The 72,089-nt window shown below is 45.1% G+C and overlaps 1 long non-coding RNA gene across 1 annotated transcript; it reads right to left on the reverse strand.

Annotated features, from left to right (window-relative positions):
* Positions 1 to 23,617: 23,617 nt before the first annotated feature.
* Positions 23,618 to 40,427, reverse strand: LOC128313414 (uncharacterized). Its single transcript, XR_008294078.1, has 3 exons — positions 38,529 to 40,427; positions 37,322 to 37,399; positions 23,618 to 23,733 (listed from the first exon to the last, which is right to left on the reverse strand). It is a non-coding gene; the product is annotated as an uncharacterized LOC128313414 (long non-coding RNA).
* Between the last annotated feature and the right edge of the window lie 31,662 nt (positions 40,428 to 72,089).

Genomic DNA, 72,089 nt, shown 5'->3' on the forward strand with positions numbered 1-72,089 from the left:
CTCTCTGTTCCCTTGATCTATATGTTAGTTTTTATGCCAATACTGTACTGTTTTGATTACTATAGCTTTGCAATTTAGTTTGAAATAAAAAAGTGTGATGCCTTCTGATGGGGAAACAAAGGCAAGAGAAATGTAATGTAAATTAAATCTTACAGCCTGCAGCTGTAAGATACCTGAACCATGCAGAGCGTGACCTTCTTCAAGGGACTCATGGCTGCCTAAGTGCCTTAATGTTTACGTTTTCCTAAAGACTACAAGTAACAGCAGCTATCCCCTCAAGGTCCTGAAAGACTTGCTTTAAAGTTCCTTAGAAACTTAACTTTGTCTCTATCCCTCTCCCTTCAAAAATTTAAAGGTATATAATCAGTTGGGCTCTGCACCGCAGCACAGACCACTTGCAGTTCTCTCCCTCCCTCCATTCCTCCCCCTCACACACACACTGTCTCAAAATAAATACATCCACTTAAAAAAACAACAACACAAGATCAGTCACTCCTCATAATCCCAATGCACCTCTTTCTGCCCATGGATCCTGTCCTCTTGCTATAATCAAATCATCTTTTTGCACCAAAACTGTCTTAACAATTCCTTCCTAGCCATTCACTCTCGAACCCAAAACTTCCAAATGACATCAGGTAATCACATCCTATTTGTGTCCTTACATCAGGCTTCAAGTCTTTTCATCTGGACTCCAAGCCTCGGTGCAAACTTGGTTTTTTCTTCTTCTCTCCCTTTATTTTCATTTCAGGAGCTTTTTAGGGAATACAATCTTATTGGAACACTTTCATGGCAATTGCTCCGGCTGCAACCCTGTAGTCCGTGGCTACTTTATATGGAGGAGAAAGCCGGCCTTTCAGTTGGAAATCAGTACCCTGGCCCAGAAGGGGTATAAGACCTAAAATAAGACCCAGAAACTTGATGTGCTCTCTTTATCCCTATTCTTATACAGGGCTGTCTTTTGGGTACGGGACAACCACCTCAGTCACCAGCACAGCTGCCAATCTTAAGACTCCAGTGTGAGGTTCCCATCTCATTCGTCTAATGTGATCCCCTCCACATCTCTGGTCTAGCTGCTTCTGGATAAGAGACCTCCACTGGAAGCTGGCTGAAACCAGTACCCAACTGAATTAAAACTCAACCTGGACCTTTTTCTAGGGAAGTCAGCTGTAAAGACTACATGCGTTGAAATGTCACTTAGACCATGATGGATTTCTATCTTTACTATTTTTCATCAGTGTCCCTTACTGACTACTTCAGTTATAAAATTGGATAATTTCCCCTTGTAAAACTCTTCTGGTGTTTTCCATGGGTTACAAACAGTAGATTCTTCCTGGTACAGCAAGGTATTGCGGGCCACGCACTGGCATCTGTTTGTAGTCTAGAATACAGTGGGGAAGGGTGGGCAGTGGGGGGTATGCTGGCATCCTTTCTGTGGGTCTTTATGGCAGAATGGTGATCAATAGCACTGTCATTCGAGGGTTGCCTCTGGTGACGTTTGACACCTGGAACTTCTGCATGGGACTCGACCTGGGAGTCAGGGGGAGAGGGGATTTGGGGTAATGGATCTTCTCTAAGCTTCTTCAGTTTCCAAGGACTCTCCCTTAACATACCTTTTAACCCACTGAAATCAATTCAGATTGCAAGATTGATATGATCTATCAGTTATATCTCTTCTGCAAGAAACAGGACAAATGGACTGAAGTACCCTCTGTCCTGCCCTGAATAACCATAAATCAGGACCCCAGCCTAAGGGCCTCTTACCAAATGTGTTTGGCCACTAGCCAGGCTGATAAACTCCCTCCGATCATACTGGATGATAATTTTCTATACAAGCCCCCTCCAAATAAAGCCAGGTTGCTGAAGGAAACATAGGCCATCCATAATGAAGGGGACACTGATACTCTCACTGTTCCTCCTAATAGACTCAGGTTACTCTGGCTGTGTGTGGGGGTTTCTCCCTCATTCATTTCCAGGGCTGATGGCTATGATAATTGATTGGAGCCAACTGTGCATGAGGACGGGGACTTTAAGGGATATTCCCAAGTAGCTGCTGAAACTCCTTTTGTTTCGTGGAAGTTCCATCTTCTCTGGCCTGACATGGGGGCCTATTTCCACTTGGTGTGGAGAAAAACTCTGCTTCCACTCATCTGTTTGTGCTGACAGGCTTTAAGACCCAGAGACCTCTTTTCCTGCCCTGTGGGCTTTTATAGACCTCCACACTTCGAGGCTGCACCTCCCCTCTTCTGCCTTCCTCTCCCCTCCTCCTGTTTCTGCAGCACCTTGGGTGTGGCCTACATAACTGGCCCTTTCCATCCTCAGTGCCTCTGGCACCACGGGCTCCTCCTCCTACCCTTGTTGTCAAGGAGCTAAGAGCACCCCCTTGAACCTACACCTTACACTTCACATTTGCCCCACCAGTGTCCCAGGTAAAAACTGACAATGGGAAACAAGTTGTTTGGCTTTTAAGTAGATACAGGTGGAATCTATTTGATAGTTAAACTGAGTTAAGTTTGTTGGTTTCATTAAGACAGACACGTTTTTAGAGTTATCATTAAATATAAAACTTTTTATTCTACCTACCTTTACTAAAGGTCAAATAAGGTTGTGTGATCTCTTGCAATTTGTCAGCAAAGGGATGACTTAAAAAGATAATTTTTCTGTCTCAAAGTTTTCCTGAGTAATTTTTAAGATAGCTTTCAAAGTCTTTGGTAACCTGAAACGTTAGAGTTTTGTTTGGATGATATATTAGATTCAATTCATTGGGCATCTAGGCCTTTCCCAAATAGGATGGAGTGCTAAAGCAGTGATTACTAAATGTAGGTTTGTGTTTGTGGTGTCTTATTGTAGAGAGATTGAGAATACTTGGGTCTGTTGGTAAATATGCTATGTGCCTTATTAAAAAACTGTACTATGAAAAAAAAATTTTTTTAATTATACAATGTATTTATAGATTTCAGAAATCTAGTGTGACAGTTACACAATTGATTACTAGGTTTCTGTCTCACTGGAGAGTGTTTTCTAGGAGTCAAAACTCGGGTAAACGTAATTAAGACTGATGGAAATAAGGAGAGCGACTCTGTACATAGAAGAGCAGGAAAGAGTTAGTGGAGGAGCCAAGTTGATGGAACAGCATGGAAGCTTTTTGTGTGTCTTGCGTCCATGAAATAGACAGACCAACACTAAACCATCCTGCACACCTAGAAAACTGATCTGAGGATTAACACAACAATCTACACAACCTCAACCACAGAACTCAGCAGGTATGCAGCGCGGAGAGGTGAGCAGGGGGAAAGAGAAGCCACGGAAAAAGCACCCCTCCCCCAAAAGTAGCTGGAGAGAAAGTGGAAAAGTGGAAACAGCTGCACAGACTGAGCGAGAAAGGAGAAAGGAGAAAGGAGAAAGGAGAGGGTTTAAATTCCAGGGGCGCCTGGGTGGCTCAGTCGGTTAAGCTTCTGACTTCAGCTCAGGTCATGATCTCACGGTTTGTGAGTTCGAGCCCCGCGTTGGGCTCTGGGCTGACAGCTCAGAGCCTGGAGCCTGCTTCCGATTCTGTGTCTCCCTCTCTGTCTCTGCCACTCCCCTGCTCACACTCTGTCTCTCTCTCAAAAATAAACAATAAGCATTTAAAAAAATAAATAAATTCCATTAAGACTATAAGCAGGGGGAGTGCAGAGTCTGAAACTCCGCAGCTCCATACCCGGAGGTGCTCTGTTGAGAAGGGCGAATCCCCAGGAGCAGAGTGGAGTCTGGGGGTCTTCAGGCCATACGGGGAGAGGCACTTCCCCTGCTGGGAGGACACCTGATAGAGGCTGTGTGGGTCCCCCAAGGGCAAGGCCCCTGTGGACCCAGGAGGACAACCACATTCGCTGGTGCTGGAACAAGGTCGTTAAGGGTGAAGCCTGGTGCCAGATGTGTGTTGTGATTTTCCATAATCCCTGAAATGCTGCTGCTGCACTATCTCACGAACTTGCTCTGGGGCGGGCTGGCACCCGGTGGCAGTCTGTGGATATCGGCAGCAGCAGGGCCCCGCAAACATTCCTGGGTGAGGCCGACACTCAGCCATTGCTCGGTGAGACCCTCCTGCAGAGGGGCAGAATGAATCAAAGCCGCAGTCCCTCCAAAATAAGGGGTCAGGAAACACAGCTGCATCTGACACAAAACTCAGGAGGGAGGTACTGCCTGAGGCTAGGTCATGGACTGTATGAAAGTGGGGAGTGGACATGAAAGAGTGGACCTACGCCAGCCAACTCCATCTTGTTCTGTGTCCTCCACCTTGAGTGACTGTGTCCCCGACATGGTCCCTTTCCAGGAAAATCGCAGAAACCTCAGACCACGCCTCCTCCCCTTGGGTAACCTCCCGCTCACCCGTTCAAACTTCCCGATCAAAACACGCCCGGCAACCTGCGTAACGGGACTCCGACCCTTCCTCAGCCAATCGGCTGAGGCCACAGCCAATACCTCACCAACTGCCCCTAGACCCCTATAAAACCTTTGTGCTTTTGAAACTCGCTCTCTCTCTCCGGTATCTCACCGCTGTGTCGGTGCAGATAGGGGATTGAACTTGAGCTAGCTTGAATAAAGGCTCTTTGCTTTTGCATGGGACTTGGCTCCCTGGTGGTCTTTGGGGATCACGAATTCTGGGCATAACATTTGGGGGCTCGCCCGGGATCCCCAAGACCCCCGAGGGACCCCCGACCCGGAGAGCCTGACTGGCCACGGTTAGTGTCTGTTCGTTCCGTCTTTTCTGTGTGAGCTCATTTCTGAAATTCTGGTAGTGCCCAGCGTGGTCTAAGTGGACGCACTGGAGGACCACAGGCCGGGAGTTTCGGAAGACGTTCCGATCCTCCCTTCTGGAGGGACGTGGAATGCCCTCATCGGTTTTGGAGGGACATGGAATCCCCTCAAAGGTCTGAGACGAGGCAGGTCACTCCCGCCAGTCGGCGCGAGGCCGTCGTCTAGCTTTCAGTTTTGCTTCCATGGAGTTGGAAGACTTTCTAGGGGCCCTCTGTTTGTCTGTTTCTGTGTTTCTCTGTTTTGTTCTGTGGACTTACTGGACGGACAATATGGGACAGACTCAGACTACCCCTCTAACCATTATCACTTGGCAGGACCTTGTAGAAAACCCACCCTCTTGGCTTAAGCCCTTCCTAACCCCACTCCCTCCAGAGCCAAAACCCATTCTTGCTTTGCAGGGGACAGAGAAGAAGGAAAACAAGAAAAGTCTTACCCGCCTTTAACACCTCTCTACCCTGTCCTACAGGGGGGGACTGAAGAAGAATTCATTTTTCCTCCCCTGTATAACCCCCCTAGGATGCCGGAAGAACACCATCCTCCCCCTCCAGGGGAGGCAGATGCTGTTCCGAGAGTGGGAGGTGGAAATGCTCCAGTAGGAAGCCCGCCCTTTACCAGACAAAGGGCTCAGAGGGAGCAATCTGCCTCTGCTGCTGACTCCACTATTCTGCCCCTGCGAGCCACCAGACCCCCAGACATGGAGGGGAATCAGCCCCATCACTATTGGCCTTTCGCCACTAGTGACCTCTACAATTGGAAAGCTCAGAATCCTAAATTTTCTGAGAAACCGGCAGGGCTTATTGATTTATTAGATCTGTTCTTTTTACTCATCAGCCCACGTGGGACAGTTGCCAGCAGCTTTTGCAGGTCCTGTTCACGACTGAGGAAAGAGAAAGAATCCTCAATGAGGCCCGAAAACTAGTTCCGGGCGCAGACGGGAATCCCACCACCAACCAGGCTCAGATAAATGCCTCCTTCCCCTTAACTCGGCCCCAGTGGCAGAAGGTAAGGAGAGGCTCCGGGTCTACCGCCAGACTCTAATGGGGGGTCTCCGAATGGCTGCTAGAAAGCCAACCAATTTGGCCAAGGTAGGAAATGTACAACAGGGAAAAGATGAATCTCCGGCTGCCTTTTTAGAACGGATCATGGAGGCGTTCTGTACCTATACCAACCATGGATCCAGAGGCTCCGGAAAGCAAGGCAGCTGTTATCGTGGCTTTTGTAAACCAAGGCCATAGACATTAGGAAAAAATTACAGAAAATAGATAGACTAGGAGAAAAAAGTCTGCAGGACTTACTGGTGGTAGCTGAAAAGGTATATAATAAACGGGAGCCTCCTGAGGACAAGCAGGCTTGCGCCATGGCAGTTGCCAGCAGTAAGCAGACTCAAGACCTGGCCAGAATACTACTAGCTACCACTGCTGACTTCCCCGAGGAACGAGACCGCCGTCTCTGGCAGCTGGCAGACGACGCAAGAAAAGGTAAAGGAACCACCAAGGGGGGGGAAGCAGAGGCTGCAGAAAGATCAGTGCGCATACTGCAAGGAGATAGGGCATTGGGCCCGAGAGTGTCCAAAAAAGGCCGGTGGGAAGGGAAGCAAGACTGATCGAGTAAAAGTCCTAGAGCTAGACGAACTAAGTGATTAGGGGAGTCGGGGTTCAGACCTCTCCCCGAACCCAGGGTAACTCTTAAAGTGGTGGGGACTCCTGTTGACTTCCTCGTCGACACCAGAGCACAACATTCGGTCCTCTGCACCCCACAAGGAAAACTAGCCAGCAAGAAGTCCTGGGTACAAGGGGCAACTGGTATGAGCCAGTATTCATGGACTACCCGAAGAATGGTAGATTTGGGGATGGGCCGGGTATCCCACTCCTTTATGGTAATACCAGAATGCCCCTACCCGCTGTTAGGACGGGACTTACTGACCAAGATTGGAGCTCAGATAACTTTCAGACAAGGGGGGGCCTCAGGTCACCGATGGCAAGGGCCACCCCGTCCAGGTCCTGACCATGAAACTGGAGGATGAATACTACCGCCTCCACCAGGAGGCGCTCCCGAGAGAGGATACTATAGACAGATGGCTACAAGAATTCCCCTAGATTTGGGCAGAGACGGGAGGGATAGGACTAGCCGCTCACAGGACCCTGGTCCTGGTAGAGCTCAAGCCAGGAGAGAGTCCGGTAAGGATCAAACAATACCCCATGTCTCAGGAGGCCCAGAAAGGGATACAGCCACACATCCGGAGACTACAAAGCCTAGGGGTACTGGTTCCTTGCCAGTCTCCCTGGAACACCCCCCTACTGCCGGTAAAAAAGCCTCACACAAATGACTACCGACTGGTACAAGACCTCTGGGAAGTAAATAAGAGGGTCACGACATACACCCAACTGTTCCCAACTCATATACTCTCTTGAGCTCCTTGGCGCCCTCCAAGGTCTGGTATACTGTACTAGATTTAAAGGACGCCTTCTTCAGTCTGCTGCTGGCACCCCAGAGTCAACCCTTGTTCGCCTTCAAGTGGCATTATCCGGAGGAGGGCTACAGTGGGCAACTCACCTGGACATGGCTACCTCAGGGATTCAAAAATTCACCCACCATCTTCAACGAGGCACTACACAAGGACCTGGGTGAGTAGAGAAGGGAGCACCCTGGCCTCACCCTCCTACGGTACATAGATGACATCCTGATTGCTGCCGACACGGCCAAAGACTGTGAGTGAGGGACCCAGGACCTGCTGGCTATCCTGGGGGCCTTAGGGTACCGGGCGTCTGCGAAGAAGGCTCAGGATATGCAGGGAGAGGGTAAGTTACCTGGGATATATCCTGGAGGGCGGACAGCGGCGGTTATCAGATGCCAGAAAAGAAACTGTCCTAAAGATCCCTACTCCCACCTCCCAAAGAGAAGTGAGGGAATTCCTAGGATCAGCCGGCTACTGCCGCCTCTGGGTTCCAGGTTTTGCTGAGATTGCCAGGCCCCTATATGAAGCTACCAAAGAGGGGAAAACATTTAAATGAGCTGAAAAAGAAGAAACTGCCTTTAATCAGTTAAAAAAGGCCCTCCTAAGTGCCCCAGCCCTGGGCCTACCAGACATTACGAAGCCCTTCCACCTCTTTGTAGACGAACATAAGGGAATAGCAAAAGGGGTTCTAACTCAAGCCTTGGGCCCCTGGAACCGCCCAGTGGCTTACCTGTCCAAGAAACTAGACCCGGTGGCTGCCGGCTGGCCGCCATGCCTAAGAATTATTGCGGCGACAGCACTCCTAGTCAAGGACGCAGACAAACTGACCCTAGGACAGGAGATCTGGATCACGACCCCACACGCCATTGAAGGGGTCCTGAAACAGCCTCCTGATAGATGGATGAGCAACACACGTGTGACTTATTACCAGAGCCTCCTACTCAACCCTCCTCGAGTGCGGTTCCACCCCAGTGCAGCCCTCAATCCCGCAACCCTGCTGCCCGACCCTGACCTAGGTGCCCCACTACATGACTGTGCGGGAATCCTGGAACAAGTACACAGGTTCCGGACGGACCTGACCGACCAGCCCCTCCCCGATGCCGAGGCTACTTGGTTCACTGATGGCAGCAGCTTTGTGTGAGATGGACACAGGTATGCGGGTGCAGCGGTGGTCACCGAAACGGACACCGTATGGGCGGAGGCTCTACCGTCCGGAACGTCAGCCCAGTGAGCAGAGGTCATAGCCCTCACCAAGGCGCTGATGCTGGGAACTGGGAAACGGCTTAACATCTACACAGACAGCCGTTATGCGTTTGCCACAGCTCATATTCATGGGGCAATTTATCAGGAGAGGGGTTACTGACGGCAGAAGGACGGAGTATAAAAATAAGCAGGAGATACTTAACCTGCTTATGGCCTTATGGCTTCCTGCCAAGCTAGCCATTATCCACTGCCAAGGGCACCAGAAAGCTGATAACCCAGTAGCTAGAGGTAATCAAAAGGCTGACCAGGCAGCCAAGGCAGTAGCCCTTACTTCAGTCCCCACCATGACCATATAACTACTGGACCCAGGAGACCCAGTTTTACCAGACCAGCCCAAATACTCCCAGGAGGAGTTACAGTGGATAAAGAAACTCCCCATGGCCCAGGAGATAAAGGGATGGTGGTATACACCTAACAAGAAGCTCGTGCTGCCAGACCGGCTCGGAGTCTCAATATTAGAGCAAATGCATTGGTCTACTCACATGGGGGCCCGAAAATTAAAAGACTTAATCCGACATGCCAGAATCAAGATTCACCAACAGGACACCAAAATAGAGCAAGTTGTATCTGCCTGCAAGACCTGCCAACTCACCAACGCGAGAGCCACACCACATAAAAAAGGAACCAGGCTCAGAGGCACCAGGCCGGGAGCACAATGGGAAGTCGACTTCACTGAAGTCAAACTAGGAAAGTATGGTTATAAATATCTTTTAGTATTTACACACACCTTCTCTGGCTGGGTGGAGGCATACCCAACCAAGCACGAAACGGCTCAGATGGTGACTAAGAAGCTACTAGAAGACATCTTACCCAGGTATGGTTTTTCTGACATGATAGGATCAGACAATGGACCAGCTTTTATCTCACAGGTAACGCAGGCAGTAGCCAAGGCGGTGGGGGCAAACTGGAAATTACATTGTGCTTATAGGCCCCAGAGCTCAGGACAGGTAGAAAGAATGAATAGAACCCTAAAAGAGACCCTTACCAAATTAACCATGGAGACTGGCGGGGACTGGGTGACTCTCCTACCGTATGCCCTTTACTGGGTTAGGAACACTCCTTACACCTTGGGTTTTACTCCCTACAAGATCATGTTTGGCAGGCCACCCCCTATTATTCCCAACCTTTGAGCTGAACTTCTTACTGAGTTTAAAGATCAAGAACTTTTTCTTTCCTTGAGAGGGCTCCAGAGGGCGCACGAGGACATTTGGCCATGCCTCCGTACCATCTACGAGGCTGGCCCGACTCCAACACCTCATCAGTACAGGCCGGGAGACTGGGTCTACGTCAAGAGACACCACTGAGAGACCCTCGAGCTGTGCTGGAAGGGACCCTACATCGTGGTGCTGACAACCCCCACCGCTCTCAAAGTAGACATCATCATGACCTGGGTCCATCACACCCCCGTTCAGCCAGCAGACCCCTCCTCGATCCGGAAGGACTTCATCACGTGATGGGCTATCAATCGGGACCAACACAACCTGCACAAGCTCAAGCTACAGCGCATTCGACCCACCTAATATTGTAACTCTGTTAGCTCTGCTTGTCACTGCTCATGCTGCCGGGAGTCCCCATGCCCCCCAAAACATCACCTCACAGATCATAGACACCAGCTCGGGGACAATACTTAATCAGACCTCCCAGAGCCACCCCAGGGACACTTGGTTCCCAGAACTCTGCGTAGACCTCCAAACTCTGTTCCCCTTGTCACCATACACCCCCAGATTCCATGCGCAGAACCTTTACAAAATAGAAATGCAGCCAGTCCCATGATTGGGTCCGCAAGCTACATGACAAGGGGGGAATGAAAGAGCGGACCTACACTGGCCGACTCCATCTTGTTCTGTGTCCTCTACCTTGAGTGACTATGTCCCCGACATGGCCCCTTTCCGGGAAAATTGCAGAAACCTCAGACCACACCTCCTCCCCTTGAGTAAACTCCCATTCACCTGTACAAACTTCCCGATCAAAACACGCCTGGCGACCTGCGTAACGGGACTCCGACCCTTCCCCAGCCAATCGGCTGAGGCCACAGCCATTACCTCACCAACTGCCCCTAGACCCCTATAAAACCTTTGTGCTTTTGAAACTCGCTCTCTCTCTCTCCGGTATCTCACCACTGCGTCGGTGCAGGTAGGGGATTGAGCTCGAGCTAGCTGGAATAAAGGCTCTTTGCTTTTGCATGGGACTCAGCTCCCTGGTGGTCTTTGGGGATCACGAATTCTGGGCAAACAGACAGAGCTGAAGAGAAAGGACAGGTGTGTGATTGCTGATCAGTGAGAACAGAGTTCAGATGCTAAAGACTGGGTAGGTGGGTGGCGCCATTTTCACTGTTCCTGCACATGCGCATACGCACCTATAGGTGCCACAACAATCCATCCCAGTATGCTAGAAGCGCCATCTAGTGGAGAACAGAGTCATTACACCAAGCCCTGCCCAACTGGGCCAACCTAACTCTTCAGGAACACGTCTCTGCCTGCTTAGTTTATGGACTATAAAGCATTTCATAGTTTGACTTCTAGGGCAAAACAAAGTAATTTCAGTCGTATTTCAGTCTGTTTGCCGACCCATCTATTGAATTTTTCTTTATTTTTTTTAATTTTTTCTCTTTTTAGTTTCTTTTTCTTGAATACAGAAAGAGAAAAAATTCATTTTTATTTTCAATTTCTATTACAAATATTTTTGATTTTTTTCTACCATATTTTTTACTTTTGTTTAAATTTTTTCAAATTCTATTTTACTTCCATCATTTCATTTTAGTCTACTTCAGTGTATTCATTTTTTCAAATTTTCAAACGATTTCCTTTTTTTTTATTTCCCCTTTTTTCTCTAAGCTATCAAGCCCCTTTCAAAACCAAAACCAAAACACACCCAGGATCTAGCATCATTTATTCGATTTGTATGTGTGTTTATTTTTAATTTTTTTAATTTTAATGTTTTAAATTTTAATATTTTTTAGTTTTATTTTTACCTCATTAATCCCTTTTCTCCCTTCAAAATGATGAAATGAAGGAATTAACCCCAAAAGAAAGAGCAGGAAGAAATGACAGCCAGGGACTTAACCAACACAGATACAAGCAAGATGTCTGAACCAGAATTTAGAATGACGATAATAAGAATATTAGCTAGAGTCAAAAATAGATCAGAATCCCTTTCTGCGGAGATAAAAGAAGTAAAAGCTAGTCAAGATGAAATAAAAATGCTATAACTGAGCTGCAATCTCGATGGATGCCATGGTAGCAAGAATTGATGAGGCAGAACAGAGAATCAGCGATATAGAGGACAAACTTATGGAGAATAATGAAGCAGAAAAAAAGAGGAAGAGTAAGGCAAAAGAGCACGATTTAAGAATTAGAGAAATCAGTGACTCATTAAAAAGGAACAACATCAGAATCATAGGGGTTCTAGAAGAGGAAGAGAGAGAAATAGGGGTAGAACGATTATGTGAGCAAATCATAGCAGAAAACTTTGCTAATCTGGGGAAAGACACAGACATCAAAATCCAGGAAGCACAGAGAACTCCCATTAGATTCAACAAAAACTGACCATCAACAAGGCATATCATAGTCAAATTCACAAAATACTCAGTCAAGGAAAGAATCATGAAAGCAGCAAGGGAAAAAAGTCCTTAACCCACAAGGGAAGAGAGATCAGGTTTGCAAAAGACCTATCCACAGAAACTTGGCAGGCCAGAAAGGAGTGGCAAGATATATTCCATGTGCTGAATCAGAAAAATATGCAGCCAAGAATTCTTTATGCAGCAAGGCTGTCATTCAAAATAGAAGGAGAGATAAAAAGTTCCCAGACAAACAAAAATTAACGGAGTTTGTGACCACTAAACCAGTCCTGCAAGAAATTTTAAGGGGGACTCTGAGGGGAAAAAAGATGAAATAAATACATACACATATACATACATACATACATACATACATACATACATACATACATACATACCAAAAGCAACAAACACTAGAAAGGATCAGAGAACACCACCAGAACTCCAATTCTACAAGCAACATAATGGTAATACATTCACATCTTTCAGTACTCATGCTAAACGTCAATGGACTAAATGATCCAACCAAAAGACACAGGGTAACAGAATGGATAAGAAAACAAGATCCATCCATATGCTGTTTACAAGATACCTTCAGATTGAAAGTAAGGGGATGGGGAACCATCTATCATGCTAAAGAATGAATGGGCTAACCAAGAAGTTAAAAAATTCATGGAAGCCAATGAAAATGATAACACCACAACCCAAAACCTCTAGGATGCAAGAAAGGTGGTCATAAGAGGAAAGTATATAGCAATCCAGGCCTTCCTAAAAAAGGAAGAAAAATCTCAGATATACAACCTAACCTTACACCTTAAAGAGCTGGAAAAAGAATAGCAAATAAAACCCAAAACCTGCAGAATACAGGAAATAATAAAGATTAGAGAAGAAATTATTCCTATCAAAACCAAAACAAAACAAAACAAAACAAAACAGTAGAACAGATCAATGAAACCAGAAGCTGGTTCTTTGAAAGAATTCACAAAATTGATAAACCACTAGCCAGTTGGATGGAAAAAAAAAAAAAGGAAAGGAACTAAATAAAAAAATCAATAATGAAAAAGGAGAGATCACAACCAACACAGCAGAAATAAAAACAATAATAAGAGAGTATTATGAGCAATTAAATGCCAATAAAATGGGCAATCTGGAAGGAATGGACAATTTTCTAGAAACATATACACTACCAAAACTGAAACAGGAAGAAACAGAAAATTTTAACAGACCCATAACCAGTAAAGAAATCGAATTAGTAATCAAAAATCTCCCAAAAAACAAGAGTCCAGGGCTGGATGGCTTTCCAAGGGAATTCCACCAAACATTTAAGGAAGACTTAACACCTACTGTCTTGAAGCTGTTCCAAAAAACAGAAATGGAAGGAAAACTTCCAAACTCTTTCTATGAAGCCAGAATTACCTTGATTCCAAAAGCAGACAGAGACCCCACTAAAAAGGAGAACTAGAGACCAATTTCCCTGATGAACATGCATGCAAATATCCTCAACAAGATATTAGTCAACCGGATCCAACAATACATTAAAAAATTATTCACCACGACTAAGTGGGATTTTTACCTGGGATGCAGGGCTGGTTCCATATCCACAAAACAATCAATGTGATTCATCACATCCATAAAAGAAAGGACAAGAACCATATGATTCTCTCAATAGATGCAGAGAAAGCATTTGACAAAATACAGCATCCTTTCTTGATAAAAACTCTGAAGAATGTAGGGATAGAAGGATCATACCTTGAGATCATAAAAGCCATATACAAAAGACCCAATGCTAATATCATCCTCAGTGGGGAAAAATTGAGAGTTTTCCCCCAAGATCAGAAACACAACAGGAATGTCCACTCTCACCACTGTTATTTAACCTAGTGTTGGAAGTATTAGCCTCTGCAATCAGACAATACAAAGAAATAAAAGGCATCCAAATCAGCCAGGAGGACGTCAAACTTTCACTCTTTGCAGGTGACATGATACTCTATATGGAAAACCCAAAAGATTCCACCAAAAAGCTGCTAGAACAGATTCATGAATTCAGCAAAGTTGCAGGATATAAAATCAATGCACAGAAATCAGTTGCATTCCTATATATCAACAACGAAGCAACAGAAAGAGAAATCAAGGAATCGATCCCATTTACAATTGCACCAAAGTCCATAAAACACCTAGGAATAAATCTAACCAAAGAGGTGGAAAATCTATACAATGCAAACTATAGAAAGCTTATGCAAGAAATTGAAGAAGACACAAAAAAGTGGAAAAAGATTCCATGTTCCTGGATAGGAAGAACAAATATTGTTAAAATGTTGATACTACCCAAAGTAATCTACATATTCAGTGCAATCCCTATCAAAATGACACGAGCATCCTTCGCAGAGCTAGAACAAACGACCCTACAATTTGTATGGAACCAGAAAAGACCCCAAATAGCCAAAGCAATCTTTAAAAAGAAAACCAAAGCAGGAGGCATCACAATCCCAACTTCAAGCTGTACTACAAAGTTGTAATCATCAAGACAGTATGGTACTGGCACAAAAACACTCAGATCAATGGAACAGAATAGAGAACCCAGAAATGGACCCACAAACGTATGGCCAACTAATCTTTGACAAAGCAGGAAGGAATATCCAATGGAATAAAAACAGTCTCTTCAGCAAGTGGTGCTGGGAAAATTGGACATCAACATGCAGGAGAATGAACCTAGACCACTTTCTTACACCATACACAAAAATAAACTCAAAATGGAAGAAAGACCTAAATGTAAGTCAGGAAGCCATCCAAATGCTACAGGAGAAAGCAGGAAAAAACCTTTTTGATCTTGGCCGCAGCAACTTCTTACTCAACACATCTCTGGAGGCAAGAGAAACAAAAGCAAAAATGAACTATTGGAACCTCATCAAAATAAAACTTCTGCACAGCTAAGGAAACAATCACCAAAACTAAAAGGCAACTGACAGAATGGGAGAAGATATTTGCAAATGACGTATCAGATACAGGGTAGTACCCCAAATCTATAAAGAACTGATCAAACTCAACACCCAAAAAACAAATAATCCAGGGAAGAAATGGGCAAAAGACATGAATAGACAATTCTTCAAAGACGACATCCAGATGGCCAACAGACACATGAAAAGATGCTCAACGCCACTCATCATCAGGGAAATACAAATCAAAACCACAATGAGATACCACCTTACACCTGTCAGAATGGCTCACATTAACCACTCAGGCAACAACAGACGTTGGCGAGGATGCAGAGAAAGAGGATCTCGTTTGCATTGCTGGTGGGAATGCAAGCTGGTGTGGCCACTCTGGAAAACAGTATGGAGGTTTGTCCAAAAATTAAAAATAGAACTACCCCAAGACCCAGCAATTGCACTGCTAGGTATTTATCCAAGGGATACAGGTATGCTGTTTCAAAGGGCCACATGCACCCTAATGTTTATAGCAGTGCTATCAACAATAGCCAAAGTACGGAAAGAGCCCAAATGTCCATCGATGGATGAATGGATAAAGAAGATGTTGTGTATATACATATGATTATTACTTGGCAATCCAAAAGAATGAAATCTTACCATTTGCAACTACGTGGATGGAACTAGAGAGTAATATGCTAAGCAAAATTAGGCATAAAAAGACAAATATCAATGACTTCACTCATATGAGGACTTTAAGACACAGAACAGATGAACACAAGGGAAGGGAAGCAAAAATAATATAAAAACAGGGAGAGGGACAAAACAGAAGAGACTCTTAAATATGGAGAACAAACAGAGGGTTGCTGGAGGGGTTGTGGGAGGGGGGATGGACTAAATGGGTAAGGGGCATTAAGGAATCTACTCCTGAAATTATTGCTGCACTATAAGCTAACTAATTTGGATATAAATTAAAAAAATAAAATTTGAAGAAAAAAAAAGGGAGTTAGTAGTTTGAAAAAAAAAAAAGAAAAGCAGGAGATCTGTAACAAAGATCTGAGAAATAGGAATACATTTTTGTTGAGGGTAAAAGAAAGTAATTTTGTCCTAAAGGAGACTGGTTCTTTGGAGAAAAATGGCTTAGGTCAAAATCTGAATGCAAAAGAAAGTTGTAGAAGGTCTGTAAAGAGAAAGCCTTAGAAAGAATTTTGTGTGGTCAGACTAAGATTTAAAATATGAATTTTAGTGGCACCTGGGTGGCTCAGTCGGTTGAGCATCTGACTTCGGTTCAGGTCATGATCTCACAGTTTTGTGAGTTCTAGCCCCATATCAAGCTCTGTGCTGACAGCCCGGAGCCTGGATCCTGCTTCACATTCTGTCTCCCTGTCTCTCAGCTCCTCCCCTGCTCATGCTCTGTCTCTCTCTGTCTCTCAATAATACATAAATGTTTAAAAATTTTTCAATAAAATTAAATTCAAAAATTAAAAAATGAATTTTAAAAGCACACTGTCACAAAATTAAAATTCTGCTTTTCTCTCTATTAAAAAGACAACATTTTATTGGAATGTTGGTTTACTCTTGATATGAAAATGTAAACCAAGTTTGTTTGTTTGTTTTCTTCTATTTTGTCTGCCCAGAAAACCCAAGTTTCTGTGTTTTTTTAATCTGGTTTTTGGTAACTTAAAAAAAAAGTTAAAACTTCTCAATATTGACAGAGCTAAGTTTTGGAGACAACTATATAACCCTACATATTTGCCTTTAAAATCTCTTATTGCCACCTTGGTTAAATAAATAATTAAGTTTTATAATGATCCATAACTCTATTTAGGCATGTACTTTAAAACTTCCTGAGGTTTCAATAAACTTTCCTAAGATTTGGATTGTAAATGAAGTCTTTTTGACGAATTAGGCTTATTTGGTTACTTCCAAAGCACTGTCAACAAATAATGATAAATCTTAGTTTGTGTTGCACTTGGGCAAATGTTGTAACTGTTCAAACACACACACACACACACACACACACACACACACATTTATACATACATATATATGTATAAAATTCCTGACGTTTTAATTTGTTTTGGATAGAAGGTCCTCACTTGATATCCTGATTATTGGAATATTATGTCATAACTAAATTTCTTTGTCAATTGCATTATAGTCTTTTGTCATTTATAATATGAATTTCATCTTCAAGAAGATTCATAAAAAAGTACTTTTTAAGACAAATACATGTTTTTGATATCTTTAAAATTGTAAAACCTGGGGGCGCTTGGGTGGCTCAGCTGGTTAAGCGTCTGACTTCGGCTCAGGCCATGATTTCACAGTTTGTGAGTTCAAGCCCCACATCAGACTCTCTGCTGTCAGCACAGAGCCAGCTTCAGAACCTCTGTACCCCTCTCTCTCTGCACCTCCCCTGCTCATGCTCTCTGTCTCTCTCAAAAATAAATACGTAAACTTTACAAAATAAAATAAAATCATAAAACTGAAATGGGCAAGAATTTCCTGAATTAATGGGAAAAGCTGCATTCAAACTGATCAAGAATTAGTAATATAAAACTAAATGAACTGAAGAAAATGAATATAGTTTTAATGATCTTGTTTTGAAACATTGCTGGTTCTCTAATATTTGCTCTTCCAGATTAAGGAAATTTTCTCTTAGGCTATCTATAATATACAAAAGCATAATAAAATATTCCCTTGTGAACAATTAGAAGCATTTAACTTTTCTCTCTGCCTGAACGGTCTGAAATTCAGAAACCCTCAGTGAATATTCTTTCTTTCATAGCAATTATAATAATTTGTGTAAGTTCAATAACAATTTGTTCTCCTTGCAATAGGACACCATTGGAAAGATTGGTTACTTTGCCAAGGCTTTGACTGGAAATGTCATATTTGAGACACATGAATAGACTCAGATATGACCATACAACTTTAAGGAACTGAGGTTGACTTTATGAAATTTGGAGCCATAAAGCCCCTTGGAAATGTTGACCTGATACCTTGCTTATCCAACGGCCTTACCAAGGTGAATAAAGAATGTCACTTCCTGGCAGGTGCAGGAACCTCAGATATTTTGAGGACCTCAAGAAGACGAATTCACCCAAATCTACAAGTATTGTAGGTATGTCTGAGGACAAGTACTTGGCTTGGCTTCTGGCCTTGAGAGGCTAACTAAAATTTCAACAGATTCCTTACAAAAAGTTCCAGAAAGGCAAATTTTAAAAGATTTATATGATCAATCGCAATTCTTGCTGAACTTACGTACATAATTAGGCCAAGTTTGTTAAAATTGGACCTGTTTTATAAACACATTAGTCTTGCCTTGGCTATCTCTGGAAATAAGGGTGATAATGAAAAATTAGGTATCAATAACATATCTTTGCAGATGTTAAATTCTAGTTCTGATTGTCTTTAAATGTTTGTTATTTACCAAAGCTAACACCTTGAGGTAAACCTCAGAGAAATTGCCACAAAAACTCACGTATAGACAATCTTTGTGCCTGTTGCTCTATAGACCATTCAAAAAGATCATCAGAGGTATCTGAATTACAAACCAGAAATACCCATCTTGATTCCTGCTGCTGCCTGTTCCCACTCCATCTGAGGACACTTAAGACCTGACATCTAAAAATTCTTCTCACCTGCAGCACACGAGACTAAGATACTGGGTTTATAATTTGCTCTAACCATTACCCTATATTTTTCTTTTGTTTCCATAGAAGTGCCTCTTATTAATTACCTCATTGCTTACTAAACAAATCATTTTGATAGTTAACACCACGTGCTACACAATTAAGGCCTTAAATGACACTCAAAACTGCATTATTAAACACTGAAATAAATGCATGAAGCAGTTCTACAAAATAAAATGGCATTAGATGTTTTAACAGCTGCACATGGTGAAACTTGTGTTCTCATAAAAACAGAACACTGTGTATACATTTCAGATTACCACAAAAATTCTTCTGGGTTTCTGACATAAATACTCAAAATTGGTGTTTTAAACAATCCCTCTCTTTCCTTTGATAATTGGTTAAATCCCTGGACTAAAGGAAGATTTTTGTCAGCTATCAAAAGACTCTTTTTTTCCTAATGTTTATTTATTTTTGACAGGGGGAGACAGAGCATGAGTGGGGGAGGGACAGAGAGAGAGAGAGACACAGAATCCAAAGCAGGCTCCGGGCTCTGAGCTGTCAGCACAGAGCCCGACAAGGGGCTCAAACTCACAGACCGTGAGATCATGATCTGAGCCGAAGTCGGACGTTCAACCGACTGAGCCACACAGGTGCCCCTCAAAAGACTCTTATTTAGGCTTCTTTTTCTTTTTGTTATTCTAATCATGTTTTGATGTTTTTTCCCATGTCTCTCCACCTGGTGCTGAGACTCCCTCACTGCCTTAACTTCAAGCTGACAGATGATCCTTTCTACTCAAGGAGATACCCATATGTTACCAACTCTAGATACAGCTGCCTTAACCTTTCCTAATCCTATTAAATTCTCAACTGACCAACCTTGACCCACAAGTAAGGATGAGGACATCTCTACCCTCCTGTTCAACAGGAAGGAGTTACAGAACTTGAGACCTTCCACCTTCAACAACCTCAAAGATTTAACGGTCAAAGTTGTTGGCGGGGAGGGAAATGATGAGAGAAACAAAGGCAAGAGAAATAGAGCTTAAATTAAATCTTACAGCCTTCAGCCCACTGATAGATACCTGAAACATGCAGAGCGTGACCTTCCTCAAGGACCTCATGGCTGCATTCATGCCTTCATGTTTATGTTTTATTAAAGACTAAAATAAAAATCATCTTAACAGCAGCTAGCCCCTCAAGGTCCTGAAAGCCTCGCTTCCAAATTCTTTAGAGACTTACAATATCCTAACCCCCACTAATTAAAAGTATACAATCAGGGGCACCTGGGTGGCTCAGTGGGTTAAAGTGTCCCACTCCTGATCTTAGCTCAGGTCATGATCTCACCATTTGGGTTTGTGAGATGGAGTCCCACGTCAGAGCTCTGTGCTGGCAATATGGAATCTGCTTGGGATTCTCTCTCCCTCTCTCTCTGCCCTCCCCCTGCTCTCTCTCTCTCTCTCTCTCTCTAAATAGATAAACTTTAACCAAAAGAAAAAAGTATATAATAAGTCACTCCTCACAATTCCAGTGCAGCTCTCTCTGCCCACAGGTCCTGTCCCCATGCTATAATAAAATGACCTTTTTGTACCCAAAATATCTGAAGAATTCTTTCTTAGCCATTCACTTTCAAACCCAAAATTTCCGAAATTTCATAATTTAATCATCTTCTACTTTCTTCTTTCTCAAGATTGCTTCAACTTTTCAGGGTCTTTTGTGGCTCCATACAAATTTTAGAATTATTCTATTTCTGTGAAAAATGCCACTGGAATTTTGATAGGGATTGCCCAGAATCTGTGCATTGCTTTGGGTAGTGTGGTTAACAACATTATTTCTTCCAATAGATGAGCAAAGAATATCTTTCCATTTATTTGTGTCTTCTTCAATTTCCTTCATTAATGTCTTATACTTTGCAGTGTATACGTTTTCACCTCCTTGGTTAAATTTATTCCTGGGTATTTTGTCCTTTTGGATGCCATTGCAAATGGAGTTGTTTACCTTTTAGTTGTATATGGTAGAAAATCAGTATGACTGTCTTCATGAACAGGTCCTGCTATAAAAGATGAGCTTCATTTCCATTCTGTTTATGATATGTTCCATTAAAACTGGTATACTTTTGGGGGCACCTGGGTGGCTTATTCGCTTAAGTGTCTGACTTCAGTTCAGGTCCATGAGATCTGGCGGTCCATGAGTTTGAGCTCCGCATCCGGCTCTGTGCTGACAGCTCAGAGCCTGGAGCCTGCTTCAGATTCTGTGTCTCCCTTTCTCTCTGCCCCTCCCCCACTCGTGTTCTCTCTCTCTCTCTCTCTCTCTCTCTCTCTCTCTCTCTCAAAAATGAATAAGTGTTAAAAAAAAAACTGGTATACTTCCCCATAGTTATCTCCTGAATAAAAGCAGTAATAGAATAAATAGATCCCTTTTGGGGCAAAGTTTCCAGTGAAACAAGAAGCTTATAATAGCCTTAGGATTAAAGAAGACTGAAAAACAATTATTCCATGCAGCTAATGTGAAATCATCATCGAATGAAATGCCCCTTTGATCTGTACAATTAGTAAAATAATGGAAGTTTTTCTCTTTTTCACTGGAGAGTCAATTCATGACTTGTCTGCATAATCATTATGAAAGACGCTAGAAACATCCAGTGCTTCTTTTACTAGCTTCACACAGCTCATACACGTGTTTAAGCACACCACACTCAAAAGTTTCAACAAGCCATTATATGCTGAAGTGCAAGCTGTATGAACAATAAAAGGAAAGAAAATTATTTGTAGGCTCCTTGTCCAACGTGGGGCTTGAACTCAGGTGTCACATGAGCGTCATATGCTCTACCGACTGAGCCAGCCAGGTACTTTGAAAATCATTTGTGACAATAAAATAACAGTTTGGGATTAGTGGCTTTTCAATTAGAAAGTAGCAGTGAATCCTTCTGCTACTTTATACTTTTTAAAGAAAGCCTCTCGTCTACTAAGATTTTACAAGGTAATAAATTGTCTGGGGCGGTATAAATTAGCTCTTGCTAAAATTTACTGGTTTAAAACAACTATTCAGGTCATGCTTCTGTAGGACGGAGAGTTTTAGTCTGGGCTCAGCTGGGTGACGTTTCTCCTTTCAGCTGGGTTCTTTCACGTGTCTAAGGTCAGCTGCAGCTTGAGAGATACTGGAGGCAGCCGAGCCACGTGTCTCAGTATCCAGAAGGCTAGCTGAGTCTTCTAATGGGGTTCTAAGAACAAAAACTTGAGGTCTATGCTTGAAACTGGCACAAGTCACCTCTGTCACATTCTATTTGTTAAAGGAAGTCACAAGGCCAGCCCTGATTCAGGTGATGGGGAGACAGACTTCATGACTTAACGGGAAAGTCTTCAAAGTAATACTGTAAAGGGATTTAGACACAGAGGGAAAAGTAACGTACCATCTTCCTCTCCTCGACCATAATCATTCAAATAAGTCCCACATACAAAATATACTCCCTTCCTCTCAAGACCCCCAAGAGGTTTACCCAATCTTATCATGTTTCAAGTCTAGGATCTTGTCACCTACACTGGGTCTGGCTGCCACTCTCGATCTGAGGACTAAGTGATTGAAAACACAAGTTATTTTCCAGTATGTACACTTGACATATAATAGTGAGACTGAGACAAAGTAAGCACATAGATCCTCCTGTTTTTTTTGTTTAAATTTTTTTTAACGTTTATTTATTTTTGAGAGGGGGGGGGTGCATGCATGCGCATGAGCAGGGGAGGAGCAGAGAGAGAGGGAGACACAGAACCTGAAGCAGGCTCCAACCTCCAAGCTGTCAACACAGAGTCTGACGCAGGGCTTGAACTCATGAACTGTGAGATCATGACCTGAGCTGAGGTTGAAAGCTTAACTGACTGAGCCACCCACGCACCCCTAGACTCTCCTGTTTTGAAGGGGGATGAATAGGTAGCATGTGCAAGTCACTGATCCATAACAGTTATGAAATTTCACTAGACAATTGTTGCCAAATCTCCCTACTCTATAGGCAGAAACTCTTTCTTTCTTCCTTTCTTTTTCTTCTTTTCTTCTTTCTTTTCTGTCTTTCTTTCTTTTTCTTTGTTTCTTCCTTTTCACAAAAAACACATAACATCAGTTCTATCCTGTTAACTTTTTAAGTATACAATACAGTATTGTTAACTACCAGCACAATGTTTTACAGCAGATCTCTAGAACTTTTTATCTGGCATGACTGAAGTTCCATATCCTGTGAATATAGATTCCCCATTTTCCCCTCCCTCTAGCCCCTGGCAACTAACATTCTACTTTGTTTCTACAAATTTGCTACTTTAGATACCTCACGTCATACAGTATTCTTCCTTCTGTAACTGGTTTATTCCATTTAGCATAATGCCATCAAAGTTTATCCAAGCTGAAGCACATGACAGGATTTCCTTCTTTGTTTATGGCTGAATAATATTCCACTGTACATGTATACCACATTTTCTTTATTGATTCATCCATCAGTGGGCATTTTGGTTGTTTCCACCTCTTGACTATTATGAATAACGTGGCAATCAACATTGGAGTGCAAATACCACTTCAAGATCTTTATTTCGATTCTTTTGGACATAAAGAATTGGGTGGGATTGCCAGAACATATGGCACTTCTGTTTTTAATGTTTTTGACGACTCCCCATGCTGTTTTCCATAGCACCTTCGCCATTCTACATTCTTGCCAACAGTGCATAGGGTTCCAATTTTTCCATATTCTTGCCAGTCCTTGTTATTATCTGGTATTGGTTGTGGTTTTTGGTTTCTGGTAATGGCCATCCTCGTAGTAATGAAAAGGTCTCTGGGGATATACCTGTTCTGAATAACAGTAATTCACAATAGCCACACTTTCAGCTTCGTGGAGGAAAGCTTTATTAATCATAAGGGAAAGGAATATACAGAATTAAACAATTACAGTAAACATAAAGAGGGAGAGGAGTATAAAGAGGAACGAAGAAGGCTTAATTCATTAAATTGGGTACTCACAACATCCAACCTTCTGGCGGGGGAAGCCCTGAGGTGAACAGCCGCACTGGAGTCCCAATTGAGGGTCCTGGGCAATGAGTCCTCTGCTCAGGTGAGGCTTCCAATTAACTATTCCTGCAGGGGCAACAGAGGTACCATCCGTGTGTAATTTATATTTACTTACTAAGTTTACCTAAGTGCAGTCCTCGGCTGTTTGTTTGTTTGTTTGTTTGTTTTCCCTTCTGTTTCTCTTACCCTATCTCACAATCTTAGGAGCCTGGGCATTTGTTTATTCCTCTTCCCTTCCAGGTCCATACCAGGGGGCCATCCTGGTCTGGCTCCAGGAGAAATGTGAGGCACATTAATCCTTCTTAGCATCCTGAACTGAAGGGCCAAATCTGATCCCGAGGCCAGATACCCATGGAGCACAAGAAAACTAAGCCCCCCATGATTGTGTATGTGTAGCTCTGGGAAGGAATGCATGACAAGTCACACAAACAAGTTCTATACATAATAATATCTAGGCTCACAACTGGTTCATGTCACTTCTGCTGCCTAAGCAAGATTCAAATGGTGGGAAGATAGACCCCTGCAATCTAACCTGGCTATGGGGCCAAATTATAAGTCACTCTTGTGCCAACAATGGAATGGGGTCCATTGTAGACCGGCAAGAAAAGTGCCCTTTTCTATCTTTGTCACTGGTCCGTATCAAACACAGAGTCCTTTTCAAAATAACTCATTATTTTTAAAATTTTTTAAATTTAATTAAAAATGTTTGTTTGTTTGTTTGTTTAGAGAGGGAGGGGTAGGGAAAGAGGAAGAGAGAAAGAATTCCAAGCAGGCTCCATACTGTCAGCACAGAGCCTGATGTGGGGCTTGATCCCACAAACTGTGAGATCATGACCTGAGTTGAAATCGAGTTGGATGTTTAACCAACTGAGCCACCCAGGTGCCCCTTGGTTTTATTTTTAAGTCATCTCTACACCCAACATGAGGCTCAAACTCACAACCCCGAGATCAAGAGTCACATGCTCTACCCACTGAGCTAGCCAGGTGCCCCCAAAATATTTTAAAACACTGAACTATCAGCACAGCCCTCTGCTGGAAATCTCCATAATAGAAGACCACTATTACTCACCACAAGATGAATTTCTGACATGTTCACTATTCCAGAACTCTGAATTAAAGAACACAAATAAGGAAGCAAGAAACACCCACAAGAGCCACCCTAATTCTCTGGCTATTTCACAACATCCCGGCTTGTACACCTGGTAGTAAATCTTCAAGCCAAACCAAACCGAAGGGCAAAGAAGAGTGCTACAAAGAGAAGAGAGGCCCGAGCTCAGAAGTCAGCACATTGTGCACTGATGTTTGTCCATAGTGACAGTCAGGAGTCCTCACACAAATAATGTGAAATACTTAGTTTTCAAATTCCACTGAACTGGTTACAATAAAATGATACATTCAGTTACACAGAAATTCATTTGTGTCAGAAATGACATTCCAGGAAGAGGCTGTAAAATGATTCCTCAGCCCACTTGTTTCCAGATTAAGAGCAACAAGAAGGCTGATTTTCATGGAAAGATTTTCTCATGGAAGATCCCCATGGCCACTGTCATTTAATACATGGCTCTGCAAGGAATTCATAGAAACTTCCATCTGTATCCAAGAGGGAAAGGCCTGGAAAAACGTGTATACAACATTGATGATTTCCTCCTATCCCATGAAATATGACTCCCATTGATGAGAAAGAACAAATTTTTATTTTTTTAAATCTGATTTAAATAGGCTGCATTACTGCCATTCCAAACTACATTCTTTGCTGTACTAGCACTAATAGTAAAGAATTTTTAGGATGAGAAGACTATAACTTTAGTAAATTCCTCATTCAGGAACGAAACACTATTAAATTATATTTTATCCTGGTAAATTGTATTTTGTTCTGGTAACGAAATACCCTTGCCCTATGTTTCTTCTGAATGTTGCCTAGAAAATTTGCTACTGGAGTCTGACGGGGGCAGAATGTACTCTTAAGAATGAGCACAAAAACAGGAATGAATATAATGAATTTTGGCTGTTGTTTTACACTGCTCAAGTCATTTTTATTTCTCCCACCCTCTCTTGTCAAATATGGGTATTGGAAATGAGAAATCTCAGCAACTGATTTCATTTAACAGCATTTAAAAAAGGATAGAGAAAAATATATATGCTCCTGGAATTTCCTAAAGACAGAGTAATTCCATCTCTTATGAGAAAAACAATACAACATCAAAACCAAATCACCTCAATGGCTATTTATGGATCCAGATCACTTTAGGGAAGAGGGGACTAAAACCAGAGCAATCTACATTCCAGCAATTGCCTTTCTGAAAACAGGCTGGGGAAGAGGCAGGTGTATCAAAGTCAGCATTGTATTTTCTTATCACTACCAAGTTTTGAAAATAACATCTGACTACGGAATTTCATCTCATCTCCAGGATTTTTCTCCCACATTTTTTCTTTCACACCTGAACAGGTCTCCAAATTCCACATGTTCTCTTTGGAATTCGGAAGCATTCATACTACCTTATCATAGCAGGAAACTAAATGAGCAAAAATGATGAAGGACCTTAAATTTTAACAGAAATGCTAATAGCTACCATTTCTTACATATCAACTATGATCTTAGAGTATATCAACAGCTTCACATGCCTCCGATACCCAGACAATGAAGTATTCTTTTTCCCTTTTGTATTGAGGACAAAACTTAGACCTATAGAAGGTTAAGTAAGTTTCACAAGTGATAGGTCAGTTGTGTCCAATTCCAAACTTTACACTCATAATGGCATATTTACTCTACCCCTTTTAAATGGAGGGTTTGTAAAAGATTAGGCCTAAAGGAAGGACATGGATTGGAAGTGCTTTTATCATTGAGGCCCTGGAGAGCCATACACGGGAATAAGATGACTAATGGCCTTTTAAAATGATTGCTCTAAAGCAGCATGGAAAACAACTGAACAGGGGTGAATATGGAGGCAAGAAGAACAAGAAGGCTTGGGCAGGATTGAGATGGTGAGAGCCTGAAGTCACACAGAAGAGTGGGGTGGAGAGAGGAGATGGATGAAGAAATATTTAGGTAGCAGAACTGACAGAACCTGGGGTCTTGGTATGAATGTGTAGAGACACACATTCATGCTGCATGGCAAAATGCAAAGTAGGCGGTATAAGTTTCTGCGCCTAGAATCGTCCTTACAACCAGGCAAGAAAGGTCCCTTCCATGGGCTCCACACTTTAAGAGCTATGCATATCACAAACACATGAAGAAATACATGTCCTAAAGAACAGTGCACCCAAGATCTGGCATTCAGCACTGGTGTGTGCAACCTATAACCCTAAACATCTATTCAGGCCCCAGAGAAATGCTTTTCCTCAGCTCTTGTTTCCCCTCTGTCCTCAAAACAGAAGGTAATTACATGTGAATGAAAGGAGGACTCTTGAGCTGTGCCATTGGCTGCGTTGGACAGCCCTACAAAGGGTGGGGGATTGGAACAGCGGAAGCACTGGGGTAGGAAAAAGACACTGATCAACCTGTCAAATCTTTCCTCTTAGCAGAAGTGCCAAGGATTCTTAGTTACCTGAGGATCTTTTCTCAGGAGAGCCTGGCACCCTTTTTCTGCTCCCCTTTTTTGTTTGGGATTAGCCTGATATTCTCCTCAGTTGCACACGGCAGCAGAGTAAGAGCTGACATTGTTAATCATTTCACATCACCTCCGGATGTGGAGCACATGGGCACAATACTAGTCTTGACATTTCTGTATAGCTCAATGTATTGATTGAAGAGATGGTAACAATCTCAGTATGAGTTAATGATATATGATAAAAATACATTTTGTAGTATTTTCTATGAAAAAGATAGTTGATCATATGTGATTCTATATCATTTTATTTTTTTTATTTTTATTATTTAAAAACAACTTTTAAGTTTGTTTTATTTTGAGAAACAATGTGTGCGTGTAAGCCAGGAGGGGCAGAGAGAGAGGTAGAGAGAGAATCCCAAGCAAGGCTTCGCACTGTCAGCAGAGAGCCCGATGTGGGCTTGAACTCACAAACCATGAGATCACGACCTGAGCCGAAGTCAGACGCTTAACTGACTGTGCCACCCAGGCGCCCCTGGAGAACATTTTTAATTTGGTTAAGTGTTGGACTCTGAATTTCCGCTCAGGTCATGATCCCATGGTTGTGAGACTGAGTCCTGTGTCGGGCTCTGCACTGGGCCTGGAGCCTGCTTAAGATTCTCTTTCTCCCTCTCTCTCTGCCCCTCCTCTGCTAGCACACGTATTCTCTCTCTCTCACTCAACAAAATAAAAATTAAAATTAAGATTAAAAAATGTAATCTTCATAATAAAAAATAAATAAAAGTAAAAGACTACACAAACTGTGGTACATCCATGCAATGAAATATTATTCAACAGTAAAAAGGAACGAGCAATTAAGGCATGAAAAGTCACGAGTGAGACTTGAATGCGTTTGGCTAAGTGAAAGAAGTCAGTCTGAAAAGGCTATATCCTCTGTTGTTCCAATTACCGACATTCTAGAAAAGGCAAAATCATACAAGTGGTAGAAAGATCAGCGGTTGCCAAGATGTGGGGGGAGAGGATATGGTTGAACAGGTAAACACAGGGGACTTTTTCTTCACTTTTGTCCTTTTAAAAAGTATTTAACCAGCATCAGGTTGGTTCTTGGCACCTAACAGGCATTCCAGTGTTTGAGTAAGGCAGGCAGGAAGGGGGTGGGGGGTGGAGATAAGCTTTTAAATTTAGGAAATCTGTACTCTTCCAGGAGCTAGGTGGCATGGTTCATACTGTTGAGTGCCAGCATGGACACATGGCCAAGATTTCAGGGCTACTTGGAAATTTTACAGGATGAGCCAGAGCCAATGAGCTGTACCTATGATAATAGAAAAAGAAAACCTCACCATTCCTACTACATCCATTTAAAAAGTGAAAACCTGCACCTGGGTGGCTCAGTCAGTTAAGCTTCTGACTCCTGATTTCAGCTCAGGTCATGATCTCATGAGTTCGAGCCTTGCATTGGGCCCTGTGCTGATGGTACTGAGCCTGCTTAGAATTCTCTCTCTCCCTGTCTCTACCCCTCCCCCACTCATGCTCACTCACTCTCTCAAAATAAATAGACCTAAAATTATTTTTAAATAAAAAAAGTGAAATAAATGGGATAAACATCTTCAAACACCAGATGAATCAGTAAGAAGGCAAGACAAACCCACAGAACTGAGACCTGCCTTAAGTGTATTTGGACCCCAAGGAAAAAGGAGCTGGCTAAAGACTTACTGAAGTTATTGAGAAAAGTTCAGGAAGATTTATTTCAGTTCAAAGCAATGATAAATACAATAAAAACCAGGATGAGCATTTCAAAAATATGACAAATTTCTTAGTATAATGTTAAATTGCAGAATAAGAAACGTATAAAACTAGAATTTAAACAATAGATCCTTTCACTGTGATCTTTGGTATACTTTTATTTTATATATTTATTTTATATAATTATGTGTATATTTATTTTATTTTTATTAGTATATATATTATCCTATTTTATATGATTATTTTATAATTTTATTGTATCAATTTTATATAATTTTTAATATAATTATGTAACTTTTATTTTCATATCATTGCATTTTTTATTATTTTAGTTGCTTTATTTTGATTTTACATCATTTTATTTTCTACTTTGGAGAATTATCGATGGTCATTAGTTAGCTTGTGACAAATCATTGCTGATTTCTTCCATGTTATTCATGTACCTTTTTAGCCCTCACTTCAACCTTCACTCTCCACCTGTGTTCACCTTCCTGCTTCCCCTCCCTTCATCCTAGCCAGCCATACATTGTCATGAGAGAGCATATTCAACTCTTAATTTTGACTTAGGTAAAATCATGAAACTGGGTCACTTTTTTCCTCTCACTCTTCACCTCAAATAACCCCTACTGATGCCTTGCTTTGCAACAAAACTTTCTTGTCCATGCAGACCAATTAATGGACACTGGTTACACACGCTCACCACAAAATGTAAGTAAAATTTATAATATATTCATCAGAAAACGTAAAGTGTGCAACAATCTTTAAAAAATAGTGATACTTAGGGCACCAGTGCGGCTCAGTCAGTTAAGTGTTAGACTTTGGTTCAGGTCATGATCTCATGGTTCATGGGCTTGTAGCCCCATGTCAGGCTCACTCCTGTCAGTGTGGAGCCCACTTTGGATCCTCTGTCCCCCTCTCTCTTTGCCTCTCCCCCACTGGTTCTCGTTCTCTCTCTCTCTCTCTCTCAAAATAAATAAATAAACTTAAAAAAATTGATTTTAAATGCCATAAAAATAAAAATAGTCATACTTCACTGGCTCATTTATATTTAAGGAAATGATCAGATTCAAAGTACTTGTCTCCTCTCTCGTTCTCTATTTCTCTAAATTATAAAATTCAAATTCACACTACAGATGATCAGAAATAACATCAAGTGTTCTGTGGGCCGTGTCAGATTGTGCAGGATATTCTAGTGAAATTGGGCCCATGAGTTACAGAGATTTATCATCGAGGGCAATTTGTTTTTCAGATGCTAACTCTGAGTATGTTACCATCAAAGGCATTATATTTCAAATTTGAAGATGGCAGTATTTGGATGTGGTTTCTAAATATGTTGGGGCGCCTGGGTGTGCCGACAGCACAGAATTATTTGTTTCCTAAACATGAGAAAAGATCATCACGTTGTGAGCGGTCAGATTTTTGGTGGTCAGGTTGGTTTTCACTACGGTTTAGTTTCATTAAGAAATATTGGTATCTAAACCTCATTAATAAATATCATGATTGTTTAGTCGGGAGATGCTGTTGTTTGTCTTGTTTTGAGAGAGACAGAGACAGAGACAGAGAGAACCAGTTGGGGAGAGGGGCAGAGGGAGGAGAGAGAAAATCTTAAGCAGGCTCCATGTTCAGCATGGAGCCCAATGTGGGGCTTGATCCACAACACTGAGATCATGACTGGAGCAAAAATCAAGAGTTGGGACACTCAACCATCTGAGTCACCCCAGTACCCCTGTGTGAAATGCTGTTTAATATCCTATTCAAATATCTGAGACATGCCATTCAAAAACATAACAATGCCTTTCTTGGTCTTATCAGGGCCATGAAATAATCATACCTCATTTCTCACTTCAAACACCTGTTTGGGGCACTTGGGTGGCTCAGTCAGTTAAGCGTCAGACTTCGGCTCATGATCTCATGGTTTGTGAGTTCAAGCCCTATGTTGAGCTCTGTGTTAACAGCCCAGAGCCTGAAGCCTGCTTGAGATCCTGTGCCTCCCTCTCTCTCCCCCTCCCCCACTCACACTCTGTCACTGTGTCTCTCAAAATATATAAACGCTAAAAAAAAAAAACAAAACACCCAAACACTCGTTTGAGCCTGCTTCACAGCCAGAGCTCCTTGTGAGGGAGAAGCAGTCTTGTACCTGCTGCTGTGGTGGTTGAAAACGGTAGACAAAATACAAAGTCGTATCAGTGAAAACTGAGTAACAATTTTGTAAAAATTGTATGTACACATATACAATTTTCTTAAAGACTAACAAAAAATTACCAAAATGTTAACAATGGCCATCTCTGCATAGGAAAAATTTTATTTTCTCCTTTACACATGTTATATGTTCCAGATAGTCTACACTAAACACATATAATTTTGTACTCCTTAAAAAGAAAGAAGGAATGAGTGTTCCAACATAAGACATAAAAGCCACAATGGGGAAACATTCCGGGAAGCCTACCAGTCACAGGTGTGTGGATTTGGGCAAGGTGCCTGATTGTGCCTGGTCACATTTATGCTGGTTGATCATTATTATATATATATTATATATATATACATATATTATATATATATATATATATATATATATATATATGTTTTCAAGAGATCATTTCTTCATTAGAACCATTGTCTTTTGCTAGCATCAATTGGGTGCAGAAATTTAAGATACTTCACTGCCTTTCCCCAAAACAAGTCATGATCAAACTTCTTCCTACATCACTAAAACTAAACTCTTCAGCATGCAGTGTAGATACTTGTATATAAAATTTGCAGTTGAGGGGCACCTGGGTGGCTCCGTCAGTTAAGCATCCAACTTTGGCCCAGATCACAACCTCAGGGTTTGTGGGTTCAAGCCCCGCGTTGGGCTCTGTGCTGACAGCTCAGAGCCTGGAGCCTGCTTCACATTCTGTGTCTCCCTCTCTCTCTGCTCCTCCCCTGATCGTGCTCTGTCTCTATCTCAAAAATACATAAAAATAAAACTCTGCAGTTGAAACCAGGAGCACTTGTGAATTCCTTAGGGAAGACCATCAGGAGCCTGAGGATGACTGGTGATGCCCACACATGTGTGAAGTGCAGAACTGGAAACCAGTATCACTGGGCATCTACAAAAGACCCCGTGACAGTCATCTGTGTGCACAGGGAAAGGGAATTCGGAGGGCCAGGAATAAGCGGAAACCAGCGCACAAAACACAAAAGTCAGTTGAACTTCTTGTGATTCCTAGACAAGAATTATCTTCATCTGGTTTTAAAGGTATTAACGTAGTTAGCAAATCAAATCTATCCTCTTAAGTGTTCACTGTCAGCACAGAGCCTGTCACGGGGCTCAAACCCATGTACTGTGAGATCATGACATGCACTGAAGTTGGACGCTTAACCAACTGAGCCCCCCAGGCACCCCTGCTTCTTCTTCTTTTTTTTAAATGGTACCCCTGCTTCTTTTTTCCCTCTTGTATTGCCTTCCCTGCACTAGGTTCACATTCAATTCCCAGTTTTCCTATTCCTCTCTCCATCTGCTGTGAAGGCTCTGCCTTCTCCTGGGCTGTGGTCTGCTCTATGAAATCCTGAACCTCTAGGACACCTCATTCCGCCCTGGTCCCCCTGACCCTATTGGGTAAGACTTATTTGGTCACAAACATCTTTGCCCACTATGCTCATCCTGACTACGCAACATTGCTGGCCAGGTCCCTGCTGATCACTGTACTCTAAAGCTGGGGCTGGCCACATAACTCACTGCCCCAGACATTCTCAGTATCAGGAAGAAGTTATCTACTTCCTGTACTTAGGGTGAGGAGCAGCAGACGTTGTGATATGTAGGAGGTCCAGTGAGGCTAGGGAACAGGCAGAGTCAGGGCTGAAAGGACAAGAGGTTCTCTTTGAGGCAAAGCTGACCAGGGAGGCATGGCCAGCCCTTTGTCCATGGACAGCTGACATCCTGCTGACTCAAGCAAGCTCATACCAATCAGGGTTCTGATGTCCAACCCAAGTCAAAGAAAAACTTCACATCTTCAGTTCCCTGTACCAATTAGGTACCCGTGAATCAGGGACAGCCAAGGGGAGTCAAGAAGCACCGAGCCAGGGAGAGGTCAACCCTCCAAGCCAACAAGGAGAGCACAGACAGCCATGGGGCTGGCCAATCACTACCTCTCACTGAGGGGACCTGGTAGGAAGCTGTGGCCTGAACTCATTTCTAAAATGCTCCTAGATGGGGAAAGGCAGAACTGACCATTTCTAGATTCTGTGTAGCAGTGGCCCTGAACTCCTATACCTGACTCTCAGTGGCCTAAGGTAAAGACAAAAGGAAAGGTCATTCATTACAATCACTCATTGTTGCATTTATTTGTTCACTCATTCAGTATTGAGTGAGCTGTGACCATTCTTATCACTAAGGATACAAAAATGAAACAAGTGCAATCTGTCTCTATGAAACTCACTGTCTAGTGGTGACACAGGAAGTTAAGGCCACCACAGTGTACTAGAGCTACAGCTTGATCTGTCCAGGAACCAGAAGAAGCTCTGAGTTGTTTCTTGAAAGGCAGGGAGAAGTTTTCCAAGTGGGTAGAGGGATAGGGGCTGATTTGGAGAGAAGGAGTTTGTGACAATAAATCAGAATCCCGTCACCCTCTCCTCCTCACACACATGCTTTAAACACACTAGTCTCCTTGACATTCTTTGAAATCTCCAGGCACTGCCTTGCTGCAGAGCATTTCCATGTTCTCTTTGGTCTGCCTGAAATGTGCTTCTCCTCTTGCATTTAAGTGGCTCGTTCCTTTTTTGTCTTCATAGCTTCTACTTAAATGCCCCCTTTTAGAGCTTCTCCATCATCCACTGCAAATAGCAGCCCCCCCATCTCTCTTTGCCCCCTTGTCCTGTTCTACCTTTTCTTGTAGCCCTAATAGCCTCAGAGATGGAATCTTAAGCCCATATGTAGCTTTGGGTGAAGGTGCATATGGAGGGGGTGGTATGGCATTTCTTCCCCCAGGCTTTGTTGGAAGGGGAGCTGCCTTTCATCAGAGATAACGCATAAATATCAACTCTAAGTAAATTTAAGATTAAAGGTGGAAGACAGAAAGCATGAAATCTTTAGAAGTGTACATAAAAGAATGTTATTATGTCAGGGGAATGAAAAATGTCTTTAAGAGTCACACAAAGTGTAAAACATAAAGAGAAACATTGATAAATATGATCATATTATAATTAAGAACTCATGCTCATCTAGAGACACCATGAAGAGAAGGAAAAGAAGAGCCATGAAGTGGGAGGTGATACCTGTAAGAACTTTCACAAATAAATATTAAAAGATGGCAAAAAGAAAAAAAATAGGCATTTAATGGAAGGGGAACTATGGATGGTCAATGAGGATTTTAAAAGATGCTGAATGTTGGGGCACCTGGGTGCTCAGTCAGTTGAGCATCCAACTTCAGCTCAGGTCATGAACTCCCAGCTCATGAGTTCAAGCCCCGCGTCAGGCTCTGTGCCGACAGCTCACAGCCTGGATCCTGCTTTGGATTCTGTGTCTCCCTCTCTCTCTGTCCCTCCCCTGTTCACACTCTGTCTCTCTGTCTCTCTAAAATAAATAAAATGCTGGGGCGCCTGGGTGGTTCAGTTGGTTAAGCGGCTGACTTCGGCTCAGGTCATGATCTCACGATCGGTGAGTTCAAGCCCCGTGTCGGGCTCTGTGCTGACAGCTAAGAGCCTGGAGCCTGTTTCAGATTCTGTGTCTCCCTCTCTCTGACCCTCCCCCATTCATGCTCTGTCTCTCTCTGTCTCAAAAATAAATAAATGTTAAAAAAATTTTTTTTTAAATATACTAAAATAAAATAAAACCTTAAAAAAATTTTTTTAAAGATGCTGAATGTCATTAGTAATACATAAAATGCAAATTGAAATCAAAGTCAAACACCCTTTCACATTTCATAGTTGGGCAAATGTTTAAGAATAATAATGAAAAGGCAGGCTTGGATGAGGAATAGCAGGAACCGCAATCCCTGTTACCAGAAGCATCCACTGTTGCCATTGTATTCTACGTTTGAATGAGTATCTTGCTTGTTTCATTAATTCTTATCTAAAACATAAAGCAGATGCATTCCCATAATAGCAACAAGCTGGAAACACTTAAATGTCCATTAAAATGATGAGAGAGACTTTGGTATAGCGAAGTATGGACTGGTAAACTGTAGAAGTATGTAAACTGCATGCCACAACATGGATGAATCTCAGAGACAACATTACACACAAAATAAAAATTATGTCACAAAAGGATAGTCCCTATGTGAGGAAAAGCCACTATACTGTTCAAGAATACACATGCAGGGCTGCCTGGTTGGCTCAGTCAGTGAAGCATCCAACTTCGGCTCAGGTCATGATCTCACCAGCTCATGGGTTCGAGCCCCGCATCAGGATCTGTGCTGATAGCTCAGAGCCTGGAGCCTTCTTCAGATTCCATGTCTCCCTCTCTCGCTGCCCCTCCCCCACTCACTATCTCTGTCTCTGTCTCTCTCTCTCTCTGTCTCTCTAAAATAAACATTAAAAACATTTTTAAAAAGATTACACGTGCAGGTGAAAATCTGTAGTAAAAGCAAGGAAATATCATAGGCTGAGATACACAGAAGAAGTAGAATATTCTATTTCTGAAGCTGGGTGGTGACGACATGAGTATTTATTTTATTAGTATTCTTTAAACTGTCATTTATATTACCTATAAACCTTTCTTTATATTTTTCTCAATAAAACCCATGCCACACATCAAAATAAATTCCAAGTGGCATTGAAATGTAAACTTTGATACCATAAACATCAAGATGAAACTATAAATCTTGACATGGGGAAGACCTTTATAAACTGTTATGGCCTGACTTGTGTTCCCCAAGATTCATATGTTGAAGCCCTAACTCCCAGTGCCTTAGAAGGTGACTGTGTTTGGGGGCGCTTGGGTGGCTCAGCCGGTTAAGCATCTGACTTTGGCTCAGGTCATGATCTCAGGGTTCGTGGGTTCCAGCCCTGCGTCGGGCTCTGTGCTGGCAGCTCAGAGCCTGGCGCCTGCTTCGGATTCTGTGTCTCCTTCTCTCTCTGCCCGTCCCCCACTTGTGCTCTGTCTCTATCTCTCAAAAATAAATAAACGTTAAAAACAAAAAGAAGGTGACTGTGTTTATAGATAGGACCTTTAAAGAGATGAGTAAAAAAAAAAAAAAATGAAGTATCATTAAAGTATACCTTACTTCAATATGCCTGGTGTCCCTAGAGGAAGAGGAAATTTGGACACACAAAGAAACACCACGGATGAATATACAGAAAAACTATATGAGGACACAGTGAGAAGTCGTCATCTGCAAGACAAGCAAAGAGGCCTCAGGAGAAACCAGCCCTGACCACACAGTGATTTTGTGCTTCTAGAGTCCAGAACTGTGAGAAATTCAGAATCTGTTGATTAAGCACATTGGTCTGTGGAATTTTGTTATGGCAGCCCCAGCCAAATCATACGTAAGCATCATCCTGAATGCTGAACTACATAGAAAAAAGCTTAATGGGTTTTGCTAAACAACACTGTTAAATATTTTCATGTCAAATATAAAAGCAACACCACAAACTCAAAATGCTATTTGGGACATATTTGACAGAAGTCTGATATTCCTAATAAACAGCTTCTACAAATCTATAATAAAATAAACATTCCAACAAGAAAAGAATGGTAAGACACATAAGCTGGAAGTTTCTCATAAACAAATACAAATGCCTGCAAGAAAAGAGCAAAAACATCAACCTCTTGAATGAATGGAGACTGAGATAATGTTCTCTTCTATTGAAAGATAAGAATCTTTTGATATAATACCATACCACTTGACAAAGACTGGAGCTATATACTCTACAGCCGTTCGGGCTTGGCCCATTGGTGATATGTACAAATCACAAAGCTTTAAAAGGTTTCTGTTTGGCCTAAAATTGAAATTCTCATTTCTGGAAATTTGTACCAAATAAATAATTAGATACAGTATTGTAATTATAAGAATATTTACTCTAACGTGAGAAATAATCTGAACCAAATCAACACTAAGGATTTGGTTAAAGAAAGCATAGTGTCTTTTATATCATGCAAATATTTAAAATGGAAAGGAAATAAACCAAAACATGAAGACAGAAAATCGCTGACATACAGATTCTCTGGACTGTGGAATTACAGGAGAATGTAAATTTCTTCTTTAATGTATATCAATATTTTCAAAGTTTGCTACAATAAGCACACAATACTTTGGTAACAAGAAAATATACAAAAGCTAGTTCAAGAGAAACAGGAACACACTGGCTGAATTGTGGGTGAAGACAGTAGTAGAGCTTTGTGAGACATGAACTTTGTGTGGCTGTGAGGGGCCAGGAATCAGACTCACCTCAGGCTGAGTCTTGGTCACTTCCTCCCCCTGTGGTCCTGGACAAGTCCTAAACGCACCATGGCTCAGTTTTGTCATCTAAAAAGCGAGGACAGTGTTAGTACTGGCTCAGAGCATTGTTAGTAAGATTAAATAAGACCCGGAACTTAAGGACTCAGGGTGGGCACGGAGGGGCTGCATGCCGCCCAGCCCTCCAAACACACAAGGTCAGTGTGGATCAAGGGGGGCCTAGAAGTAGAAACAGGCCATGAGACACGAAAAAGCACAGAAGCAGGACCAGAACCAACAGACCCCAAGACTGGTCACCCCGTGCCATTTAGGCAAGTGACTAAAAATGACCTCTAATCATTCGCTGACTATTGGGGATTGCTACCTGTCCTTAGATATGTGCTGACGCACGCTCTGCCTCAGGTAAGTCTCGAACAGCTCTGTGGTGGAGGGATCACCTTCTCTGATTGAGAAGGAAGGACGCCAGGGTCAGAGAGGTCAGGTGACCCGTCCAACATCACACAAGGAGGAAGGCATGGCACTGGGACTGGCGTTTTGTCTAACCCAGAGCCAGCTTGTGTATTTCCTGTAAGCATCCCCATTTCTAAATGGACAAGCCACATCTAACACACGTTGTTCCATTCTGGTTTGGGGAACTGTGCCGATCAATGGTCTTCCACTCAGAAAGCTTATTCTTACTTTTTGTAAAATAAAAAATTACAGACGTAGGGTTAAGCATCAAATCAAACATGCTGTCACTTTCTCCTAAGGATAATATGGAATAGAAAGAAAACGGACTTTAAATAAAACACAATTTAATCAATTAATTAATTTCCCAGGTTAACTCCCTGCCTTCTGTCAGCGGGCCATCTTCGAAGCTTCTGGACGCTCATCGCTTAGGGACTGTGCTCAGCTGCTGCTGAAGGTACAGATGCACAGACCTCAGGAGGCCCTCTTGGGATCTCCCTCCCCCAGCTCAGCTGCCCTCAGAAGCCCTCAAGCAAGGTCCCGGACACACAGCCCCTCTTTGCTTGGCCTGTCCTGAGGCTCCTCTGCTCATGGTCCCTGCCTGTACACAGGGGAGGGTCCTCAGCCTCTGCCCACAGCTCCCCCCTCTCTCTCCCAGGAGAGTGACTTCTCCATTGATTCTCTGAGGAAACATATGATCGGGGTTACCCTTTTTCATTTGAACTTCCTGGTACAAGGAAGCCCCACTTACCAATATGACAATATCTGTGCTGTTCGAAAAGATGCACCTCACTGGCCTCTGTTAGTTTCTGATCGCTGCTGCAACAAAACACAACACATATTCTCTTGCAATTCTGGAATCCGGAGTCCCGTGTGTCTTACGGTGCGAACCTCAAGGAAGGTGCTGACGCTTGGCAGGGCTGCACTCTTTCTGCAAGTTCTAGGGCAGAATCTCTTCCATGCCTTTACCAGCTTCTAGAGGCCACCCACAGTCCTTCCTCATGGCCCTAGCCAGCTCTCACCTCACCCCTGCCTCTGCTTCTGTACTCATGTCTCCCGTGACTCTGATCCTCCTGTCTCCCTCTTTCACCTATGAGGTCCCCATGATTTATATTACACACACACACACACACACACACACACACACGCACGCACAATCACAATCCAAGAGTGTCTCCTCAGGTCCACATTCTTAATTAAATCACATCAGGACATTTTCCTTCTGCTATGCAAAGTAATACATTCATAGCTTCTGGGGATTAGCACATGGACATCTTTAGGGAACCATTATTCATGCCTACCTACCCTATCTGCCCAACTTGAAAGAAAATTATCTTATACAATTCAGAATTAATTTACGGGAACACCTGGGTGGCTCAGTCAGTTAAGTGACAGACTTCAGCTCAGGTCATGATCTCACAGTTCCTGGGTTCAAGTCCCATGTCAGGCTTTGTGCTGACAACTCAGAGACTGGAGCCTGCTTTGGATTCTGTGTCCCCCTCTCTCTCTGCTCCTCTCCCTTTCTCTCAAAAATAAACATTAAAAAAATTTTTAAAGACTCAATTTGCCAAAGTATGAGTGGCAGATAATAAAACAATGGGGAGAATCAGCATAGATCACAACAGATGGATCTAGAGCAGTGCTTTCCTAATTTTGCTCCAGGAGGCAGCAAGGAGACAGAGACTCTAGCAAATGAAACCTGTCAGAGCAGGTTCATGCAGAAGGTGACACCTGTCAGGGCAGGTTCATACAGGACAAGGTGGGGAAGGGCGGGGGGGGGGGGGGGGGGCAGCACAGCCTGGGATGAGAAAGGACAGGACCCGGGTATACACAGGCCCAGAGTCCAGGAAGACGGCCAGTCCTGCTCCCGGGTGTATGCAGGAGGAGACCAAGACATTAGGGTCGATGAGCAGGGCTTGGCACTAAGTAGCTTTGGGTGTGGATTCTCCCCGGATGCTATACGCTCCTCCCTTCAGTTTATTTGTGCAAGTACCCTGCCCTCTTTTACCTCTGCTCTCCCCTTGAGTCTCTGCTCTAGAATCCATTCAAAACAAAGACAAAAACACAAACAATGAGCAGTAGCGTGTTGAGGGCCACAGAGGGAGCTCAGGACCACTAGGGTGGAGGAGAAAGACTGGGAAGAGGCAAAAAGCCGTTAGTTAAGACCGTGAAAACCTACTTTCTTTTTCTGCCGCGGAGCCAGGAAAGGGCAGGGAGCTGAGACTTGCTCCTGACCTGGGTCCGGGGTCGAATGGCCTTGGCAGTCACCAGCTCCGTGCGGGCTCCGGGCAGGGTCCGTGCCAGACTCCCCGAAGCCCACGCAGCGCAGCCACGGGGAGGCGAGGGCAGCCGCTGGGGCCGCCAGCGGTTCGGCAGCACCGGGCGCCAGCCTGTCCGGGGGGGGGGGGGGTGGGGGGGACGCCGGGTTCCACCTGGGACTGGAGCCCGGCCGCCCGGCGGTTCGGTGAAGCAATGCGTGGCGGTGACGCAGGCGCTCCAGGTTCTCCGTCCGCGGGGCGCGCGGCCTTCGGCTCCTCTTCCGCAGGGAAGCTGCGCCAGGCCGGCAAGTTCGCCCTTCACTGCGCGGGAGGAGTCCCTCCGCGGCGGGATTGCGCGGCAGCGCTGTGCGCGCGGGAGAAGTGTCCTGCTGCAGGACAAGTGTCCTGCTGCAGGACGGCGTCCTGGAGACCCGGGGGCGCATCCGCGGAGCCCGGAGGCCTTGACCTGTCTCGTTGGGACCCCCCCCGCCGCCCAGCCTGGCTCGCGGGAAGCCCTGCAGCGAAGCCTAAGAGCAGCAGGTGCCGCTGCCGCCGCACGCCCTGCCTCCGCCGCTTCCCTCCGCGCGCCAAGGGCCCAGAGCAGCTCAGGGTCCGGAGCTGGCGGCCTTCTCCCCGCCACTTTCAGAGCTCTGGTCGCAGCGCCGGTGGCAGCAGCCTGAGTCCCCAGGCCCTTTGGCGCTTGGGATGGTGGAGGTGACGGGCTCCAGCTGGGTGCCGGCTGCCCCGCTAATTTCCATACGGGGCTAAAAATGTTCTTTAACATATTTTGTAGAAGGCGTTCTCTCCCCCTGCCAAAATAAGATGTTTGGTGACCCCCCAAAAAGCAGTAAAATTTGGTCCACCCCCACCCCCCCCCCCCCAAAAAAAGATATTTGGTGAACTGAAATGTCACAGTTATGATTAGGCCTTCCCTGTGAGCCCTAGGGCCCGTCACAGACCCCAACCCCATTTGTGGAGACAACGCACAAATGACCCATAGGCTCCATTTGGCCCTTAGCAGTGAGAGAAGCTGGACTCAGTGTCTGAACTATAAGCACAGGAGATGGAGGGTGGAAAGTGTCTTTCTGTTCCTCCTGGAGCCCCAGACGGAGGCAGTGACTTGATGGATGCGGAAACTATGCCCAGTAAATAAACGGTGTCAGAACTACATGGGCACCATGCACTCTGCAGAACTGGGGGCACCAGGTCTGGGCACCTGCACTCACTCCTAGAGGCTGGGGATGCCAAGATGAGGTGGCCATGGGTGAGCAGGGTAGATGGGCATCCTGGGTGAGGACTTGATCCTTCACACCCTGGTCAGGTCCTGGTACTTTGTCTGCTCTCAGTGTTTATGTTTTCAGCACGTGGCTACTGTAATCCATTCATTGTGGAATGGTAGTCTCTAAGGATGACTAGTTTGGCTCTTGCTCTGTAGCCAAATTCTTCCTATGGCCTGTTTTGGTAGGACCTACAAGCTACGAACTGCTTTCATGTTTTTTAATAGTGGAAATACTTTTCAGAAAGAAGCCTGAAGAATTATATCATGCTTAGATGTCAGGATTCATAAATAAAGTTTTATTTGAGCACAGCCATGTTCCTTCATTTACCTTTTCTCCATGGCCGCTTTCTGGCTACAATGGCAGACTTCAGTGGATGCAGCCGAGGTCATATGGCAAGCTCCAAAATATTTACAAAAGTTTGCCAAACACTGCTCTAGAAAGTAGTAATTTTTAAGCTTTATATGCTGAAAGCTGTACTTAAAAAGCAGCTAAATTTTTAGTGAATTTTGCCACTTACAAACCACCTTTGGGTAAAGATAAAAATGTTTACATTTCTCAGGAATCCTGGGCGGCTCAGTCAGTAGAGCATGCAACTCTTGATCTCAGGATTGTTGTAAATTCAAGCCCGACTTTGGGTGTAGAGATTACTTACAAATAAAGTCTTTGAAAATGTTTCCTTTCTCTCAGTGATGTTGGTTAAAATAAATAAGAAAACACCAAATGTGCAATTATTGCTGTGCTGGGGAGGGGAATCTCCCTGCTGCCCTGTTTCATCTAAGAAATAATCACCAATCAGTGTAACTGAACTACAGCATCTGCATTAGCATCAAGTACAAAAGCTGCCAAATACTTCTGTCCATCAAAACCAGGTGTCTAAACTGCAGAATTATTTACTTTTCACTCTGGTTTGGAGTCATCCTTTTCGACTGTGGCAGTGTTTGCCTAAATTCACTGATGATGCTGAATTTCTCAAATACTAATTTTTTGATAGAATACTGTTAGAAATCATTGAATTAGAACTGACACTTTGAGTAAAGCATGCTATACAATATGTTCACATCCAGTGGAAGAACAATTTACATAAGCTTATAAAAATTTTGCAACAGTGAGAGGCACCTGGGTGTCTCAGCCGGTTAAGTGTTGGTCTCTGATTTCAGCTTGGGTCATAGTCTCATGGTTCATGATATTAAGCCCCACATTGGACTCTGTGCTGGCAGCATGGAGCCTACTTGGGAATCTCTCTCTCCTCCTCTCTGTGCCTATCCCTGCTTATGTGCTCTCTCTCTCTGAAAATAAATACATAAACATTTTTGAACACACACACAACCCAAAGTACAACAATGAAAATAACCAATTATTAGAATTATATCATTTTTCTGTTAGTAAATGCAAAAGGAATCAAGCGTTTCATGCACCTTCTAGGTATTCTTGAGCCTGATACATTTCCTCTTAAAAGTTCATTATACATCAATACATTTTGTATTTATCTTATGCACTTATAAATCCATTTTACTTCAACATTATCAATAGTGTAGGTAAACTATAAAACAGTTTGTGAAAAGCTAGTTTTTATGGTAAGAGTGTGTTATTTTGAATTGCTTTGGATTACTTAAAATTAAATTAGAATGAAATTAGGAGCCCAATATACTGATCCAAATAGACATCTTCTTTTCTAGTATCCTTTAAAATGGGAACACATTGATTCTGAGTAAAATATAGGATAAATGGAACTTTTAAAAATGTTTGTTTATTTTTGAGAGAGAGAGAGCATGAGAGGAAGGGGCAGAGAGAGAGAGAGAGAGAGAGAGAGAGAGAGAGAGAGAGGAGACAGACTACAAAGGATATCCTGACCTCTTCAGGAAAATCTGCATGTCCCTTCCTGAGCTCAGAGGCAGCCCACACCTGCAGAGAGTTACACGGAGAGGCTCTACGCCTCCCGGTAGCCATCTCTGCGGGAAATAAATGTCTCAAGGACCTCCTGAAAAACATTTCCAAGCCCTTTCTCTGCTGCCAGGATTGGCCATGTCGGCCAAGGTCCCAGAGGTAGACAGCTATGTTGGTGCTAGAGACACTCCACTTTTGTCTGGCTGAGAGGCAAGAGGTGGGAGAGGGCAAGATGGGGGTGTCTGAGGAACTCACCGTTCACCACTAACCCCTCCATCCGGATCCACCCCACTGATACGTCACCAATTGTCAGGCAACACCTGCTGTGTACTTTTATGTAACTAGTTCCTCCAGAGCGCTGGTGAAATTAGCAAGGGATGGGATTCCCGGCGTGGGAAGCAGCTTCCAGGAGGCTGTGCCGTGGTGTTGGCACATTTGTCCCAGTTGGATGTGTGGGAGTGTGCGCTGTGTGGCCCACACTGTGCTCTGAGGTTGTTAGGGGTTGGCATGTGTTGGTCAACCAGCAGGCTCTGGCGCCCCTCTGCCTACAGGGGGACCTAAGAGGACTGCCACAGGCCAACGGAAGACAGTGTCCAAGCCCTATGCCCTCCTTCGTGGGTCCCAGTGGTCCTTTAGTTTCCCGATCTTTCCACAACTTATCTGGAGGTGGGGCCTCCCCCCGGGGGTTGGGAGAGCAGCAGTAGCACGACAGTGGTGGATCCCAGTCATGGGAACGTCAGATTTACTGTAAGTCCCCTCTCCCTAGCAGTGGAGGCAACGTGGCATGGCAGAGGCAAGGGACTGCGCAGAAGACCTCCCAGGGCCTCCCTGTCTTTCTAATGATGAGACTCTAGAAGACCGTGGTCCCACCTGGCCATGTGTTCCCCTCACCTCCTGTCCTCAATCCATCCAGTGACAACTTACTAGGTCGTAGTGCGTTACCTGTCAGCAGTTCGGAGATTTCCCCAGAGCTCCCCGGGAAACATTCGTGGGGGTGGACCTGAATGCTTTGCCAGAGATTGACTTTGGGAGGCCGTCTGCAAGGGTGGGATCATCCTAGTGGCATCCTGGGATCCTCCTGGTGACATCCTGGGATCCTCCTGGTGACATTGTCACCAGCTGGGTGTGACCTGGTGGCTGGTCCAGAAGATCCACTAGATAGCTGGATAGCAGTGGGGGGTGAAAAAAAAGGGAGTGATTTAAGAATTTTTTTGCTGATATGAAACAAACAAGAAACAAGGTAGACATTAGCAAGGTGGCAAATCCTGAGGTTTGTGGTACCACAAATGACTATTGTCATTGTTTCATCATTATTGCTTGCAGTTGATGATAAAAACACTGAATAAAATTTCTGTATCCACACGGTTTCTGATTGAATGAAGATAACGAAGGAGGGACTTTGGTATGCAAAATGTTCTAATCCCCCCAGAGACCAGGGAATATCTCTTCTTCTCTCTCTCTTTCTTTCCCTCTCTCTCTCTCTCTCTCCAATCCCCAGGCCCTGACAATAATCTGCACCATCGGCCCAGAAAGCCAGACCAGCACAACGTGTGCAGCGACAGCCCCAAACTGTCAGGACTTGCCCACTGACTGACAGCTTCCTCACTTTTAATCCTTCTTTCAATTTAAAACCAAATGAGGGAAAGCCAAATCTCTTCCCCTAAGCCATCGGGTCAGATGCCTGCCTTGTAAGTCAGCCCGTCTCCAGCTTCTCCACACCACAACCTGAGATCAGCACAGGCCTTCCTCCTTTCCCATCACGGAGCTGTCCCTCTCCTCCGCCTCCCTTTGCTTCTGCCAAACGCCCATGTGATGGCCGACTCCCTTGCTACGGGGAATAGCTCTGAATAAGGAGCACCTGGTCTTCGGGAAATCTTCACGTCTGCATTGCTTAGTAGAGTGGGAACCAAGACAAGCACTCAGGATAATATGCATTTCTCATGTTAATAGTTTTTTTAAGAATTATTTTATTTGTTTATCCCAGTGTTTCAAATGGAGACGTAATTCACATACGATAAAATTCACTTTTGAAAAGCACACGATTCATCTCTCCCTAATCTAGAACACTTCACCTCAAAAAGCAACCCACTATCCATTAACAGTCACTTTCCATTCCACCCTCTCGCTTCTCTTGGCAACTACCAGGGTGTTTTTGTCCGTATGGAGTTGCCTATTGTTCTCACAACCAAGTACTGACTCCATCTGACCTTGCCTAGCTTGTGAGATCAGGAGCCATTGGGTGTCTTCAGAAGCAGAGATATCGGCAGCTCAGGCACCCTAATAGTCTATGCTATGCAACCCTGCCATGCCAGGCTCCACCCACGGTTGAGTGCTTCAAGGAACCCTGTGATCTTCAGCTGCTGTGGGCAGGGTGCTGGTAACACCTCCTGCATTGCTCTGTGGGCCAGATCATCAGGTTGTGCCTTCTGAGTTCCTAGGAGATCGTGCACACTCAGGGTTTGTGGTCAGTGGTGTCAGTGATGGGATTTTGGAGTGGTGGGGGTCTGGAGCTGACTGCCAGGAAAGAATTCTTGAGAGGTCTTTGGTGTACAAAGGTGATTTTATTAAAGCAAGGGGACCCCTGGGCAGAAAGAGCTACACTGGGGTTGGAGAGAGGGACTGGTTATATACTATGGAGTTGGGGGAGGTAAAGGTAAAAAGGAGGCCTCCAGAAAGACTTTCACATGCTAAAGAGGACTCCAAAGATATCTGAGGCCTAGTTATTGTCAAACTAAGGTGGTTTTTTCCTCTAGTAAGGCATTAACATTATGACAGTAAGGGGTTTCTGGAGAAATGTTATACTTTGTGTTTGTCCCAAGTATTTGTCAGTGGGCTGCAGGTTATAAAGCAATTTAATTTTACCTGCCATTTCCTTCTTGCCTTTGTTCCCCACATCACTATGGAGGGGAGGGTGATGTTGGGATTCCAGGAAATTGAATCTGTAGGTTTCTGGAGATTCAGCTATTGATAAAGTTGACCTTTTCTTGTAATTCACTGAGGTATCTGTAAACTGATGGAGACTCGTGTCTTGCCTGACATCTCTATCAGTTAGCAACTTGTTTTCCTTTCTTTCCTTTGTTCTTGAGCAGTCAGGGGTACCGAAGGGATATCACACATATCCCACCTGGGGGTGGTGGTGATTGTGGGGTGTCAGCTTGCCTTCTGGCCCCTCATCATCAGGGCCTGGGTCAGCTGGAAACGGTTGAGGAAAGTCAAGTCTCCTGGGTTTCAGTGCTGCCCCAGAACCACCTGCGCTTCTCTGACTCACTCCTGCACTGCCCCATCCCGGCATTCCCCACACATAGCTACGTTGCAGGCTGGGATTCCAGGGACACTAGTCACAGGGTACAGCAAGAGTGGCAGCCTCTCACAGTGACCAGCGACCTGCCTCTGCCCCGCCCCACTTCCAGCAGCTGGTCCAGCATAGCATCACTGTCAGATTCACTTAGGATTAGGAACAGAGGCTCCAGAGTTGCCGGCAACTGGTCCTAAGTCATACACAGGGCTTTGAACCTAGGTCAGGTGGCCTCTAAAGCTGTCCCCAAAGAACAGATCATCTGCCAAGGACACGGGTTTGTCTCCAGGTAATTACAGTTAGGTTGGTTCAATACAAAGAAGGAGGCAGGTGTCATGATGGGGGAGGGGGAAGGGGGAAGCTTCTGCCTCCAGCTGTTTGTTTCCCCCATTTCCTGCTGCCCTGAGACCCAGCCACTGAGCCATCTCCTCCTCAACATTCTAAGCTTCCATGTTGTCCAGTGTTGGCTCAGGCACCAGACACAATAGGGGGATCCCTGCCCTTAATTGATCATTAAGTTTCTCAATATCGAGGGGTTCAGTCATGAAATGTCTTCAAAGTAGAAACAACAAAGTTAAAGGTAAAAATCCTTGGGGCGCCTGGGTGGCTCAGTCGGTTAAGCGTCCGACTTCGGCTCAGGTCGTGATCTCGTGGTTTGTGAGTTCGAGCCCCGCGTCAGGTTCTGTGCTGACAGCTTCGAGCCTGGAGCCTGCTTCGGATTCTGTGTCTCCTCCTCTCTGTGCCCCTCCCATGTTCATGCTCTGTCTCTCTCTGTCTCTCAATAATAAATAAACCTTTAAAAAAAAAAAAGATAAAAATCCTCAAGAGGAGATGAGGGTGAGAGCAAGTCCCTTGGTCTGCTCGTCCTGCAGGAAGGGAAGGAGAAGAATCTGACTTTTGGTGAACTTGATCCATAAGTGGCCTACATTAAATCCTTTCATCTTTCAGTCACTGAGACACCAGCACATTTTCCTGTACCCCTTTCCGCATCTGGCCCAGTGTCCTCACAGAGCTTACAGGCTGAAGAGGTCATCCAAGTGTGATCACAACATTTAGGGGTCCCACACGAGGCCAGAGGGTGCAAGGAGGAGGGGTGGGGATCAAGAAAGGCTTCAAGGAAGAAGTGACTTCTGAACTGGGTCTCCCAGATGAGTTATCATCTAGACAAAGCATGGCACTGAGCAGGAACCAAGTACAAGATGAATGAATGAATGAATGAATGAATCAGTGCATGAATGAATGAATGAATGGCATTCCCCTAACACAACATGAGGAGGGCCAGCTCATTCAGGCCGAGCCATGGAGACACAGGGCACACTGGGGGAACAGAGGGGAGGGGCTGCAGCATGATGCCAGCCTCACCCCCTTTGTGGGCATCTTGCTGCCACACTAGCTTGAGCCCTGGTGGCTCAGGGAGCCCTTGTCTGTCCTCTTCCCTGGGATACTGCTTCTCGTTCCCAGCAATCCTTGACTGTGTGGACTCAGTGTCCCCACATGTAATTGTACTCCCCTCAAGGGGACTTTCTGCAGAGTGGGGGTTGATGTATAGCCCAAGTCAACCAAAGGAAAGAGAGAGTGACAGTGGTGCGGCAGCACAATTATGGCAGGGGACACGCTGGGGTGGGGGTGGGCAGAGCCTGGGCCTTGAGGCTTGAGGATGAGGCTATTAGGGGCTTCCTGCACTGAGAGGAACTTCACAAAGAGGAGGCAATGGTGAGGCAAGGGAGGAGGTCAGTTTGGAACATACAAACTTTGAGAAGCTCTAGGGACGATTGGGCAGAGAGGGCTGGGAGCAGCTGAGCATAGGGGACAAAGCTGGGGACAAGCCTGACAGAGGGTCAGGGTTGGAGATTGTGACCCATGTGAGATGGGGAGGAGGCACAGTGGAAGGGGCCTGAGGACACAGAGGAGGTTCATTAACTGCAGTCATCAAGGTGGAGACCCATCCCTTCCATTTCACGGCCTCCTAGTTCCTACTGGAGCACCAGGCTCAGGAAGGCCACTCAGCCACTCAGTGAATATGTGTTAACCAGACCAAGTCCACCTCTGTTTCCACTTTGAATCACTAGAATAGAATTTGCTGAAATCAAGAGATGTTTCACAAAGCTCAGGTTATTCAGCCAAGAAAGTAATACCAAGGATTACAAATAAAAGCATTTTATACAGACTCAAGAGAAAACTAAGAATCCTGACTAACAACCAAGACTCTAAACATGCAGCTCACCATGGCCTCAGGGCCTTTGCACTTTCTTTTCTCCCAGCCTATAAGTCTTTTGAAAAACAAAAAACACCTGAGTAAGTTTAACAGTTGTTGTTGTTGTTGTTGTTGTTTTTTGATAATGCACACACCCAACGTGGGGCTCAAACTCACAACCCTGAGATCAAAAGAGCTCATGCTCTTCTGACTGAGCCACCTATGCACCCCTAAAGATCTTTAGTTTTATTCAAGTTTTCATGAATCAGGCAGCAACCAATCTGGCAGATAGAAAGGAACTCCAAGGAGCTGTACATAGTGAAAGACGTTTATAGGAAGAAGGGAATGAGAATCGGAAAGTTATGCTCCTAAAAAAGCTGGCTGGTTACCACAAGGTTACTTCCCTTTGGGAAATCAAGGTCTACCAGGCAGGTTGCCTGACTTGTGCTAATCAGGTAAACCTGACTAGCTGGTTTAAGTTTCCTTTTCTGGGAGAGCTGAAACTGTTACAAAGTTAATTCTCAATTTGGTGATGTGGGGCTTACCGTAAGCAACTCAAATTGGGGCCTATTGCCTTGTTTTTAACAATCTCTTGAGTGCAGTAACCCTGTTTGGCATTGGTGGGTCCTTGTGTTAAGCACAGTGACTGGCATATTCATTCCCCATAAAGCTTGTCGAGTATTCAGTATGTGCCAGGTCTGTGCTAGGGGCAGGGACTCAGCTAGGAAACATCACAGTCCTGATGTTCCAGAGGGCACAGACATTCACCCAACAGGGAAACCGCAAACAGGAACGTTTCAAGGAGGAATAAGGTGAGAGGCCTGAGAAAATTGAAACTTAAAAGCTTAAGTTACGGGAAACTGAAACCTAACCAAGCTTAACCAGCTTGTTCCGCTTCTGTACAATTGCTTGGAGTGCCCATGTATTCCTGATCAATCATTGTTGCCTGGCACAACCGTATATTCTTGACCAACCATTGTTACTTGGCACATCCGTGTATTTCTGATCTCCCCATGACTTGTGTGTACCTGTCTATAAAAGGGGTGTAAAAGCCTCTCTCAGGGCCTCTTGGCGTCACCGGCAACGAGGGCGCAGAGATCCAGGTTCGAACCTGCAATAAATGACCCTTGCTGCTTAGCTTTGACTCTGGACTCTGGTGGTTCGTTTTTGGGGGTCTCTTAGACTCTGGGCGTTTCAAAGGGTTGTTCATTCACTGTTGATTGAGCCCCTGCCATGTGCCTGGCACTGGCCTAGGCCGTAGGCAAGGCAGAGAATGAGACAGACCACCCCCCTGCTGCTCCTGTGAAGCCAGGCTGTGGAGGGGAGACGAACATAAGCAGCACGCAGCACGTTGGAAGGATCTGTGCTGGGGAGACACAAGCAGGGTCAGGAAATCAAGAGTGCGGGGGGGGGGCGGTGCAGGGAGTGGGCTGAAAGAGGAGACAGTGGTGGGGGAGGAGACTGTGCAGAAGGAGACTGTGCAGAGCCTTGCTCTGGATTTGCACTTCCCTGATGATTAGTGATGCGGGGCACCTTTTCATGTATCTACCTGTTGGCCATCTCGACGTCTTCTCTGAAAGTTTTCTATTCCATTCCTCCGCCTAAACTAAAGTTGGATTGTGTAGACCTTTTTCTATTGAGTTGTATACTTTGGATAGTAATCTCAATTTACGGTACATATCAAGCAATTCTACTTTTTGAGTAATGTCATGACTTTAATCTTCCAGAGAGCCGTTCAAGGATCGCTAGTGGCGCCTTGTATGGGTCCCCATGTTCTTTCCAGGTTTTCGGTATTGCGCTGACAACAATGAAAAGTATGTAAGACCCATCAGAGATGACTTTTTACTGCAAGTAAGAATTTTCTGGAGAGACAAGCTTCTCACGTGGAATGATTAGTGTCCCAGTGTTTTAACCAGATACTCCCAACACCTGAGCTCTCAGTAATAGCGCTAGGAGGGAGTTATGAGGGGCACCGACGTGGCTCAGGAAATTGAGATACTGGCTCTTAATTTTTTTTTTTTACATTTATTTATTTTTGAGAGACAGAGAGAGACAGAGCACAAGTGGGGAGGGGCAGAGAGAGAACGAGACACAGAATCGGAAGCAGGCTCCAGGCTCTGAGCTGTCAGCACAGAACCAGACGCGGGACTCAGACTCACAAACCGTGAGGTCATGACCTGAGCCAAAGTCAGATGCTCAACGCACTGAACCACCCAGGCGCCCCAAGAGACTGAGTCTTGATCTCAGCTCAAGTCTCGATCCCAGGGCAGTAGATCGAACCCCACATACAGGCTGAGCTTGGAGCCTGCTTGAGGTTCTGTCTCCCTCCCTCTGCCCTTCTCCCCAGCCCAAGCTCTCTCTTTCTTTGTAAAATAGAAAATAAATAAACAAAAAACATGAAAACAGGAGGTGGTTATGAAATGACCACAGCACAGTGTGACTACCGTTAATTTTATGCAGTTATGATTTCATTCTGCACCTTTACCCTTGTGTACATTCCTCTAGTCTAAGAAGGGCCCCCAGATGGTCTGTGTTTGTATGCAAAGGATTTAATAAATCCTAACTTTTTATGATGGATTTGTGCATATTTTATGATAGTAAGTGATAAAATAGATTCATATCGACATATATTTTTTGCATTCATCATATATCTCTTCTTAATTTTTAAAATATTTCTCGGTTATGTAGTTTATCTGCAAGTTTTTTCAAATTGTCACAATGCTTCGAAACATTTTCCTGTGTCTTTACTGGGGAAAATTCCCGATATAAGTGAATCTGCACCCTTCAAACCTGTGTTGTTCAAAAGCCAAATGTACTTACAAATTATTAAAGGGATAAATATTATGTATATTTCATTACAATGAGAAAGTAAAAAGTCGAAGAGAATTTGCAGTAGCAGCATGTATGAGTGCATGGAAGCAGCAAGGGTCTTTAGCAGGAAGAATGAGCAAAATGGATGACGGGGAGTGGGAGATACAGGCTTCCAGTTCTGGAATGAGTAAGTCATGGGGATAAAAGGCACAGCAGAGGGGATACAGTCAATGGTGTTGTCATAGCGACGGATGGTGACCCATCCCTGCAGTAGGCACACTGCAGTGAGCACAGCATAATGCATAGACTTGTCGAATCACTATGTTGTATACTGGAACCTAACGTAACATTGTGTGCCACCTATACTTTAAAAAAATAAAGAAGGAAAATGTCATTAACGTTTCAAGACAGCAAGGGAATTTATCTGGGCTTTGAAATAGGATCTGTCCTTGACACATGGCACTCACCTTAGTGTCTATCCTTTCAAATTTCACAATTTCCAATTGATTACATTCCCTTAAGGTAGAAGCCAAAGGCCCCTTTTCTCATTTCCTTCCTGCACCTGTTCTGTGCCTTCCTTTATCCACCGAGGAGATAAAGGAGGATAGACCGGCAGCACGCAGCCCTTGCCTGTTAACCACCCACCTCCGTCCCCTGGTTCCCAGGCCACATCAGGCAAAAGTCCCCGAGTAGTTCCTGAGCAGCGCCACCAATGCGCTGACAGTTTCTCTGCATCCTCTAATCCCCCCATGGGGGCCTGTGACAAAACCTGCCTGGCGACAGGCAAAGGAAGAGGCTCCATCTCTCCCCAAGGCAAGCTTTCCTTTCCTTGTCTGACATAGAAATGCTGCTCCATTTCCATCTTTTGCAATCGAATGCAGATTGCATTTTCTGCATCACGCATGCGGAAGATCTGACCGTGGACATCATAGCTGATATCCATGACTTCCTTGTTTGGGAGAATGTTGAGTGAAAATCTAGAACCAACTGAAACAAAATACACGTGAGAGATCTTCCAGGAAAAGCTTCTTCTCTATATTTTCTCCCCGGGCCATTGACTGTACCACTATGTCCTGTCTTGTCTGACAGGAGAGAGAACAGAGTCCTTGAGAGAACAGAGACCTGTGCCAACAGTGCACAGCACGATGGCATCCTCACAGGGGTTTTGGTTTTTATCTAATCACGGGTGGAGGAAAGAATAAGCAGAAATAGTACATATTCTGGAATCACTTTCTGAAGTAAAATCGAGGTGATGAACAAGGTGGGGCTTTCTTGCCTGCTTTGGTCTAGAGAGAAGCCCTGATTCCACCTTTCTGCTTTCAGAGAGGATTGGGGATGTAGTGAAAACACGATTATCCAGTAAAGAGCTACAGCCAGCCGTGTTCTACAGTCTCTGAAAACAACTATGACATTGAGGTGGTGTGGGTTCTTGTGTCTGAGGTTGGGGACTGTCTAAGGGACATAGACTAAGGGACACTGGACAAGTTTTTTACTCTGATTTCGGGTTCATCCCCTCTAATGGTTCCAGGAACGTTTGGTCTTGTCTAAGTTTAAGATGTCTCCCAGGTAAAGTCACTGCGGGCACAGAGCGGACACTGCACATGTGGAGTTGGTTGTCAGTCTGTCCCTCAGGTCTACAGGAATCCCAGCCCCCTTAGCAGTGCTCCAGACACAGGAAGGGATGGATGGGTTTATTGGGGTAGGTAGTGGTGTCTCTTTTACCTTTCCTCCAGTGTTCCCACAGTGGACAACAATATGATTGCTGGAGGTGGACAGGCAGAAAGCAAGTGGACCATAATTAGGAGAGATGAGAGGAAGGTGAGCAGTGGGGACAGGGAGCCAGGAGAGAGGAAAAACAATGCTCCCTCCCCACCCCCACCCCCCACACACAGAAGGGCATGGGGACAGTGACTGCCTGTAGGAGGGACAGGAAGACCCAGGCATTCACTCCCAGTCATTTAGAGAATGGGAGGGCTGAGATCAGCGATCACCTCCCTCATTGCAGAGGTGAAGGGACCGTGACCATAGGAGGACTGCACGGCTGAGGACGTAATCCCAGGAGCAGTGGGAACCTGAGTTCTCACCTCAACAAAATCTCTTCCCGTTCCCTTGGCCACCCCAACACCGTTGCTGCCTGGACACCTGAAGACCACTCGTGGGTTTGGATGACTCTAGCGGCAGGAACAACATCCTTCAGGTGAGCATTTCTTCCCTCCACACTTTTTCATTTGTCCTTTCCATCCATAAGCTCCTCCTTGTAGCTCTTCCCCTTTTCCTCCCCTTATGATGCTCATCCTGAAGGACCAGGGCTCAGTCAGGTACTTGAGGTCCTTGAATCTTCAGTGTCCATAAATCACTCTGCAGCACCCCTCACCCACACTCACGGTAGTGTCCTGGCTCCCGAGCCTGGGTCTGCACCACTGAATCCTGCTGAGCAGACCTGACTCTCCCCAGCAGGGAGCTGGGCTGGGAGCCAGAAGAGGGAAGCCCATCCCTGCTGCGGACCCCCGGGAAGTCTGCTGTGCCCAGGGCACTCCCCACATGGCCTTTTCCTGCCCTGGGTGGCTCTGGATCTGCCCCCTCTCCTCTTCCTTCGGCTTGTCAATTCTGGATTCAAGAGGAGAGAACAGGAAGGAATCTGCGGTGAAGAAGAACAGGAGAAGGAAACGAGAATGTGGGGTGTTTGGGATGTGAAGGGTAAGGCCAACAGGTGCACATATTCTCCATCAATTCCCTGACTTTCTGGTTGGCCCTTCTGGGAAACCAGCCGAAACACTGGGGTGGTCTCTGGGGCATGTGGCCACAGAAGTGCAGACAACAGGATGGTGATGATCTGCGCAGGCAACTCAAGGATGCCCTGAGCACATCTTCCCCAGGGAAGGGGTGCCCCCTGCATAGGAGCCCACTGAGGTGCTGGGCTACCTCCTCCGATGGCTGCGTCATTTGGAGGGAGGGCTGTGGGTGCCTGGAGCGCCACCATGGGCAGGACTGGAGGATGAGCTGTGCATTACTCCGTGTGAGGAGTGCCCCTGCACTTGCCCAAAGTCTTAGTCTGCTCCGTCCAGCCCTACCCTCCCAACCTGCTCACGTCAGCAGGGAGCATCCCCAGTGAATCATGAGGTGTGATGAGACTCCCCCAATTCAGGCCTCCTGCGAACAGCATGAAGGAGACACGGGACCCCAGCGCTCATGCAGACAACTCACCTAGCCCCATTTGCCATCCCTGTGGGCGCTTGGTAGGGCCTGGTATGGAGGAGGGGACACTGTAGGGTCCCAGGCTGACCGGAAGCTAGGTGTCCCATTCGTGGTCCTCTCAGCATCCCTGAAGCCCCAGGGAGGGTATGGGCTCACCTGATGGCACCGTTCCTCAACCTGAGGTTTGAGGTTCTATAGCTTTTGCGTATTTGTCACAGTGAAACAAAATGATAAAATAATTGTAATCATATACATGTTGTTTGAGAGATGTAAATGTTAATAGCTATAAAATTGTATAATCTATATTTCTATCACACAAGTTTATAATACATATGTAATTGTACATATTTATAATTATGATAAGGGCACCTGGGTGGCTCACTCAGTTTAAGTGTCTGGCTTCAGCTCAGGTCATGATCTCACAGGTCATGATTCATTTGAATCATGATCTCATAGTTCATGGGTTCGAGCCCCTGCATCGGGCTCTCTGCTGTCAGCGCGGAGCCTGCACAGGGTCCTCCGCCACCCTCTCTCTCTGCCCCGCCCCCACTGCCTCTCTCAAAAATAAAGAAACATTACAAATTTTTATAATAAATATGATATTTATGAGTAATGTACTAAATTGATAAAGTAGTTGGTAAATCAACAAAGTGATAATCAAATTTTTATAATAAAACTCATTGGTGCACTGGCATCAGAGATGCTGCTTTTGCCCCCTTGTTCCGAGCTATTCTCAGTACTTCGGGCTGCCAGATGTCTGCTCTCCAGTAACTGAGGTGTTTCTGTACATGGATTATCAGTATTTTAGAGCACCTTGCTGTAAGGAACCGCCACCTCCATGACCGGACTAGGATCTGATTTATGGAGGCCTCATGAACTCTGGCGAGACCAGTGTGTGGTCAAAGTTCCGTAGCGAAAGCCCTGACAGTGGTCGTGCTGACCACAGATTTTGTGTCGAGGCAGTGCCATTGGAGAATGCCATCTTGACGGCTGCCTGGCTGGCTTAGGCGGTGTGGCACGCAACTCTAGATCTCAGGGTCTCCCCACAGTGGGTGTAGAGATTACTTTAAAAAAAAAGTGAGAATGCCATTTGAATGTAAGAAAACTTGAAGGCGGATAATAGCTTGAAAAACTGGAAATACTACCAAGGATCTCAGAGGTAATAGTTGTGTGGCAGTGCCTCTTGGGAACATGACTGAGAAATGCTAGAAATGAACTGCACTCAGCTCTTCGGCACCTACAGTTATACAATGTATCCCTTTTCTGATTTGCCAATGGTCCAAGACAAGCCATGTGCTCAGTACAAGAGGCCAAAAGTATTTTGAATTTGAATCGCTGGTATGTGGCAAATGCTGGAATCTTCAGCTCGACTCACCAGATGACACGGCTGCACTGAAACACAGCTTCTCTCAGTTGATGAATTCGTTACAAGAAAAAGATCAGTGTGAAGCCATGAGAATGTGAAATCTGGCAAAGAAAATGGGTTCCCCGAGGTCGTGAACCTATCATGTTAGTTTCTCATGATGATTTTATTTTGATATCAAGTCTAGATTGCTTTCAATATACCTCTACTTATCTCAGACTCTCCTCTCTCTATTCAAGTGAATATTCTGTAAATCGGGCAATTTATCATTGGCCTTAACATTAAGCACAAACAACCCAGAGAGAATGGATTCTCTGCTTACCACTGATTATCTTCACCGCATGCCTCCTCCTGTTATGCCCAGAATTCGTGATCCCCAAAGACCACCAGGGAGCCGAGTCCGATGCAAAAGCAAAAGAGCCTTTATTCGAGCTAGCTCGAGCTCAGTCCCCTACCTGCACCGACGCAGCGGTGAGATACTGGGGAGAGAGAGCGAGTTTCAAAAGCACAAAGGTTTTATAGGGGTCTAGGGGCAGCCGATTGGCTGGGGAAGGGTCGTGGCCTCAGCCGATTGGCTGGACCTGTTACACAGGTCGCTGGGCGTGTTTTGATCGGGAAGTTTGAAGGGGTGAGCGGGAGGTTACTCAAGGGGAGGAGGCACGATCTGAGGTTTCTGCGATTTTCCCGGAAAAGGGGTCATGTCGGGGACATAGTCACTCAAGGTGGAGAACACAGAACAAGATGGAGTCGGCCGGCGTAGGCCCGCCCTTTCACTCCTTCTGTTGTAAGTTTTTCCTCTAAATTCTGTGCTCAAATGGATGGCTTTTGTGGCTCAGGAAAATCAAATCCCTTATGAAGAATTCAGCCTAGGTCTCCGGGGGGAGTGTGCTGTGACCGGTGCTTTCCTTACTATCTCCATTGGTTTCAAGATCTCTTGGGTTTTCATTTTTCATTTTTGGTATAGGAGCCTTATATGTCAGGAGAAAAATAAGTGCCAAAAATGTCAGTGAATCGCTTTATCAGAAGGAGCATCCCGCCTTAGTAAAATTCACTTAAAAAGCCTTAAAGACAGCATGTCCATTTCCTTGATTACATCGGAAGCCTCACTCCACTCCTCAGAGCAGACATAAGTTAGTTTGGGAGAGGAATTAGAGGAAACTTAGGCACAATGCATGTGGCATCACTAATTACTATTATATGACCTTCAAGTATTTTTTCATGGACTAGACCACTCCGCATATCACATAGGTATATTTGCCTAAAAGTCTTAAACGTTTGAAATAGAGAAAAATGATTTTTAAAAGAATAGATAAAAGAATTGATTTACACCGCCAAAGGGAGGATAGTTTATACGAGCTAAAGTTTAAGCGGGCATGGATTTCACAGAGGTAACAAAGCTAGAATCACCTGTGTATTCATCCACTAACGCTCGTGTATTTTACCGAGCTCTCCAGCCCGCACTGGCTGTAAAGGTGCAACACCGACAACCAAGGGGGCCTTGGAAAATTTGTGCGTGGGGCCCCGGGCCAGGGACGTCGGCCAGGTAAAGGATGGACTCTCCCAGGCACATCCTGGTCCAACTTGGACCGTTTCTTGCCCCCCCCCCCCAACCGGTGTGAGTGGTCCCCGGTCTCACAGGTATCATTCAGAAATTTCCAAGACCAAAACTCATTCTTTCTTCCTCATCTGCAGTCCACTGGATACCCTTCGTGGGTAGAGAAACTAACAAATAATGGTCCTAGTCATCACGATAATGTGATTAGAGCAATGACAAAAATCGTCATTCGTTACTATTTCTAGTATTCCATATTTATAGTTTTAGAAATTCATAGAATTCCTATGTATATAAAATGTCTACCATTTGTGTATTTATAATAAACTATGTTGGTAATAAAAATGATCATTGATGTGAATCTCAGGACACATACCTATTCCACCTGCCAGACAAATCTCACCCTTAACTGTCAAAGTGTCTATTTGGGGTAACAGTCCCTCCATCTGGTCTACCTTCTGTGTGTGTGTGTGTGTGTGTGTGTGTGTGTGTGTGCGCGCGCGCGTGTGCGCGCCCGCGCGCACGAGAGAGACTGAGACAGAGACAGAGAGACAGAGAGAGAGAGACCAAAAAATTTTGGATGCCTCATTTTGGCACCAGAGATGAAGTCCGCTTATTTCGAAGGCATCTTGGAGCCAGAGTCGAAGACCGATTTTCCAATGACCCAGGCGGTAACTGTGTGCAAAGAGTTATTCAAAACCTCAGATAGATACAAATAATCCGTACACGAATCCTGACGGCTTGCTGGTCAACCGCCCAAAACTCCCTCAAGCCCCAGCCTAGCAGACTGCTGGTCAACCTGGACTGCGGAAAGAGGCATGCAAGGCAGCGTCCAACCCGGCTCTTTCGTCACACACGCTCCCTGCAACAGCCACATCAGTCGCACACTAGAAGTGTCGAGCCGCCCCCCATCCCCTTTCTCCATCATTGCCAAGGCTCCCCAACCCCGTCCCCGCCCACGTTGAGCCACAAGGAGGTGGGGAAAGAAGCGGGAATCCAGGAGGATTCACGCTCGCGGGTAAGTGCGACGGCAGTGATCCACGTAGGACCACGGGAAACCCCGTGGCGCCCGGTCCCCGTCTCCGAGCCCGGGCCGCCCTCTCCCCTTACGCGCCGCGGTCGCGGTCGCGGTCGCTTCCCGCGAGCCAACAGGCGGCGAGCGGCGTGTGCTGGTCGACCCGTCTGGGCAGCCCCACAACCCCTGCGGGAGACGCGACGACAGCCTCCCTAAGAGACCTGCTCGCCCAATCCCCAGCGAAGGCAAGACCCGCCGACGCCGTGGCACCGCCCAGCACATCCTGCTGGCGCTGCCGGCCCCCTGGAACTCTGCGGCGCTGACTGCGGCCGAATCCCAGCCCTCGCTAGTCTTGCGGAGCTCTGGGGGAAAAGGCTAGAGAGGCGGGCGCCAGGTGGCGCTAGACAACCGGGCCGGCTCCGGACCGCAGGCGGGCGAGGGCGCACCACCGGCCGCCTGCGAGTCCGATCTCGTCCCGGTCCCCTCGGATGGCGCTTCCCCGCGCCAGGTGGGCGGAGGGTGTCCCGCGGGGCCCCGGGTAGTATTCTCCCCCCCGCCCCCCCCCCCTCCCCAGGAGTTCCCTGCCTGGATGGATCGGCCCTGCCTGACAGGGCTCGGCACCTACAGCAGAAGGGGGAGTTTGAAAACCTTTTTCTGGAAATCTCCCTGGAATCGCCTTCCCCTGCCTGGGACGGCGGACGGGAAGGGGACACACTGGAGGCGGCGACTCGTGAGCCGGCGCAAAATTCCCCAGAGTCGCCGGCACGTCCGCGTCCCCTAGCCCACCTTCTTTCTCAGAGCGACAGCGGTGCTTCTCGGCGTCCTAGATGGACAGGACATCTGCGGGGGTAGGGTGGGCCGGGACCGAAAAACTGAAACCATGAAAGTACTGGTAGAAAGCGTGGAGGGACGCCTCTCATTCTACGATGCTGGAGTGGAGGTCTCCCGAAAGCATAAAGCAAAGTCCAGAATCCATCGAAGAAATGATTCATCAACTTGCCCGTGTAATGAGTAACCAAAATGGACCTTTGCATATACCACAGGGAAAGTCCCTTGGCAACAAGGGGGCGTGGGGAGCATTTGGGCACACGCATGGGTGATATGAATATTGATGTCAGCACTATTTGTTACAAGAACAAAAAGTTGGGAAAAGATCATAGCCATGAAGGGGAGCCACGTGGAACTCTGGTGTACCCCATACAATGCCATACTATCAATTGTCTTCTGGTTTAGGGATTCGTCTACCCAGTCCTCTATAACAAGTATTATACACTTGGTGACTTATACAACAACGGAAATGTATTGCTCACATGTCTGGAGGCCAGAAGTCCAAGATCAGGGTGCTGGCATGCTTGGGTGAGGGCCCTCTTCTGGGTCACAGACTTTCCTTGGAATCTCATATGGTGGAAAGATCTAGGGAGCTTATTATAGGATCTTTTATTTTTAGTGTTTCATCTTATTTTTTAAACGTTAGTTTTCTATTCTCTTGGATGTTGCAATATTTTAATTCATTTTTTGCATTTTATTTTATATTCTCCATTTCATTTATTTCCTGTAGAGGTAACATACAATGTTGATTCCTTTCCGGTGTCCGATGCAGTGATTCAACACTCCATACATCACCCAGGGCTCAGCAGGACAAGTGCACCCCTTAGTCTCCATCACCTGGTTCACTCATTCCCCCAGCCACCTCCTCTCTGCTCACCATCCTTCTGTTTTTTACAGCCAAGAGTCTGTTTCTTGGTTTCTCTCTCTCTCTCTCTCTCTCTCTCTCTCTCTTTTTCCTTTGCTCATTTGTTTTGTTTCCTAAATTCTACATACGCGTGAAAACATAGGGCATTTGTCTTTCGCTGCCTTATATCACCTAGTTCCATCTATGTGTTGTTTTTCTCCCCCTGTGAAGGAAATTCTTTATTTTTTTCATTCTTTTTTTCAGGAATAGAATTTAGTGAGTCATCATTTACATGTAACACCCAGTGCTCATCCCAGTAAGTGTCATCCTTAAAGCCTCTCTCTCCTTTAGGGGTTCCCCCCACACAACTCCCCACCAGCACTCCTCAGTTTGTTCTCTGTATGAGTGAAATCATATGAGGTTTGTCTTTCTCTGTCTGATTTTGCGTAGCGTAATACACTCTACTTCCATCCAATTTGTTACAAATGGCAAGATTTCATTCTTTTGGATCGCCAAGTACTAGTCCACTGGGTCCATATACTACATCTTCTTCATCCATTCACCGCTTGGTAGACATTTGGGCTCTTTCCATTCTTTGGCCATTGTTGATAGTGCCGCTAAGATCATCGGTGTGCCTGTGCCCCTTCGAACCAGCACTCCTGTATCCTTTGGATAAATACCTAGTAGCGCAATTGCTGGGTCGCAGGGTAGTTCTCTTTGTAATTTTTGGAGGAACCTCCATACTGTTTTCCAGAGTGGCCGCACCAGTTTGCATTCCTACCAGCAGTGCAAAAGGGTTCCTCTTTTTCCGCACCCTCGCCAACATCTGTCGTTGCCTGAGTTGTTCATGTTAGGCATCCTGACAGGTGTGAGGTGGTATCTCGTTGAGGTTTTGATTTGTAGTTCCCTGATGATGAGTGACCTCGTGCATCTTTTCATGTGTCTGTTAGCCATCGGGATGTCTTCTTGGGAGAAGTGTCTGTTCGTGTCTTTTGTCCATTTCTTCCCTGGATTATTATTATTATTTTTTTTTTTTGGATGTTGAGTTTGATAAGGTCGTTCTAGATTTTCAATACTAACCGTTCGTCTGATACGTCATTTGCAAATATCTTCTCCGATTCCGTCGGTTGCCTTTTAGTTTTGCCGATTGTTTCCTTCGCAGTGCAGCTTTTTATCTTGATGAGGTCCCACTAGTTCATTTGTGCTCTTGTTTCCTTTGCCTCTGGAGACGTGTCAAGTAAGAAGGTGCTGCGGCTGACGCCAAAGATGTTTTTGCCTGCTTTCTCCTCGAGCATTTGGATGGCTTTCTGTCTTATGTTTAGTCTTTCCTCCGTTTTGAGTTTATTTGTCTGTCTGGCATAAGAAAGTGGTCCAGGTTCGTTCTCGTGCATGTCGCTGTCCAGTTTTCCCAACACCACGTGCTGAAGAGACTGTCTTCATTCCATTGGATATTCTTTCCTGCTTTGTCAAAGATCTGTTGGCCATACGTCTGTGGGTCCATTTCTGGGTTCTCGATTCTGTTCCATTGATCTCGGTGTCTGTTCTTGTGCCAGTATCATACTGTCTTGATGATTACAGCTTTGTACTACATCTTGATGTGTGGAATTGGGATGCCTCCAGCTGTGGTTTTCTTTCTCAGGATTGCTTTTGGCTATTCAGGGTCTTTTCTGGTTCCGTACAAAATTTAGGATTTTTTCTCATAGCTCTGTCAAGAAAGCTGGGTTTCTTTCGGTAGGAGTTGCGTCGAGTATGTAGATTGCTTTGGGTAGTATTGGCATTTTAACAATATTTGTTCTTCCGATCCAAGAGGATGGAATACTTTTCCATTTTGTGTGTGTGTCTTCTTCAATTTTTTTCATAAGCTTTCTATAGTTTTCAGTGCATAGGTTTTTCGCGCCTTCGGTTAGGTTTATTCCAAGGCATTTTATGGACTCGGTGCAATTGGAAATGGGATCGATTCCTTGATTTCTCTCGCTGTTGTTTCATTATCGGTGAACAGCAATGCAACCGATCTCTGTGCCTTGATTTGATATGCTGCGACTGTGCTGGACGCATGGATCAGTTCTAGCGGTTTTTGGGGGGAATCTTTTGGGTTTTCCGTATAGACTGTCACGTTGTTGGCAAAGAGTGAAAGTTTGACTTCCTCCTTGCCAGTTTGGATGCCTTCTAGTTCTTCTTGTTGTCTGATTGCTGAGGCTAGGACTTCCAATATAGGTTGAATAACCGTGGTGAGAGTGGACATCCCTGTCGTGTTCCTGACCCTAGGGGGAAAACTCTCAATTTCCCCATTGAGGATGATATTCGCATTGGTCTTTCCCATGTGGCTCTTATGATCTTGAGGTGTGATCCTTCTATCCCTACTTTCTTAAGGGTTTTCATCAAGAAAGGATGCTGAGTTTTGTCAAATGCTTTCTCCGCATCTACTGAGAGGATCATGTGGTTCTTCTTTCTTTTATTGATGTAGTGTATCACACTGATCGATTTGCAGACACGGAACCAGCCCTGCATCCCAGGTATAAATCCCACTTGATCGTGGTGAAGAATTCTTTTCATGTATTGTTGGATTCGGTGGGCTAGTATCTTGTGGAGCATGTTTGCCTCCATGTTCATCGGGGAAATTGGTCTCCAGTTTTCCTATTGAGTGGGGTCTTTGTCTGGTTTTGGAATCAAGGGAATTCTGGCCTCATCGAATGAGTTTGGAAGTTTTCCTTCCATTTCTATTTTTTGGAACAGCTTCAAAAGAAGAGCTGTTAATTCTTAATTAAATGTTTGGTAGAATTCCCCTGAAAAGCTATCAGGCCCTGGACTCTAGGTTTTTGGGAGATTTTTGGTTACTAATTTAATTTCTTCCCTGGTGACGAGTCTTTTCCGTGTTTCTATTTCTTCCTGTTTCAGTTTTGGTGGTTTATGTTTCCAGGAATTTGTCCGTCTCTTCCAGAATGCCCATTTATTGGCGTATAATTGCTCATAATATTCTGTTGCGACCGGCGCAACAAACACCGAGATCAGGGTCCTGAGGGTAGGGGGATGTAAGAAAGAAAAGAAGAGAAGCCAGTTTGGGAACAGGAGGGTCCCCTGGGTTGATGGCCCAAGCGACAGCTTTATTGTTGCTGTACACAATCTTTTATATCAAGACTCTATGGGTCAGGTCATTCTAAGAATAAACAGGTTTCGCATGATCGCTGCCAACCAAAACATTTAGTTCTGTGTACATTGTGAACTTTCTAAACGGGTCACAGCAAGGTCCTGTTGGTAGATTGCTAGCAAAAACACAGTTCCCATGTTTGTTTCTATTTGACCCAGGGTAGAAAGGGGGGTAACATTACTGCCAACACCCACAGACCACAGGCTTCAGGAATTAGATTTCTCCACCTTGGCAAGGCTTTCGTATGCCTTTGCAAGTGGGGGAATGGGAGGGGGAACCACCGGGTTGGCTGAGTCAACAGGGAGCCGTTGCTCAACCCGGTCTCAGCCTGGCTCCGGGGTCCGGCCTCCTACATTTCCCCCTATTGTTTGTAATTGCAACATGTGCATCCTGGCTTGGTATGTGGTAAAGGCAGTGAGACCCCATCTCCAGAAACAACACAGTAACATAAGTATAACAGATATTACGGAAACAATTTCAATAAAGATCCAGAGGGAATGCTGAAGAATATTAAATGGATTAAGCCCATTAAGTTGGTGCAGTATGGTTCCAGCGAGATCTCCAGGGTCAGGGAAACTGAGTGAGCTACTTGCAATAGCATTTATGTCTTCTTGTAGCTGTAAGAGGTCTAAGCTAGTGTTAGCGTCATGCCAAACCCCTTGTAAATGACGACGCACTTGTCCCCATGTCATATTGGTATACTCTAACGGGGTAACACAGATATATTTATATGCATCATGGCAAATTAAAGAAAGTCTGGTACGCAAAACAGCAAACTGATCGCCAAGATATATCAATGCTTCTTGTAGTGCCTCCAATTGGGCTTCCAATTTACGGTCTATTCGTTCTTGAGTGGCAAGCACCTTGGATATATTATGAGCCAATTCATTTACATGGGATGCCGTTTGGGCACTTTCATGTAAGGATATTACAGATACAGTTGCAGAGGCAATGACAGTCACTGTTGCTATGAGTCCAGCAATCAAGAGTCCAAGAAACCGTCTGGTCCTGTGCAGCCGTTTACTGATTTCTAAGGCCAATTGAATCCCATAATTAGGATACCAAGGTCCTGTAACATTTACTGGCAACATCCAATAGGGAGGTTGTAAGACCAGATAAACCTTCATTTCACTTCTAGAGGGCCCCTCTACTAGTAGACAATTGGTCAAAACACAAGCAGGACAAGTCAGCCGGTATAACTGATGACCATCTTCCTTCACTGGAGTAATGGCTCCATCTCCAACAATCAAATAGTAGGGGGGAGGAACACAGGCACGCACTTGTAGGACTGGAGAAGGAGAATAATCTGGAAAACTAAAGCTGTCATTAGTATACATTTTATCGAAGGCAGCATGTAACTTCCAAAGATCAGAATGAATTCTTCCTTCAGGGGATTGCAAAATGGTTTGTGGGATAACCTTGTGGTGTTCCTGCACCTCGTTAGGAGGTGGGCCCATATCTCTTAAAGGAGCCACTGAAGGTCTCCTTGTTTCCCTTTGCACTTCCAAAATAGACATAGGTGTTTCTTGAAGGAATGAATGCCAGGCCTCTCGGGAATAATCTGTAATGGTATAGTTTATGCCTTTAGGAGTCATCCTTAATGAAGAGGATTGGGCACCTTTACCCCAAGGTGAGTCCCCAGTAAGGCCTTGACCAATTGAGGGACATATAGGAAGATTCTGAGGGGGATCACGTGGTCCAAAAAACATCCATTCTCCTAATGATTCTCTCTTTTGCCAATAAGCGGCAACGGAGCGAGATGTGCATGTGGGGAATACTTTGTCTTTCCCTTTAATATCTCCCCCTCTTTAAGTGTTTGCAGATACTGTTTTAGTGTCAGGTGAGCGCGTTCAACAATAGCTTGTCCTGTGGAACCATAAGCCTTGCCAGTTGTATGCTCAATTGGGAGTCGGTGGCAAAATTCTGCAAAAGATTTAGAAGTATAAGCACTACCATTGTCAGTTTTTATTTTATGAGGTTTGCCCATTGCTGCAAAGGCAGAAAATAGGTGATTTTGAACATCAACACATGCTTCTCCTGAGTGGGCTGAAGCATGTATATAGCCTGAGCAAGTATCTACAGACACATGTATATATTGCAATTTCCCAAAAGGTAAATATTGGGTGACGTCCATTTGCCACAAATCATTGGGCCGAAGACCTCGGGGATTAATGGCATAGACCGGCTGTGGGAAGAATTGCGCACAGATGCCGCATTGTTTAACAATTTGTCTGGCCGCCTCACGAGATATTTTGAATTCTCGTCGAAGGGCTGCCGCATTCTGATGAAAATTATCATGACTCCTTTTGGCTGTTTCCAAAGGAGTGGTAATGGGCAGAACTTGCAATAAATGGGTTGCTGCCTCGGCTATCCGATTCCCAGCAACTAGGGGACCAGGTAGATCGGTGTGAGCTCGATTGTGGGAAATATAAATTGGACCGTGCCGTAAATTAAGAAGTTTTTGTATAGCATGAAATAGATGATAAAGTTCCTCATCCGCTGTCAGTATAAAGGCCGTGGGAAGTTGCAACACGGCTTTGACAACGTCTTGACTGTCAGAATAGACATTTATAGCTTCCGGGTAAGTTTTTTAGGGCTACCTGTACAGCATAAAGCTCGGCCCTTTGGACAGATTTCGTCGTATAATTCAAAATGATCAAATTTTTATGTTGGGAAGTGACATAATACACTGCAATTTTACCCTCTTTACTAGCATCTACAAAAATGGAGGCAGCGTCTTCAATCGGCTGACAAACAATAGGATTATAGGGCAAAATATCTATAAGACTGAAACCTTGTATTGAAGAATCAGAAGGTAAATGAAATTTAATTTGACCTGTAAAATTAGCCAAGGCAAGTTGCCATTCGATGGACTGGGCAAAAGCAGCGTCCACCAGCTTCTGTGTCAGAAAGGCACGTGCAATAAATTCTGGATCGTGTCCAAAGAGCTGAACAGCTCGGGATCTTCCTCTAATGATGAGAAAACAAGAAAACAAACCATAGATAGCAAAGGATTAATGACATGCAGGGAGTGTAAGGCTAAATGTAGCCATCCAAGTGGGCCATGAGATTGCCACAGAATTGCAAAGGGGATGACCTGAGGTTTTAATATTATTAGATACAAAGGCTGAGAAGGGTCAATTCTAGTGACTGGGGCCTGCTGAATGGCCTGTTCTATATGTCTTATAGCTTCTTTAGCTTCTTGAGTGAGACTTCGCGGGGACGCTGGAGAACTATCTCCTTTTAGAATATTAAACAAAGGCAGTAATTGTTCTGTGGTGACCCCTGGTGTATTTCTAATCCAGTTTATATCTCCTAATAATTTCTGAAAATCATTTAGAGTAGTCAAATGTCCGGTTCTAACTGATCCTTTCTGAGGTCGAACAGTTGATTTGGAGATGAGATACCCTAGGTATTCAAAAGGGGCTTCCTTTTGAACTTTCTCAGGGGCAACAATCAAATTATATGCTTTAAGGCATCTTTGAAGAGAAATAAAAGCTTCCTGTAATAATTCCTCAGTTTCAGCAGCCAAAAGCAAGTCGTCCATATAATGGATGCAATATACATGGGGGAAGCTCTGTCTAAAAGGGGTCATTGCTCTGGCCACAAACTCTTGACATAAAGTTGGACTGTTAGCCATGCCTTTCGGTAAGACCTTCCACTGATACCGCTCAGCGGGTTCCTGTAAGTCAGTGGAAGGCAGGGAGAATGCAAAATGTTCTCCGTCGCCAGGGGCCAACGGAATGGTAAAAGAAACAATCTTTTAAGTCCAAAACTAGTAATTGATATTGCAAAGGAATGGCCGATGGGGAAGGGAGGCCGGGTTGCAAAGCCCCCATGGGTTTCAGGGCAGCATTAATTGCTCTCAAATCCTGCAGCAACCTCCAGGATCAAGGACCTCTTTAATACAGGTCCAAGTAGACCATAAGGTCCTTGGAACCGCAGCCCCATGAATCTTCATTTGACTTTTAAGTTCCTGACCAACTCGCTGCCAAACCTTTAAATCAACTGTGGCACCGGGGTCCGGCCTCCTACAATATTCTCTTATTATTGCTTGTATTTCTGCAGTGTTGGTTGTGATCTCTCCTCATCCATCCTTGATTACATTTATTTGGGTCCTTTCCTTTTTCCTTTTGATCAACCTGGCTAGGGCGTTGTCAGTTTGGTCAATGCTTTCAAAGAAACAGCTGCTGGTTTCGTTGATCGGTGCTACTGTTTTCCTTTTGTATTTGGAAAGTGTTCATTTCTGCTCTAATCTTTCTTGTTTCCCATCTTCTGCTGGTTTGGGGTTAGCTTACACTTGAAAGCTAGTTCATTTCGTCTGGGACTGTGTCATCTGCCTTGATTGACACTTCAGGTCCAGGGGCTGGCGAGAGACAAATTAGAGTCCCTGTGTCCCAGTGCGAATTCCCTGAAGATTACCCACATCTGGCTGCGTGTGGTCAGCACCCAGCCTTTCTCCAATTTGGAGTGCAGGCCAACTGAGAACAGGGGACAAAGGGTAGAGAGATATCAAGAACAGCGTTTCGTTTCTGGACAGCTAAACTGTAGGATGCATCCTGTTCCTACTCAGGGAATGGGAACATTCTGCTCTGCCCTTGCTGAAGGGAACAGACTCACACATTGGCTTACCGGGCTAACTGGAACGTGTGGGCTGGTGGAGACTTCAGGATAAACTGGCAGAGCAGGGAGGACAAGAGGAGTACACAGCATGCAAACCAAGATTGAGGCAGAGACCCCACGGCAGGAGCCCCTTAAGGACTTGGCCATCATCGATGCCATCCAAGTGGCCTAAGAGGCCAGTGGAGGCCAGTGGACTTCCGCCTCCCCTCAGCACTATGCTTCCCTCCTTGTGTAGGCAGATCGGAACGAGAGTGCGGCACTGACGAGATTGCCCCCACACTGTTTTCTCTTGAAAGTGGCCACGGAAGCACACAGGTAAAGAGATCGCTTCCTCAAAATCCCTTATCCAACTGGCGTCGTCTTCTCAAGAGGGATTATGGAAGCAGGAAGTTCTCTTCCCATCTGGAGAGTTCTCCCAGAATAGTGCGTGGGTACATGGACACGCCACAGGGTGTTCACAACTCCAGCCTTTGTTCTTTCCCCTCGGTGGTGCTGGGGCCTTATCGATTTTATCGTTTCACACACCAATTGTTGACTTTTTTATTTTCTCTGTGGCTTATCTTTTTCCTGTGTAATTGATGTGCCCTTTGTCCTTCTTTTCCCCTCCGTGGGTCTGATTTGTTGGTGGGTTTTCTGGCTCCTCAAAACGGAACTTAAACAAGTGATTCTCAACCCTTGCCCTCTGCTAACAGAAGCATTTGAAGCGACGGGCACTGCCCTGGTGGCATCTCACCACCAAATTCCATGTTGTATTTTGATTATCAGTCTGTTCTGTTTTACGTGTTCCATGTAATTTCCTCTCTAAACCGTGAGCCTTCAAGAAATCTACCGTTGTTGTGCAAACATTTAGGGATTCTCTGGACGTCTTAGTATTGTCGATTTCTACTTTATTCCCAATGTGTCAGAGAACATACTTTCTAATAGTTCGTTATCCTGATGATTATTGGGCCTGTGTCATGGCCCAGAATATCTGGGTGAATGTTCCATGTTTCTAGGAAAAAGTATGTTTCCTACAACGGTGAGGTGGTTAGTCTGTAAATGTCCGTTTCATTCAGGCCGAGGGTAGCCGTCAGATCTCCTGTGTTATCCCTCGTGACACGAGCCTGTGTCCCCGGGATTTGACACCTACCAGTGCTTCTCAGACTTCTTTCCCCATCAGGTGAGAGCATGCTAGAGGGAGCTGGGTTCCTTCCTGCACAGGGAAAGCGGGAGGGGACTGGATTTGGGCATCTCCTTTCCCCCAGGCCGGCGGCTGTGGATGGCAGAGGCAAGGTGGTTGCTCTGGGAGAACCGTGTCCCCCCAGGGAAGGCTTCCTTAAGGAGACCAAGGGCACCCTGGGTGTGTTCAGAATGGTGGTTTCCTTCTCCCGCTGCCAGATGTACTGAGGATTTTGCTTTGCACTGTGAATGCGGTGGAGCTCCTGGAGGCGAGCTCATGAGTGTGGAAGTCCCGAAAGGCTGCGTCCCCTGGGGTTTAACCTGTCCGTCTTGCGGACACGGAGCCTGCACACAGTCATCAGCCACCGTGTGAGTGCTGCTGCCCAGATCCCGCTCCATCAGCGGCCTCTGCTCCGTGAAGCCGTGAGCCTCTGCGTTCACCCGTCTCCCCGCTTATTGCGGTGATGCTCACCCTGTGGTCTCAGTTCTCTGACGGATTTAAGGATTGTTGGTGTTCACGCCGTTCAGGTTTCTCTCGTGATGACAGAGAAACCCCATTAAGAAGGTCCAAGGATAAAAGGCGTAAAGTGGGTTACGGGGACAGGGAGCCAAAATAAGTTATAGGCCTGTTTTTATTACGTGAGATTTTCACAGACATAACTCCATGATAGTGAACTTGGAAACAGATGAGATAGTTGATGTCTAGCAACACACGAATTATACGAAAATTGTTGCAAGCAGCGGAGAGGAGTCCACCCACAACGTGGGGCCACTGAAGGGGCTGGAGGGAGTGGCCGCGGTCTGGAGACCCCCGGACCGGGAGCTAGTCGCACATGGCAGAAGGGGCTGGTGGCCCTGAAGGGCAGTAGGGTGGGGCCAGTGAGGCGGCCAAGAGTCCTGTGGTCCTGCAGCAGGGGCGGCGGGGACCAGCTGGGGCAGGGGAAGGATGGGGATGAGACAGGAAACGCAGCGTTTGAGGAGAACGCAGGGTGCGACCCTGCAGGGTGAGGCGAGCGGGGACGCAGGCCCGTCCTCTCTGCCAGGGCACAGGCAGGTCTGGCTGCTGTGGTGATGACGCCCTGGGTGAGTGGGCTCAGGGGGCCAGCCTCTCTGAAGTGCCACCGATCCCCTGTGTCAGCTCTGTGACTTCATGTCTTAGAGGGCTTCCTGCAGATACACCAGCCTAGGAGACCCAAGCTCTAGCTCTATCTCACCATTGTCCAAACCATGGGAATGAAGGAACATAGAAGAGAGAATTCAGTTGGGAAGTCAAAGACCCAAGGACGATGTCCCAAATGTAGGGACTCTGAAGGAAGTCCTAAAAGCCTTGCCAGGGGAACAAAGCAACTGAAGAAGTCCGTGTGGTAAAATCCCTTGTTGGGTTAAAAACACGTTTCAAAAGGTATATAGAGACATGCTTGAATGGCATGGAGAATTTATGGAGCGCTACCCAAGTAAATGCTTTTAGAAGATACTCTGTGCAGGGAAAGGGGAGACTTACATTTTCACTGTGTGTCCTCTAGACTATAATCTCTTTATTAAAGATATATTATTGGTATGTATTTGCTACACGCAATGGGGGCTCAAGAGTTGAATGCTCCCCCTGAGTCATCCAGGCGCCCCTAGACTATAATCTTTTATGAATGAAACATCGTTTAAAGGAAACACTCTTTCTCTTCTTCTCTTCCAAGGGATATCCTGCCTCCCAGGAGACCCCATGGACCCCGGAGCACAGTTAGAAACATTGTGTGAGGTGTGGACAGCCTGTAACACAAAGCTAGGTATGCAAACAGACCTCCCCTCATTTTCCAAAAGTTCCATTCATTTCTCTTTCTAGTGTCCAATTCTACTGAAGACAGGCAAGTATTCTGAAACCCAGGGAGTTATTTCTCTTGCATCTGAGACATCACCCGCCTCTCCGCTGCTGTCCATCCTGGGCTCGGGGGCTGCAAGGAGGGAGGTTCTGCGTGCACAGTGAGTCTCCCCCGCCCCCCGACCCCCGCCCAGGGCCGATGGAGCCGGTCCTGACGTGCCTGCTGGTCCTGGGTCCGCCCTACCATGGCAGGCCGCGTCTTGCATGGACTCGTCCCTGAGGCAGGTCCCAGCAGGGCAGAACCCCTCGCAGCTGCTGGGGTCCATGTGTGGGACCCCAGGCCCCTCTGCTGGCTGCACTGCTGTCCACTCGCTAGAGCTGTCATCGAGGACAGGAAACCGTAAAACCGTCTGCAGACCCAGCTACATACTTTGTAGGGACCGTGGCAAAGCGAACTTTCAGATCCCTTGTGCAAAAAGCAGGGGGAATATACAGTTACTGGAACTAAAATATAAGGCATATTCCTTAATACTATATTACTTATGAAACATAATAGGTTATCAAAGGCACATGAGCAACAACTAGGGTGACACGTGAAAAGCAATATTTCCAGGGTCTTCTTTTATAGAATACACTACATAACACCTTATCTATGTTATACGGAAACGTGGTATCATTTTAGGGCTCACTTCTATGCAAGTTCCCTTACTGTGTCATGAAAATGTATACATACTTTTAGCAACTTTTATCTTTGGTGGATGCAGTTGAGAGTAGTGTCGGCCTCTACTGGCACGTGGAAGACCCCACACACTTGTAGTTCATGGTTTGGGGAAGCGTCTTTCTGGTGGCGTGAATGCAGGTGGAGCTGTTCAGAGTATCTTTGAGGCTGTGGTAAATTGGATGGGTTTCCGGTAACTTATTTCAAAATATGAATTGCATCACCCACAGAACTCATGATCCTTGAGGAACAAGTTTTCTAAAGAGTCACCTTCGAACAAATCAAGCCAAACCATCGATTTCGGGTATTCCGAATGTAATTTGAGGTGTAAATTCA

This window comes from Acinonyx jubatus, chromosome E1 (assembly GCF_027475565.1).
Source record: "Acinonyx jubatus isolate Ajub_Pintada_27869175 chromosome E1, VMU_Ajub_asm_v1.0, whole genome shotgun sequence".
Classification (NCBI taxonomy): domain Eukaryota; kingdom Metazoa; phylum Chordata; class Mammalia; order Carnivora; family Felidae; genus Acinonyx; species Acinonyx jubatus.